We start from the raw sequence: 72,089 nt of genomic DNA on the forward strand, positions 1-72,089 counted from the left end.
ATTCTCCGCTTATAGCGGGACGGATCCGGAGCTCCGCACGGGAAATTTTTTTCGGGCCGGCCCATTTAGCGAAGGCGATGCGTTTCTTCGGTTTTTGTTCTGTTTCGGTGGGTTTCTCTCGGTTTTTCTTCAGGTTTTGCTTGGTTTTCCGATTTTTGTCAGTTTTTAAAACTTTTTTCAAATTCGAATTTTACAACTTTTTGAAATTTTGAAATCCGAACATATTTCAATTTTCGAACATTTTCGAATTTTGAACATTTTTTAAATTTGAACATTTTTTGTTTAGAACAATTTTTAGAATTGAACATTTTTTGAATTCGAATATTTTCTAGTTTCAAAATTTTTAATGTTCGAATATTTTTTAGATTTGAACAATTTTAAAATTTGAACATTTTTAGATTTGAACATTTTTTGTTTAGAACAATTTTTAGATTTGAACATTTTTTTAATTCGAATATTTTCTAGTTTCAAAATTTTTAATGTTCGAATATTTTTTAGATTTGAACAATTTAAAAATTTGAACATTTTTTAGATTTGAACATTTTTAAGATTTGAACATTTAAAATTTCGAACATTTTTCAGATTCAAAAAATTTCGAATTTCATCATTGAAGCAACTGGCAATTTTCCAGATTTGATCATTTATTCAAAATTTGAAAACATACATCGTTAGAGTCCGACGATTGAACGAACGAGCGAGGGCATTGTGTGACCTTGACGTAAATGGGCCCGGCCCAATTTGTCTTCCCTTGAGCGATTTTGGTCCATGGCATCGCTTAAAGCGTAGAATAGGGGCTCCCAAATCCTATTCTCCGCTTATAGCGGGACGGATCCGGGGCTCCGCACAGGGAAAAAAAATTTCTGGGCCGGCCCATTTAGCGAAGGCAGTGCGTTTCTCCGGTTTTTGTTCTGTTTCGGTGGGTTTCTCTGGTTTTTCTTCCGGTTTTCACTGGTTTTCCGATTTTTGTCAGTTTTTAAAACTTTTTTCAAATTCGAATTTTACAACTTTTTGAAGTTTTTAAATCTGAACATATTTCAATTTTCGAACATTTTCGAATTTTGAACATTTTTTAAATTTGAACATTTTTTGTTTAGAACAATTTTTAGAATTGAACATTTTTTGAATTCGAATATTTTCTAGTTTCAAAATTTTTAATGTTCGAATATTTTTTAGATTTGAACAATTTTAAAATTTGAACATTTTTCGATTTGAACATTTTTTGTTTAGAACAATTTTTAGATTTGAACATTTTTTAATTCGAATATTTTCTAGTTTCAAAATTTTTAATGTTCGAATATTTTTTAGATTTGAACAATTTTAAAATTTGAACATTTTTTAGATTTGAACATTTTTAAGATTTGAACATTTAAAATTTCGAACATTTTTTAGATTCAAAAAAATTCGAATTTCATCATTGAAGCAACTGGCAATTTTCCAGATTTGATCATTTATTCAAAATTTGAAAACATACATCGTTAGAGTCCAGCGATTGAACGAACAAGGGCATTGTGTGACCCGTAAATGGGCCCAGCCCAATTTGTCTTCCCTTAAGCGATTTTGGTCAATGGCATCGCTTAAAGCGTAGAATAGGGGCTCCCATCTGGAGGGGCGAAGGGACGCGATGGAGCGAGGCGATTGGAGTCCGCCGTCGAAGCCTCGGCCGAGTTAATGGCACCAATCAAAATTCAAAACCGGCGTTCGTCCCCTCCTCTCCTGGAGGAGCGGGCTAGCCGCAAAAACCTAGCAACCCCTCGGTCCTCGACGTGGGATCCGCCGCTTCCCTCTCAACGCTCGCCCCGCCTTTCATCGGGTCGTGCCCGTCCCCACCTCGCCCTTGCTGGCCGCCCCGTCGCTCGATCTGTCGCGCCCCACGGAGAGAGGTGGCTATCTATCGTCGACTACACACACCGTGTGATGGCCATGGCGATAGGATTCCGACGCGAGCTGCACATCTTCGAGGTGCTTCAATACTATTTTCAGTACTACATACGAACGTATCTCTATATCATGGAGCTCGAAGTATTTTCTGCGAGTTAGCAACTCTTTGGACTCATCCCCAATTATAAGTTCTAAAGTATGCTCACCGCTTAGGAACTCCTTCACATGATTTTTCTTGAATTGGCTCACAATCGCAAGTGGAGTCTCGCAAGTGTTCTTTATCGGCACCATGTGAAATTTCCATTAAGTTCTTCAACTGAACAATTTTAAAATTTGAACATTTTTTTAATTCGAATATTTTCTAGTTTCAAAATTTTTAATGTTCGAATATTTTTTAGATTTGAACAATTTTAAAATTTGAACATTTTTTAGATTTGAACATTTTTAAGATTTGAACATTTAAAATTTTGAACATTTTTTAGATTCAAAAAATTTCGAATTTCATCATTGAAGCAACTGGCAATTTTCCAGATTTGATCATTTATTCAAAATTTGAAAACATACATCGTTAGAGTCCAGCGATTGAACGAACGAGCGAGGGCATTGTGTGACCTTGACGTAAATGGGCCCAGCCCAATTTGTCTTCCCTTGAGCGATTTTGGTCAATGGCATCGCTTAAAGCGTAGAATAGGGGCTCCCAAATCCTATTCTCCGCTTATAGCGGGACGGATCCGGAGCTCCGCACGTGGAAATTTTTTTTACGGGCCGGCCCATTTAGCGAAGGCGAGTGCGTTTCTCCGGTTTTTGTTCGTTTCGTGGGTTTCTCTGGTTTTTCTTCCGGTTTTCACTGGTTTTCCGATTTTTGTCAGTTTTTAAAACTTTTTTCAAATTCGAATTTTACAACTTTTTGAAGTTTTTAAATCCGAACATATTTCAATTTTCGAACATTTTCGAATTTTGAACATTTTTTAAATTTGAACATTTTTTGTTTAGAACAATTTTTAGAATTGAACATTTTTTGAATTCGAATATTTTCTAGTTTCAAAATTTTTAATGTTCGAATATTTTTTAGATTTGAACAATTTTAAAATTTGAACATTTTTCGATTTGAACATTTTTTGTTTAGAACAATTTTTAGATTTGAACATTTTTTAATTCGAATATTTTCTAGTTTCAAAATTTTTAATGTTCGAATATTTTTTAGATTTGAACAATTTTAAAATTTGAACATTTTTTAGATTTGAACATTTTTAAGATTTGAACATTTAAAATTTCGAACATTTTTTAGATTCAAAAAATTTCGAATTTCATCATTGAAGCAACTGGCAATTTTCCAGATTTGATCATTTATTCAAAATTTGAAAACATACATCGTTAGAGTCCAGCGATTGAACGAACAAGGGCATTGTGTGACCTTGACGTAAATGGGCCCAGCCCAATTTGTCTTCCCTTAAGCGATTTTGGTCAATGGCATCGCTTAAAGCGTAGAATAGGGGCTCCCATCTGGAGGGGCGAAGGGACGCGATGGAGCGAGGCGATTGGAGTCCGCCGTCGAAGCCTCGGCGAGTTAATGGCACCAATCAAAATTCAAAACCAGCGTTCGTCCCCTCCTCTCCTGGAGGAGCAGGCTAGCCGCAAAAACCTAGCAACCCCTCAGTCCTCGACGTGGGATCCGCCGCTTCCCTCTCAACGCTCGCCCCCGCCTTTCATCGGGTCGTGCCCGTCCCCACCTCGCCCTTGCCGGCCGCCCCGTCGCTCGATCCGTCGCGCCCCACGGAGAGAGGTGGCTATCTATCGTCGACTACACACACCGTGTGATGGCCATGGCGATAGGATTCCGACGCGAGCTGCACATCTTCGAGGTGCTTCAATACTATTTTCGATACTACATCCGAACGTATCTCTATATCATGGAGCTCGAAGTATTTTCTGCGAGTTAGCAACTCTTTGGACTCATCCCCAATTATAAGTTCTAAAGTATGCTCACCCGCTTAGGAACTCCTTCACATGATTTTTCTTGAATTGGCTCACAATCGCAAGTGGAGTCTCGCAAGTGTTCTTTATCGGCACCATGTGAAATTTCCATTAAGTTCTTCAAGCTGAACAATTTTAAAATTTGAACATTTTTTTAATTCGAATATTTTCTAGTTTCAAAATTTTTAATGTTCGAATATTTTTTAGATTTGAACAATTTTAAAATTTGAACATTTTTTAGATTTGAACATTTTTAAGATTTGAACATTTAAAATTTTGAACATTTTTTAGATTCAAAAAATTTCGAATTTCATCATTGAAGCAACTGGCAATTTTCCAGATTTGATCATTTATTCAAAATTTGAAAACATACATCGTTAGAGTCCAGCGATTGAACGAACGAGCGAGGGCATTGTGTGACCTTGACGTAAATGGGCCCGGCCCAATTTGTCTTCCCTTGAGCGATTTTGGTCAATGGCATCGCTTAAAGCGTAGAATAGGGGCTCCCAAATCCTATTCTCCGCTTATAGCGAGACGGATCCGGGAGCTCCGCACAGGGAAATTTTTTTTACGGGCCGGCCCATTTAGCGAAGGCGAGTGCGTTTCTCCGGTTTTTGTTCTGTTTCGTGGGTTTCTCGGTTTTTCTTCCGGTTTTCACTTGGTTTTCCGATTTTTGTCAGTTTTTAAAACTTTTTTCAAATTCGAATTTTACAACTTTTTGAAGTTTTTAAATCCGAACATATTTCAATTTTCGAACATTTTCGAATTTTGAACATTTTTTAAATTTGAACATTTTTTGTTTAGAACAATTTTTAGAATTGAACATTTTTTGAATTCGAATATTTTCTAGTTTCAAAATTTTTAATGTTCGAATATTTTTTAGATTTGAACAATTTTAAAATTTGAACATTTTTCAGATTTGAACATTTTTTGTTTAGAACAATTTTTAGATTTGAACATTTTTTAATTCGAATATTTTCTAGTTTCAAAATTTTTAATGTTCGAATATTTTTTAGATTTGAACAATTTTAAAATTTGAACATTTTTTAGATTTGAACATTTTTAAGATTTGAACATTTAAAATTTCGAACATTTTTTAGATTCAAAAAATTTCGAATTTCATCATTGAAGCAACTGGCAATTTTCCAGATTTGATCATTTATTCAAAATTTGAAAACATACATCGTTAGAGTCCAAGCGATTGAACGAACAAGGGCATTGTGTGACCTTGACGTAAATGGGCCCAGCCCAATTTGTCTTCCCTTAAGCGATTTTGGTCAATGGCATCGCTTAAAGCGTAGAATAGGGGCTCCCATCTGGAGGGGCGAAGGGACGCGATGGAGCGAGGCGATTGGAGTCCGCCGTCGAAGCCTCGGCCGAGTTAATGGCACCAATCAAAATTCAAAACCAGCGTTCGTCCCCTCCTCTCCGGAGGAGCAGGCTAGCCGCAAAAACCTAGCAACCCCTCAGTCCTCGACGTGGGATCCGCCGCTTCCCTCTCAACGCTCGCCCCCGCCTTTCATCGGGTCGTGCCCGTCCCCACCTCGCCCTTGCTGGCCGCCCCGTCGCTCGATCTGTCGCGCCCCACGGAGAGAGGTGGCTATCTATCGTCGACTACACACACCGTGTGATGGCCATGGCGATAGGATTCCGACGCGAGCTGCACATCTTCGAGGTGCTTCAATACTATTTTCGGTACTACATCCGAACGTATCTCTATACCATGGAGCTCGAAGTATTTTCTGCAGTTAGCAACTCTTTGGACTCATCCCCAATTATAAGTTCTAAAGTATGCTCACCTGCTTAGGAACTCCTTCACATGATTTTTCTTGAATTGGCTCACAATCGCAAGTGGAGTCTGCAAGTGTTCTTTATCAGCACCATGTGAAATTTCCATTAAGTTCTTCAACTGAACAATTTTAAAATTTGAACATTTTTTTAATTCGAATATTTTCTAGTTTCAAAATTTTTAATGTTCGAATATTTTTTAGATTTGAACAATTTTAAAATTTGAACATTTTTTAGATTTGAACATTTTTAAGATTTGAACATTTAAAATTTTGAACATTTTTTAGATTCAAAAAATTTCGAATTTCATCATTGAAGCAACTGGCAATTTTCCAGATTTGATCATTTATTCAAAATTTGAAAACATACATCGTTAGAGTCCAGCGATTGAACGAACGAGCGAGGGCATTGTGTGACCTTGACGTAAATGGGCCCAGCCCAATTTGTCTTCCCTTGAGCGATTTTGGTCAATGGCATCGCTTAAAGCGTAGAATAGGGGCTCCCAAATCCTATTCTCCGCTTATAGCGGGACGGATCCGGGGCTCCGCACAGGGAAATTTTTTTCTGGGCCGGCCCATTTAGCGAAGGCAGTGCGTTTCTTCGGTTTTTGTTCTGTTTCGGTGGGTTTCTCTGGTTTTTCTTCCGGTTTTCACTGGTTTTCCGATTTTTGTCAGTTTTTAAAACTTTTTTCAAATTTGAATTTTACAACTTTTTGAAGTTTTTAAATCCGAACATATTTCAATTTTCGAACATTTTCGAATTTTGAACATTTTTTAAATTTGAACATTTTTTGTTTAGAACAATTTTTAGAATTGAACATTTTTTGAATTCGAATATTTTCTAGTTTCAAAATTTTTAATGTTCGAATATTTTTTAGATTTGAACAATTTTAAAATTTGAACATTTTTCAGATTTGAACATTTTTTGTTTAGAACAATTTTTAGATTTGAACATTTTTTAATTCGAATATTTTCTAGTTTCAAAATTTTTAATGTTCGAATATTTTTTAGATTTGAACAATTTTAAAATTTGAACATTTTTTAGATTTGAACATTTTTAAGATTTGAACATTTAAAATTTCGAACATTTTTTAGATTCAAAAAATTTCGAATTTCATCATTGAAGCAATCGGCAATTTTCCAGATTTGATCATTTATTCAAAATTTGAAAACATACATCGTTAGAGTCCAGCGATTGAACGAACAAGGGCATTGTGTGACCTTGACGTAAATGGGCCCAGCCCAATTTGTCTTCCCTTAAGCGATTTTGGTCAATGGCATCGCTTAAAGCGTAGAATAGGGGCTCCCATCTGGAGGGCGAAGGGACGCGATGGAGCGAGGCGATTGGAGTCCGCCGTCGAAGCCTCGACTGAGTTAATGGCACCAATCAAAATTCAAAACCAGCGTTCGTCCCCTCCTCTCCTGGAGGAGCAGGCTAGCCGCAAAAACCTAGCAACCCCTCAGTCCTCGACGTGGGATCCGCCGCTTCCCTCTCAACGCTCGCCCCCGCCTTTCATCGGGTCGTGCCCGTCCCCACCTCGCCCTTGCTGGCCGCCCCGTCGCTCGATCTGTCGCGCCCCACGGAGAGAGGTGGCTATCTATCGTCGACTACACACACCGTGTGATGGCCATGGCGATAGGATTCCGACGCGAGCTGCACATCTTCGAGGTGCTTCAATACTATTTTCAGTACTACATCCGAACGTATCTCTATATCATGGAGCTCGAAGTATTTTACTGCGGTTAGCAACTCTTTGGACTCATCCCCAATTATAAGTTCTAAAGTATGCTCACCGCTTAGGAACTCCTTCACATGATTTTTCTTGAATTGGCTCACAATCGCAAGTGGAGTACTGCAAGTGTTCTTTATCGGCACCATGTGAAATTTCCATTAAGTTCTTCAACTGAACAATTTTAAAATTTGAACATTTTTTTAATTCGAATATTTTCTAGTTTCAAAATTTTTAATGTTCGAATATTTTTTAGATTTGAACAATTTTAAAATTTGAACATTTTTTAGATTTGAACATTTTTAAGATTTGAACATTTAAAATTTTGAACATTTTTTAGATTCAAAAAATTTCGAATTTCATCATTGAAGCAAGCGGCAATTTTCCAGATTTGATCATTTATTCAAAATTTGAAAACATACATCGTTAGAGTCCAGCGATTGAACGAACGAGCGAGGGCATTGTGTGACCTTGACGTAAATGGGCCCGGCCCAATTTGTCTTCCCTTGAGCGATTTTGGTCAATGGCATCGCTTAAAGCGTAGAATAGGGGCTCCCAAATCCTATTCTCCGCTTATAGCGGGACGGATCCGGGGCTCCGCACGGGAAATTTTTTTTCGGGCCGGCCCATTTAGCGAAGGCGATGCGTTTCTCCGGTTTTTGTTCCGTTTCGTGGGTTTCTCTCGGTTTTTCTTCCGGTTTTCACTGGTTTTCCGATTTTTGTCGAGTTTTTAAAACTTTTTTTCAAATTCGAATTTTACAACTTTTTGAAGTTTTTAAATCCGAACATATTTCAATTTTCGAACATTTTCGAATTTTGAACATTTTTTAAATTTGAACATTTTTTGTTTAGAACAATTTTTAGAATTGAACATTTTTTGAATTCGAATATTTTCTAGTTTCAAAATTTTTAATGTTCGAATATTTTTTAGATTTGAACAATTTTAAAATTTGAACATTTTTCAGATTTGAACATTTTTTGTTTAGAACAATTTTTAGATTTGAACATTTTTTTAATTCGAATATTTTCTAGTTTCAAAATTTTTAATGTTCGAATATTTTTTAGATTTGAACAATTTTAAAATTTGAACATTTTTTAGATTTGAACATTTTTAAGATTTGAACATTTAAAATTTCGAACATTTTTTAGATTCAAAAAATTTCGAATTTCATCATTGAAGCAACTGGCAATTTTCCGATTTGATCATTTATTCAAAATTTGAAAACATACATCGTTAGAGTCCGAGCGATTGAACGAACAAGGGCATTGTGTGACCTTGACGTAAATGGGCCCAGCCCAATTTGTCTTCCCTTAAGCGATTTTGGTCAATGGCATCGCTTAAAGCGTAGAATAGGGGCTCCCATCTGGAGGGGCGAAGGGACGCGATGGAGCGAGGCGATTGGAGTCCGCCGTCGAAGCCTCGGCCGAGTTAATGGCACCAATCAAAATTCAAAACCAGCGTTCGTCCCCTCCTCTCCCGGAGGAGCGAGGCTAGCCGCAAAAACCTAGCAACCCTCGGTCCTCGACGTGGGATCCGCCGCTTCCCTCTCAACGCTCGCCCCCGCCTTTCATCGGGTCGTGCCCGTCCCCACCTCGCCCTTGCCGGCCGCCCGTCGCTCGATCCGTCGCGCCCCACGGAGAGAGGTGGCTATCTATCGTCGACTACACACACGTGTGATGGCCATGGCGATAGGATTCCGACGCGAGCTGCACATCTTCGAGGTGCTTCAATACTATTTTCGATACTACATCCGAACGTATCTCTATATCATGGAGCTCGAAGTATTTTATGCAGTTAGCAACTCTTTGGACTCATCCCCAATTATAAGTTCTAAAGTATGCTCACACGCTAGGAACTCCTTCACATGATTTTTCTTGAATTGGCTCACAATCGCAAGTGGAGTCTGCAAGTGTTCTTTATCGGCACCATGTGAAATTTCCATTAAGTTCTTCAATCGAACAATTTTAAAATTTGAACATTTTTTTAATTCGAATATTTTCTAGTTTCAAAATTTTTAATGTTCGAATATTTTTAGATTTGAACAATTTTAAAATTTGAACATTTTTTAGATTTGAACATTTTTAAGATTTGAACATTTAAAATTTTGAACATTTTTTAGATTCAAAAAATTTCGAATTTCATCATTGAAGCAAGCCGGCAATTTTCCAGATTTGATCATTTATTCAAAATTTGAAAACATACATCGTTAGAGTCCAGCGATTGAACGAACGAGCGAGGGCATTGTGTGACCTTGACGTAAATGGGCCCAGCCCAATTTGTCTTCCCTTGAGCGATTTTGGTCAATGGCATCGCTTAAAGCGTAGAATAGGGGCTCCCAAATCCTATTCTCCGCTTATAGCGAGACGGATCCGGGGCTCCGCACGGGGAAATTTTTTTCCGGGCCGGCCCATTTAGCGAAGGCAGATGCGTTTCTCCGGTTTTTGTTCTGTTTCGTGGGTTTCTCCGGTTTTTCTTCCGGTTTTCACTTGGTTTTCCGATTTTTGTCGAGTTTTAAAACTTTTTTCAAATTCGAATTTTACAACTTTTTGAAGTTTTTAAATCCGAACATATTTCAATTTTCGAACATTTTCGAATTTTGAACATTTTTTAAATTTGAACATTTTTTGTTTAGAACAATTTTTAGAATTGAACATTTTTTGAATTCGAATATTTTCTAGTTTCAAAATTTTTAATGTTCGAATATTTTTTAGATTTGAACAATTTTAAAATTTGAACATTTTTCAGATTTGAACATTTTTTGTTTAGAACAATTTTTAGATTTGAACATTTTTTAATTCGAATATTTTCTAGTTTCAAAATTTTTAATGTTCGAATATTTTTTAGATTTGAACAATTTTAAAATTTGAACATTTTTTAGATTTGAACATTTTTAAGATTTGAACATTTAAAATTTCGAACATTTTTTAGATTCAAAAAATTTCGAATTTCATCATTGAAGCAATCGGCAATTTTCCAGATTTGATCATTTATTCAAAATTTGAAAACATACATCGTTAGAGTCCGGCGATTGAACGAACAAGGGCATTGTGTGACCTTGACGTAAATGGGCCCAGCCCAATTTGTCTTCCCTTAAGCGATTTTGGTCAATGGCATCGCTTAAAGCGTAGAATAGGGGCTCCCATCTGGAGGGGCGAAGGGACGCGATGGAGCGAGGCGATTGGAGTCCGCCGTCGAAGCCTCGGCCGAGTTAATGGCACCAATCAAAATTCAAAACCAGCGTTCGTCCCCTCCTCTCCCGGAGGAGCGGGGCTAGCCGCAAAAACCTAGCAACCCCTCGGTCCTCGACGTGGGATCCGCCGCTTCCCTCTCAACGCTCGCCCCCGCCTTTCATCGGGTCGTGCCCGTCCCCACCTCGCCCTTGCTGGCCGCCCCGTCGCTCGATCTGTCGCGCCCCACGGAGAGAGGTGGCTATCTATCGTCGACTACACACACGTGTGATGGCCATGGCGATAGGATTCCGACGCGAGCTGCACATCTTCGAGGTGCTTCAATACTATTTTCGGTACTACATCCGAACGTATCTCTATATCATGGAGCTCGGAAGTATTTTCTGCGGTTAGCAACTCTTTGGACTCATCCCCAATTATAAGTTCTAAAGTATGCTCACGCTGCTAGGAACTCCTTCACATGATTTTTCTTGAATTGGCTCACAATCGCAAGTGGAGTACGCAAGTGTTCTTTATCGGCACCATGTGAAATTTCCATTAAGTTCTTCAAGCTGAACAATTTTAAAATTTGAACATTTTTTTAATTCGAATATTTTCTAGTTTCAAAATTTTTAATGTTCGAATATTTTTTAGATTTGAACAATTTTAAAATTTGAACATTTTTTAGATTTGAACATTTTTAAGATTTGAACATTTAAAATTTTGAACATTTTTTAGATTCAAAAAATTTCGAATTTCATCATTGAAGCAACTGGCAATTTTCCGATTTGATCATTTATTCAAAATTTGAAAACATACATCGTTAGAGTCCAGCGATTGAACGAACGAGGGCACATTGTGTGACCTTGACGTAGATGGGCCCAGCCCAAATTGTCTTCCCTTGAGCGATTTTGGTAAATGGCATCGCTTAAAGCGTAGAATAGGGGCTCCCAAATCCTATTCTCCGCTTATAGCGAGACGGATCCGGGGCTCCGCACGGGAAATTTTTTTCGGGCCGGCCCATTTAAGCGAAAGCGATGCGTTTCTCCGGTTTTTGTTACGTTTCGGTGGGTTTCTCCGGTTTTTCTTCCGGTTTTCATTGGTTTTCCGATTTTTGTCGGTTTTTAAAACTTTTTTCAAATTTGAATTTTACAACTTTTTGAAGTTTTTAAATCCGAACATATTTCAATTTTCGAACATTTTCGAATTTTGAACATTTTTTAAATTTGAACATTTTTTGTTTAGAACAATTTTTAGAATTGAACATTTTTTGAATTCGAATATTTTCTAGTTTCAAAATTTTTAATGTTCGAATATTTTTTAGATTTGAACAATTTTAAAATTTGAACATTTTTCAGATTTGAACATTTTTTGTTTAGAACAATTTTTAGATTTGAACATTTTTTAATTCGAATATTTTCTAGTTTCAAAATTTTTAATGTTCGAATATTTTTTAGATTTGAACAATTTTAAAATTTGAACATTTTTTAGATTTGAACATTTTTAAGATTTGAACATTTAAAATTTCGAACATTTTTTAGATTCAAAAAATTTCGAATTTCATCATTGAAGCAACTGGCAATTTTCCGGATTTGATCATTTATTCAAAATTTGAAAACATACATCGTTAGAGTCCAGCGATTGAACGAACAAGGGCATTGTGTGACCTTGACGTAAATGGGCCCAGCCCAATTTGTCTTCCCTTAAGCGATTTTGGTCAATGGCATCGCTTAAAGCGTAGAATAGGGGCTCCCATCTGGAGGGGCGAAGGACGCGATGGAGCGAGGCGATTGGAGTCCGCCGTCGAAGCCTCGGCGGAGTTAATGGCACCAATCAAAATTCAAAACCAGCGTTCGTCCCCTCCTCTCCTGGAGGAGCAGGCTAGCCGCAAAAACCTAGCAACCCCTCAGTCCTCGACGTGGGATCCGCCGCTTCCCTCTCAACGCTCGCCCCCGCCTTTCATCGGGTCGTGCCCGTCCCCACCTCGCCCTTGCTGGCCGCCCCGTCGCCTCGATGCGTCGCGCCCCACGGAGAGAGGTGGCTATCTATCGTCGACTACACACACGTGTGATGGCCATGGCGATAGGATTCCGACGCGAGCTGCACATCTTCGAGGTGCTTCAATACTATTTTCAGTACTACATCTGAACGTATCTCTATATCATGGAGCTCAGAAGTATTTTTACGCAGTTAGCAACTCTTTGGACTCATCCCCAATTATAAGTTCTAAAGTATGCTCACCGCTTAGGAACTCCTTCACATGATTTTTCTTGAATTGGCTCACAATCGCAAGTGGAGTCTGCAAGTGTTCTTTATCGGCACCATGTGAAATTTCCATTAAGTTCTTCAAGCTGAACAATTTTAAAATTTGAACATTTTTTTAATTCGAATATTTTCTAGTTTCAAAATTTTTAATGTTCGAATATTTTTTAGATTTGAACAATTTTAAAATTTGAACATTTTTTAGATTTGAACATTTTTAAGATTTGAACATTTAAAATTTTGAACATTTTTTAGATTCAAAAAATTTCGAATTTCATCATTGAAGCAACCGGCAATTTTCCAGATTTGATCATTTATTCAAAATTTGAAAACATACATCGTTAGAGTCCAGCGATTGAACGAACGAGCGAGGGCATTGTGTGACCTTGACGTAAATGGGCCCAGCCCAATTTGTCTTCCCTTGAGCGATTTTGGTCAATGGCATCGCTTAAAGCGTAGAATAGGGGCTCCCAAATCCTATTCTCCGCTTATAGCGAGACGGATCCGGGGCTCCGCACGGGGAAATTTTTTTACGGGCCGGCCCATTTAGCGAAGGCAGTGCGTTTCTCCGGTTTTTGTTCTGTTTCGTGGGTTTCTCTGGTTTTTCTTCCGGTTTTCACTGGTTTTCCGATTTTTGTCAGTTTTTAAAACTTTTTTCAAATTCGAATTTTACAACTTTTTGAAGTTTTTAAATCCGAACATATTTCAATTTTCGAACATTTTCGAATTTTGAACATTTTTTAAATTTGAACATTTTTTGTTTAGAACAATTTTTAGAATTGAACATTTTTTGAATTCGAATATTTTCTAGTTTCAAAATTTTTAATGTTCGAATATTTTTTAGATTTGAACAATTTTAAAATTTGAACATTTTTCAGATTTGAACATTTTTTGTTTAGAACAATTTTTAGATTTGAACATTTTTTAATTCGAATATTTTCTAGTTTCAAAATTTTTAATGTTCGAATATTTTTTAGATTTGAACAATTTTAAAATTTGAACATTTTTTAGATTTGAACATTTTTAAGATTTGAACATTTAAAATTTCGAACATTTTTTAGATTCAAAAAATTTCGAATTTCATCATTGAAGCAACTGGCAATTTTCCAGATTTGATCATTTATTCAAAATTTGAAAACATACATCGTTAGAGTCCAGCGATTGAACGAACAAGGGCATTGTGTGACCTTGACGTAAATGGGCCCAGCCCAATTTGTCTTCCCTTAAGCGATTTTGGTCAATGGCATCGCTTAAAGCGTAGAATAGGGGCTCCCATCTGGAGGGGCGAAGGGACGCGATGGAGCGAGGCGATTGGAGTCCGCCGTCGAAGCCTCGGCCGAGTTAATGGCACCAATCAAAATTCAAAACCAGCGTTCGTCCCCTCCTCTCCCGGAGGAGCGAGGCTAGCCGCAAAAACCTAGCAACCCCTCGGTCCTCGACGTGGGATCCGCCGCTTCCCTCTCAACGCTCGCCCCCGCCTTTCATCGGGTCGTGCCCGTCCCCACCTCGCCCTTGCCGGCCGCCCCGTCGCTCGATCTGTCGCGCCCCACGGAGAGAGGTGGCTATCTATCGTCGACTACACACACCGTGTGATGGCCATGGCGATAGGATTCCGACGCGAGCTGCACATCTTCGAGGTGCTTCAATACTATTTTCAGTACTACATCCGAACGTATCTCTATATCATGGAGCTCGAAGTATTTTCTACAGTTAGCAACTCTTTGGACTCATCCCCAATTATAAGTTCTAAAGTATGCTCACACGCTTAGGAACTCCTTCACATGATTTTTCTTGAATTGGCTCACAATCGCAAGTGGAGTCCGCAAGTGTTCTTTATCGGCACCATGTGAAATTTCCATTAAGTTCTTCAACCGAACAATTTTAAAATTTGAACATTTTTTTAATTCGAATATTTTCTAGTTTCAAAATTTTTAATGTTCGAATATTTTTTAGATTTGAACAATTTTAAAATTTGAACATTTTTTAGATTTGAACATTTTTAAGATTTGAACATTTAAAATTTTGAACATTTTTTAGATTCAAAAAATTTCGAATTTCATCATTGAAGCAACCGGCAATTTTCCGGATTTGATCATTTATTCAAAATTTGAAAACATACATCGTTAGAGTCCAGCGATTGAACGAACGAGCGAGGGCATTGTGTGACCTTGACGTAAATGGGCCCAGCCCAATTTGTCTTCCCTTGAGCGATTTTGGTCAATGGCATCGCTTAAAGCGTAGAATAGGGGCTCCCAAATCCTATTCTCCGCTTATAGCGGGACGGATCCGGGGCTCCGCACAGGGAAATTTTTTTTCTGGGCCGGCCCATTTAGCGAAGGCAGTGCGTTTCTCCGGTTTTTGTTCTGTTTCGGTGGGTTTCTCTGGTTTTTCTTCCGGTTTTCACTGGTTTTCCGATTTTTGTCAGTTTTTAAAACTTTTTTCAAATTTGAATTTTACAACTTTTTGAAGTTTTTAAATCCGAACATATTTCAATTTTCGAACATTTTCGAATTTTGAACATTTTTTAAATTTGAACATTTTTTGTTTAGAACAATTTTTAGAATTGAACATTTTTTGAATTCGAATATTTTCTAGTTTCAAAATTTTTAATGTTCGAATATTTTTTAGATTTGAACAATTTTAAAATTTGAACATTTTTCAGATTTGAACATTTTTTGTTTAGAACAATTTTTAGATTTGAACATTTTTTAATTCGAATATTTTCTAGTTTCAAAATTTTTAATGTTCGAATATTTTTTAGATTTGAACAATTTTAAAATTTGAACATTTTTTAGATTTGAACATTTTTAAGATTTGAACATTTAAAATTTCGAACATTTTTTAGATTCAAAAAATTTCGAATTTCATCATTGAAGCAACCGGCAATTTTCCGATTTGATCATTTATTCAAAATTTGAAAACATACATCGTTAGAGTCCAGCGATTGAACGAACAAGGGCATTGTGTGACCTTGACGTAAATGGGCCCAGCCCAATTTGTCTTCCCTTAAGCGATTTTGGTCAATGGCATCGCTTAAAGCGTAGAATAGGGGCTCCCATCTGGAGGGGCGAAGGGACGCGATGGAGCGAGGCGATTGGAGTCCGCCGTCGAAGCCTCGACTGAGTTAATGGCACCAATCAAAATTCAAAACCAGCGTTCGTCCCCTCCTCTCTCGGAGGAGCGAGGCTAGCCGCAAAAACCTAGCAACCCCTCGGTCCTCGACGTGGGATCCGCCGCTTCCCTCTCAACGCTCGCCCCCGCCTTTCATCGGGTCGTGCCCGTCCCCACCTCGCCCTTGCCGGCCGCCCGTCGCTCGATCTGTCGCGCCCCACGGAGAGAGGTGGCTATCTATCGTCGACTACACACACGTGTGATGGCCATGGCGATAGGATTCCGACGCGAGCCGCACATCTTCGAGGTGCTTCAATACTATTTTCGATACTACATCCGAACGTATCTCTATATCATGGAGCTCGAAGTATTTTCTGCGGTTAGCAACTCTTTGGACTCATCCCCAATTATAAGTTCTAAAGTATGCTCACCTGCTTAGGAACTCCTTCACATGATTTTTCTTGAATTGGCTCACAATCGCAAGTGGAGTCCGCAAGTGTTCTTTATCGGCACCATGTGAAATTTCCATTAAGTTCTTCAACCGAACAATTTTAAAATTTGAACATTTTTTTAATTCGAATATTTTCTAGTTTCAAAATTTTTAATGTTCGAATATTTTTTAGATTTGAACAATTTTAAAATTTGAACATTTTTTAGATTTGAACATTTTTAAGATTTGAACATTTAAAATTTTGAACATTTTTTAGATTCAAAAAATTTCGAATTTCATCATTGAAGCAACCGGCAATTTTCCAGATTTGATCATTTATTCAAAATTTGAAAACATACATCGTTAGAGTCCAGCGATTGAACGAACGAGCGAGGGCATTGTGTGACCTTGACGTAAATGGGCCCAGCCCAATTTGTCTTCCCTTGAGCGATTTTGGTCAATGGCATCGCTTAAAGCGTAGAATAGGGGCTCCCAAATCCTATTCTCCGCTTATAGCGGGACGGATCCGGGGCTCCGCACAGGGAAATTTTTTTTCTGGGCCGGCCCATTTAGCGAAGGCAGCGCGTTTCTCCGGTTTTTGTTCTGTTTCGGTGGGTTTCTCTGGTTTTTCTTCCGGTTTTCACTGGTTTTCCGATTTTTGTCAGTTTTTAAAACTTTTTTCAAATTCGAATTTTACAACTTTTTGAAGTTTTTAAATCCGAACATATTTCAATTTTCGAACATTTTCGAATTTTGAACATTTTTTAAATTTGAACATTTTTTGTTTAGAACAATTTTTAGAATTGAACATTTTTTGAATTCGAATATTTTCTAGTTTCAAAATTTTTAATGTTCGAATATTTTTTAGATTTGAACAATTTTAAAATTTGAACATTTTTCAGATTTGAACATTTTTTGTTTAGAACAATTTTTAGATTTGAACATTTTTTAATTCGAATATTTTCTAGTTTCAAAATTTTTAATGTTCGAATATTTTTTAGATTTGAACAATTTTAAAATTTGAACATTTTTTAGATTTGAACATTTTTAAGATTTGAACATTTAAAATTTCGAACATTTTTTAGATTCAAAAAATTTCGACATTTATTCAAAATTTGAAAACATACATCGTTAGAGTCAGCGATTGAACGAACAAGGGCATTGTGTGACCTTGACGTAAATGGGCCCAGCCCAATTTGTCTTCCCTTAAGCGATTTTGGTCAATGGCATCGCTTAAAGCGTAGAATAGGGGCTCCCATCTGGAGGGGCGAAGGGACGCGATGGAGCGAGGCGATTGGAGTCCGCCGTCGAAGCCTCGACTGAGTTAATGGCACCAATCAAAATTCAAAACCAGCGTTCGTCCCCTCCTCTCCTGGAGGAGCAGGCTAGCCGCAAAAACCTAGCAACCCCTCAGTCCTCGACGTGGGATCCGCCGCTTCCCTCTCAACGCTCGCCCCCGCCTTTCATCGGGTCGTGCCCGTCCCCACCTCGCCCTTGCTGGCCGCCCCGTCGCTCGATCTGTCGCGCCCCACGGAGAGAGGTGGCTATCTATCGTCGACTACACACACCGTGTGATGGCCATGGCGATAGGATTCCGACGCGAGCTGCACATCTTCGAGGTGCTTCAATACTATTTTCAGTACTACATCTGAACGTATCTCTATATCATGGAGCTCAGAAGTATTTTCTGCAGTTAGCAACTCTTTGGACTCATCCCCAATTATAAGTTCTAAAGTATGCTCACCTGCTTAGGAACTCCTTCACATGATTTTTCTTGAATTGGCTCACAATCGCAAGTGGAGTCTGCAAGTGTTCTTTATTGATTTGTGAAATTTCCATTAAGTTCTTCAACTGAACTTTGTTATGTGGCATCCCAGAATATGAAGATAACGGTGGGTCACTCAATTCATCTTCGACTTTAACTGTCTAAGGATTGTCAGATGATGGAGGGGGTATCTCATTAGAAACGCTGTGGTAATAGGTTGCTTTTCTGAATTGACATTGTTCTTTCCGGTTTGCATACATGATGGGGAGATCATGAGTGGCATCAACGGTTTGGGCTCGGATGCTTATAATGCTGAGGGTAAGCACGCTGTATAATTTTTACCATGTGCTATGTTTGGTGCGTGTTGCTAAGTTTCTGTACAAATCGGGGTGTTTGCTTAGTTTGCAGAAATTTTGGTGCTTCAGGTTCCGTTTGTTTAATGTTCCCATACTGCTGTTTTGAAGAACATGAATATAACTCTGCCATGAAGTGTTAAATAAATTCTTTTGAAGAACATCGTTCGCCTCCCCTTCTCTTCCAGGCGGCACAGATTGGTACCGAGGCAGCGCACCTCTACTGTTTACTAGCACCTTGCGGCGGTAAGGTGCGCTAGGTACACAAGAGGAGAAGAGAGTGGCGGTCTCCTTTGCAATCTCCTAGCCGCGAAGTGGAACGCCTGTCGCTTGGAGTGTTTGAGCAGGAGGAAAGGAGCAATGGAGATCGGAGTACAGTACCAGGCGAGCACCCTCCAAGGAGCACCAGAATATCTATCCTGAGTTGTTTTCCTTCAAAGGTACAGGTACAAGCCGTGGCAATTGCCTGCTCCCTCTTCCAGGCCTAATACCAGGGAGAAATATATGAAGTAACCATTTATATGTGTACATGATTTTATTAGGTACGAGAACCTGATCAATAAGACATTGATTCAGATCTAAGTCATCAAAGAAAGGTAGTAGGCATGTTCTTATGTCTACTTTTTTTATTGAATCGAATTACAATGTTTTTCTTCAAGCTCTTGCCAAATGTTGGCAAGTTCAATTTCCAATATGTTATTATTGAATAGCCTATAATTTTGCTACTTTGAATAAACAGATAAACTTTGGGAATTAGCCGTCAAGGTAAAAGTGCTTCATACATGAGAAGGAGGTGAAGTGGGGTGAGGTGAACCTTTGATGTATACTTCAAAGCTTTAGGGAAAGTGCATGTTAAGTTTGGATACTTTATCAGGTTAATTTAATAACATGTTAGTTGGTCTGCATTTGAATGTGTTGATAAATAGACTAGAGCCAAGAATTGAAAGAGTAGTTGTTGTCATGGTAAAATTTAGCATTTTTTTATTTGTGAGCTTTAGCATTCTGAAGTCCTCTATTTTGTAGTACACCAGGTGGATGAAATAATTATTGCGCTAGGTAGTTATGTCTCTTTGGTATTGGGTTTATGAAAGATAATCAACTAACCTTCTGTATATTCAGAAGTTTGTCTCAAAAGTTGCTATCTGGGTGTGTTTATGCTTTAGCGGTGTTCTCAAAAAGGTCTTTATTTCAGTTTATTGCCCTCTATTTTCGACATCCAGGTTCGTGTTTATACACTCTTGTTTGGCTTATATGTTACAATTCAATGTTCATTAATTTTCTGCTACTGCTGCTGTAAAATAGACAAGCTAGAGTCAAACCAGCTTAGATTTAGTAGAATAATTAGTTTTTATTATTTTCTTTGGTTGCAGATTCTGTTTTCATACTGTGCTGCTCTGTAATGTTTCTTGCAAGTGTGAAATGATGATCGATGCTGTTTTGGCATTACAGAACTAGGATGAAACCAAGGTTGTGTACATCTAACATTAGGCTGAGATGGATCTTCTTTTCTTTAAGTTGCTGCCTAGATAGTTACTGAGCTGACGGAGGAATTCCATGGTGCATGTACCCAAGGACTCCTCTTCAGGTTACGCGGTTGAAGACTGTGTACCACATTTCAGCCTCAACTTGATGAGTTTGTGTTTCTGAAATGATTTTGTCTCCTTACATACTTTAAATTTCTTTGTTGCTCAGTATGTTTGTTCAATATTAATACATGTTGTTTCCATAAGCAAGTTTGACGACTTGATTCCCTCGTGTGTAGTGTAGCGAGTTTTTCGTTATTGCAGAAACAAAAGAAACATGCTTGAGACCTCGGTAGTAAAGATTATTATTTTTTACTTTGTGCTAAAAACGTGGTATTATCATTTCAATGGGTGTGTAGTTCAGGACATATTTCTACGAGAGAGAGGTCTGTGATGTATGCAAGGCAAAAGCAGAAGATGAAAAATTTGCTTGCATCCTCTAGCTGCGCAAACTGGCAAATGTCAGCTACAGGTAATGTTACATCCTATGTATGGCTGAATTAACTCTCTTTACCTAAGAGAATGCTGGTCGACATTGTTGAGTAGTAAATGGACTTGATCGTGCTTATATCACAAACAAACATGACTACCGCTAACTATATGTTACACCAGTTATTCTTTTATCGTTGCTGAAGTTAATTGATTTTGATACGGCAATCCATAGCCTCCCCTCTGATTTGATCACACATCTTTTTCTGAAAGCTTGAAGTATTTGACTTTATTTGGTCCATTGAATTTGACGTAGAACAAAAAAGTCCATTGAATTGTTCTTTTCCTTAATCTTTCGCAGCTTATGTATACTGGTATAGATAGATTTGAACACCACATCCATTGCTAGGTACCATGCACTTTTGATTCCAGCTAAAGCTATATTATTGTGTTCTCTATTGTTTTGCGGGAATATAGTATTGTGTTCTCTATTCATTGAAGATGCTCCAGTGAGTCACTGAACCACTCTGGATACATCTTTCGTTTCATAGGTAAATATTTATGGAATTATATGCTCCGGTCACATGCAACTATACGGTAGCCCGACACTTCCACATAGTCCACTATATTAGAAGATGTGAAGGTGCAGCACAAAAACTTGTTCTCATGTGTGATGTCTAATTGTCAAGTAATGGAGACGAGAAGCAAGCATGGCTGCTCTTGAGCTCGCTAAAATTTCTAGATTGTGTGCCCTTAATGGTTTTCTAATAAATTGCCAACTATAAGAGGCGAAATTCCCACTCTGTGATCGAAATAAAGCTGATTCTTTCTATGGAAATTAATTAGCACTTTTGCATTTAATTTGTATCATAAATTATTTTAGGGCGTCATACTATGAATGCAGATTTGGTGCACATGGGCACCACTGCTCTCAGTTTTTAAAATATTTAAAACTGTACATCTGCGTTTTAAAAAATTGTCACATTTATTCCATGAATACATACACATGTCCTGAATATTTGTGTGAAGTTTCGGTAAAAATTGCATTGTATTTTGAGCTACAGGAAAAAAACAAATTTGTGGCTACCTACATGGGTAGATATTTGTCAGAAATTTGTTTTTTTGTATAGCTCAAAATACAACATATTTTTTCTCCAAATTTCTTACCGTACCTTCTGAATATTTATATATATGTGTGTCTTTTTTTAAATCCAAAAGGTATAATATTTTTAAATCAGGAGCACTGGTGCTCTTGTGTCAAAGACACTTTTCGGTCATACTATTGAACTTTTTGTCAGTCCATTCTTCTATATGTGTAGCCATTTATGCAGTTCTGTTCGTAAGATTGTGCAATACTCTACTTGACACTTTGAATAGGAAATTGCAAACCGTCCAATTTATTCAAATATTTATATGGTCCAGATTCCAGAAATATTGATTTTCTTTCTATAAGATGGATGGGCTCGAAAACACGAGCATTTATCACGTGTTATTATATTATTTCAATTCCATATTTCTCAAATATTTCTACTATTTATCCTCTTGAGATGGACGGGCGCGGCAACGCGCGCTTTTATGGTCTATTACACTCTGAAATGAATTCTGAGATCTTGTTAGCTGTGTTGTCACCTGATATCATTTCCTTACATGACCACCTGCATGGTTTATCTTTTTTTTTTTGAAACGGGGCAAAAGCTTTGCCTTTCATTGATATAGGAGAAAAGAGTTGGTCCGTTTATGAGGAAAACTGACCGAAAAACCGTACAACACGACACCACCCGCCAGCTCCGAGGCTGCGCTCCACACGGGTCGACGACCAGCCAGGTCGACACCACACCTCAAACGCAACGAGGCGGAGGCAAAAGACCGGAGCCACCGCTCCAACTACCACACCGGCCCCGAGGCCGCGCTCCTCCCGGCCGAAGACGAATCCGCCTCCGCCGAAACCACCAAAACACTCCACAAGCCCCTTTGTCCGGTGGACATCCAAAGCGAGGCCCCAAGAGGCAAAACGACGCAAGAGCGCCGCCCACGCCCGATCCCGCGAGGGATCTAGGGTTTCCCCCGGAGAGTCCGAGCGGAGAACAAGAAACACCCGCTTCGACGACGCCTTCAAGAAGTATGCGGCGCCCACAGGCGTCGCCGTCGTCGGTCCTGGCCAGCCGCCAAGACAGAGCTTTCGCCCAGCGAAGAGTTCCAAGTCCTCGCGCCCACCAACAAGGACCGGCACAAAACACCACCTGCAACCGCTGAGCAACCTCCTGGCCAACCTGTAGCCGCCGACGCGCAGAGGGCAGCACAGCCCGAAGCCAAGAGTGAACAATGCATTAGACTAGTCATAATGCATAGTATCTCTATCTCTACTATATAAAAAGGAGGAACTTGTTCTGTTTCCTCCGGTCACATCTTTCGTCAAGCATATTTTTAATAAGACTAATATGCCCTCCCACCAAATCATATACATTTGTTTTGTAAGACTCCACGATTTCAGGGATTTTACACATGAACTCATCAACGCACCAAATCACATACAAAAGGAAAGATCACGTACAAAAAGATAACCGGATGTCGTATACTCTAGGAGACTCCATGACTTAAGGGCAGCATTTCGTCCAACTTTTCGTCGTCGTCCCTCACCTCACCCTACCCTGCATCCGATGCCCTTCCCACATCCTCCAGCGCCTCCTCACGCCAGTCACCGCCGCCTCCACTGCACGAACCTGCTATACATCGTATTGATCCGCCTGTCATCGCCTCCCCTTCCATTGTCCCCGTCCTCCACCGCACGTCTCAGGGAGTCAGGGGCATGGAGGCCTGATGTGCTCCCCAGAACCCGAACAAGAACAACATCGCTGAGGCGCGGCTCCAGGCATGGAGGCCTAGATATGGGCATAGGTGCACGAGATCATGGCATGGAAGCCCCGATCCGAATTCCCCTCTTCATCTTCCGGGGGACTCTGCAGCGGCGTATGCCAGGAAGCTTTTGCGGCGCCCCCGCTGCCCAGGCTACCGCGGTGGCCTCGTCGATATCCGCGGCATGCGAGATCCCTGGCGGTCACGCCTGCCGGATCACAGTGGGCGTAGGTGGATGACTGGGGTTCACGGACAGGTTGGGCGCGGTATCTCCGATGCGGAAGACGAGGTGGTCCATAGGCCGAGATGGGTGCTTGCACCCCCGTCGTTGGAGGAGGCCAAGGAGGCCACAACTGAGCTCAAGGACGCTACTAACAGGTGATCTAAACTTGAATTACCTATGAAGTTTTTCTGATTGCTTTGGGCGATGGTCTGGAACATGTTCTATTGGTAATATCCTGCATCCTCGTCCTGATTGTGGATCATTGCTAAGAAACGCTCCGATATGACGCTGACTCCAGTTTGTTTCTCCAGTTTGCCACTTCATTTTTGTTAAATTGACAACCTAACCCTTAATAGGAGATGACATCGTCACATCTATACTGCCGTGCCATTTCTCCTTTCTATATTGGAGGATAAAACCTTTTGCACATGCCTTGAAAAGTATAGTGTTTTTTTATAGAGAGTGTGACTATTTGTCAGTTCGCATAGAAATAGTTATCATCTCACTTACGTAATTGCACAAATATTAATGGTCAGATCAAAGGGTTCTTATCGTTTCCCAACCCCAGATATGTACGAAAAATATTTTTTCTTTGTATTTAAAATGACGGGATATTCCAAATTTCATGTTTCATGTGAGATTGTTAAATTGCCTGGAACTGGTGTATGCATAATAGGCTTTTGGAACCTATGAATGTTTTCACAAGCACCATTTAAAACCATGATTTCTATGCTCGGCTGATGCAACTCAAACTGAAAAAGATGGGTTATTGTTGGCCCTTGTGACTGACTGTGCTGGTAAGAATTTGAACTGTATCAGCTGTCATCATATTATTTCCCCTGTGCAGAATGTGTAGGAGTGAAATGCAGGTGGGGCCAAAGTGAAACCCATTTATCCTACTCTTCTAATTTAATGTGTATGTGTATGTATGGATTTTCCAAAGGCATGCTTTAATTGAGTATAACTTGGCTGATTCCAAAACCAATATCTTAAACTGCTATGTACAAATGGAAGGTCTGTATATTACCATTTACAGGATACTTTCATTACGGACAGAATGATTCCACGTGATGTATATTACCATTTACAGGATGTAGGCTGTTGGTAAAGATTTAGCTTACACTACGGACATGTTGATATTCAACCTATGCAAGTCAAGTTTCGTGAAAATCTGACCATAAAAACCCTAAAAACCTTAAAACACATAAAAAATGTGATGAAAACCCTTTTAGCATCAAATTTTATCTTTTTACACAAGACATATAAGACATTGGTTTTCTTGAAAAAACTTGGTGATACCATAGAACATGGAGATGTACGCGGCATATTTTCGGTCAGAAATTTAACATTTTAAATTACGTTTAAAATTCATTTAAAAATCAAGAGCATATTCTATTGGGTGCCAAAACATCTTAATATTTACTACTCCATCTGATATATATTAAGTATCGCTAATTTACAGAAATTTACAAATTGCAGAGTTGCATTCTAAATCAAAATTTCGCTATAACCTTAACAGTTGTCATGTTGGAAGAATTCAATCTCGGCATTACTTCATGTATGGTTAAATGTACACTTGCATAAATATATCATGTATTATGGTATAATCACAGCATAATCTTATTTGGCAGAGAAGTGCATATTTTATAGATCTAATTTGTTGAGTTTGCGGAGTGAAAATATGTATGTAAAGATGTGCTATTGTGCTTTGATCGCAACCATGTTTCACTTAATTTTTCTTTGGCTTGCATGTGGTGAAGAGGTTTGAGGAAGTTGCCTAAATCTTTTTAGCATCCATACCACCGTCCTATCGACGGAGTTTTTTTTTTACCCCAAACATCATTGAAGATTTGCTAAGCCCTTTTTGCATGTTGACAGAAGGCTATGATCCAGGGTTGTCTCTGAATATTTATGAATATCAAAGTATTGTTTGGACTAAACAAAAAAAAAAGTATTCCTTCAGTAATACACGTGTTTGTAGCACCCACGTTTTATGAGACAATAATACACCCAAAAGGAGAGGTTGTTGAATTGACACTTATGACGGCTCAGAACACATGTGTGGGACTTGCCGCGGAAGAGTAAACAAGATCTAAAAAATAGAACCACGTAGATGCACAACAATGTTATCCTTTTATTGTGTTCGGTATTATCATGATGTAGTATATTATAATGTCCCTGATTTATTTTGAATCTTTACAGCGAATTGTGAATTATATACATGCATTGAGAAATAAAACTTTAGGACCCGTAGCAACGCACGGGCATTTGTACTAGTCATATAGAAGTATCATGTGTATGATACTACTATATGTTACTATCTCCACAGTGCATGGTCTCATAGAATTCAATTTTTAGGAGCAAGTCCACGCCACAATGCACTAGTAGTACTACCCTCTATACCGATTTATATTACACATTTCGAGAATTTTTTTGAACTATTAATGTCATCAACATAGTATAGTATGAGTTATATGATACAAAATTTACCATTAATTAGATTCATATTGAAAATAAGTTTTCAATTGTATAATTTCTATGGTATATATCTTATATTTTTAAACCAAATTAAAGATGAATATTTTATCTCGAAACACGTAATATCCTAGTAAACCGGTATGAAGGGAGTACTTAGAAACAAATCAATATAACCAGCAACCGCGCCTAGTTCGGTAAGCACATCTCCAAAGCTGTCCAATTTTACAGTGGCGCTCAAAAAACCGCTAATATACAACACATCGGTGTTTCAGTAGATGCTCCGTTTTTATGCGTGTTTCAGTAGATGCTCCGTTTTTATGCGTGTTTCAGTAGATGTTCTATTTTGTGCGGTTGTGCTGTAAAAAAGTTGGAACACGACCAAAGAATATGTCTCTTAGAGCATCTACAGTCGCGTCCCCCAAAGTGTCCCCCATACGGCACCGTATCGAGCGTTTGGGGGGGCGCATCCGCTTTATGTCGTGTTTCGGGCACGCCGCTGCCCATCCGCGGCCCCAAACATTAAAAAAAACTCTTTTTGTTTTTTTTCATTTTCATTTCAGTATAGATTAATTTGTAGGTAGAATCGAGATTTTCAAAGTAGTGCAACATGTTCAAACAAATTAAACATAACAACTACGAAAAACTATGTTCAAACTAATTTTTAAACTATAACTTCTTCTTTGATGGTCCCGTCTCGTCGTCCTCACGCAGGCACTTCCTGCTCGTCACCACTTCCGAAGAGGTAGAGGCGTTCGATGCGTTCGAGGAGCTTGTGTCCCTCTCCGACGAGTAGTCCTTGGTTTATTCATCGTCGTCGGTGCTCGCCGGCTGCGCCTCCGCCATCGTCCGGTCCCTTGCCTCCTTCTTTGCCGACGCCGCCTCCTCCACCTCCAACCATCTCCACCTGGCATTTCCATCCTCTTCCTCCTCCTCCTCCTCCCCATGGTCGTCATCAGCGACCGCCTCCCCCTCCTCCTCCTGGCCGTCCGTCGACAGGGAACACGAGCTTCTAGGTGTGGCAGTTCTTTTCCACCAATGGCGCCATGTCGGCGGCTTCCCTTCGCTATCAAAGTCCGATGACAAAAGGAGGTTGCTCATGGTCAGAGAGGAGAGGTTGCTCAGTCGTAGAGATGAAGGGTGCCGACCGATTAGAGATTCAAATGCGCAGACGTAGGGATCTTATTGAGCGGGGATGATTGGCGGTGTAGATATCGAAAAGGTCCACAGAGTTCGGGCTCCGTTCCGGCCGTTCACGCGTTCATCGACGCGGTTGCCAATTCGGCGATTCCCCTTCTAGGCGGACCACACCGTTGTTGCGCGTCAATAATAACTCTGTCTCGAGGTAGGTGACAGTTGGGTGTTGTTCATGTGTCAATGACGCGTCGGGCCCGCCACTCTCGCTCTGTTCGGCGCGTCCGAAGCGTCCAATGTGGAGCGGCGACGAGCTCGGGACTCCGAATACTGTATTGGACCGCGACGGGTGGAAGGAATTTTTAGACGCGCGGCTGAGGCCGAAAAATATCCGACGCACCTAAAAAATCTTTAGGGATGCTCTTGCGTTGCACGCTGTAAATTCAAGCAGCGCGCATGCACCACCAGCTGCCAACTGCCAAGCGAATGTTCAGCGCCCGTCCCCATCCTCTAGAGCCGCCACCCAATTTAGTCATCTCGAGCTCTCGTCCATCAGCGCGTGTCCTCGACCCCGGGCTCGGCCTCCCCTGGCTCGACAGCGCTGGCCACAGCTCGCCCCACTCCGGTTCCTCCTGCTCTGCTCGCACGGGCTCGAGGGACAGACAGGGCGCGTTTGGTTGCCTGGGCCGGATTTCTGCATGCCTGGCGCAGCGAGACGGGAGGCTTTGCGGGTTGAGAACGGGCCATGGCCACTTTCGGCGGGTCGTTTGGTAGCGTGTGCGGCCTTTTGCGCGCCGGAGAAGGAACTCAGGCCCCATCCTTTGGTTGTCCATTTTCAGCCCATCTTGCACGGAGGAAAACAAGAATGAGCTGTTTGGTTGCTCAAATCACAGTTTCATATCCTTACCACAATTCAAATAGGGTGAGATTACCATGCCATGGTATATTACATACGATCATAGACCACTTAGAAGAACACGATCCTCACGATCACCACGATGAGGAAGGCGATGATGTAATCTTTGACCCGGCTGGGACGTACCTCCGGTGGTGCTCCTTGTAGAGCATGTACTTCCTCCGGCGGCAGCTGTGCTAATGGCACTCCATCATCGATGGCCTGGTCTTCCAGGAGCTCCTCTTTCAGGTAGGTGAGGTACTCTTGTTGTGCCTCCTCCATTGTTGCATATCCTCGGTAGCTGTTGTTGGAGTAGCCATTGACCTGATCTTGACAGACTCTCCATGAGATGTAGATTCCTCGAACCCGCCCGCGAAACACCACATACCACTAGAATGGCATAAGAAGAAGTTAGCAATCACAACTATGAAGCAATGCAGAAATGAGCAATAGAGCAAGACAAGTGTTGACAGCAAATCTGAAACTAACAGGGCCATGCATATCATTCCAAAAGTCAATCAGAAATTTATCCTACACTACTGTGGTGTCGTCCTACCACCACAACAAAAGTGGGTGTCTCAACAGAACACCGCAAAGTTCACCATGACCTGAGGGGTTAGTATATACCACCTCATCATACTTACAAAAAGGGGCCAAAATGTTTTCATCCTAGCTACTGCCAGAATATACATCATCACATCATCATCATCATCATCATCTCCATGCATGCCTCCCTGAACCACACCCTCAAAGGTACCACTACACCTTGTCGTGGTACTTGCCAAGGTAGTTCCTCAGCCAGAGGACACGGTGTGGCTGGATCATGCCAACAAAGCTGGATCCTTGGGCCTTGTGGTCGACGAGGTGGCCGAGGGCGACCATCATATCATCCTCGGCGAAGCCAATCATGTCCATGACCGCATTGTACAGGTCAGGGTGCATGTCTGTGGGCTTGTTCACCCTGATGGCCTGTGCGACCTCCTTCACAGCAACAGTCAAGTTGGTGAAGGCCACCAGCTCGTCGTCCGCGAAGGCACCTCTCTTCCTCTTGCCGGCGGTCGGCTTCTCAGGCGCGTCGGCTGGCTTGTTAGCATCGAGGTTCACCGTGTCAGACTCCTGGGTATCAGCATCCTCAGGTGCAGGGGCAGCAGAGCCCAGGGGCTCACTGCATCCAATGGTGTACTTGCCAGTGGCGAGGCCGAAGGAGAAGATGGTGTGCATCTTGTCATAGTTGGCGATGGGCACATTGAGGAACTCCGCGTCCTTTGGGTGATCCTACGATACGAAGGGACAATGATGTTAGTTGTGCTCGTGGCTGATCACAAAAGTTAGTGAGGAGGAATGAGTTATTAAGGTGCTCACCGCGACGTGCCTGCAGTAGTGCTCACTCTCAAGGACGATGGACTTGGTGTCCTCGCACCATTGAGCGCCGCTTAGATCTCGGAGCCTGCTAATGGTGAGCCACCTCTGCCTCCACTTCCTCAGGTGGTTGTACACCTGAGTGGAGCAGACGGAGACACCACAGTGCTCAGCTAGGCCCTTAGCCACGGAATTCAGATGGACTTCCTTGAAGCCTTTGTCAGTACGCACCCCGCTCTGGATCAAGCCACACATCTTCTCCAACACGAAGCTGAACATGAAAGGAAGCCATTTCATTGTGGCATTCCTTTCCTGCCCGGACTTCAGAGCCTTCTCCACTTCCCTCCGATTCTTGTTCTTCTTAGTGGTGGCCAACCTAGAAGCCACCTCTGCCGCTACCTGAGCCACCAGATCAGACACGGGCAGAGGGGTGACCTTGGACTCTTACGTGGGCTGCGAATCGGGAACTTGGGAAGGGATCTGTGAATCCCCAATGCAGACAAGCGCCTGGCTGAAGTCATCGCAGAAGGACTCCTACACACATCAATGTACATCCTAAATCAGACAAGGAGTTTATGGCAACATTAACAACCGGACAAGTTCATGGCAATGGTAGCAACCGGACAAGTTCATGGCAACGGTAGCTATAGAACAAGACAAGTGTTGCATATCCTAAATCAACCAAGCAGGTCATGGCAACGGTAGCAACCGGATAAGTTCATCCTAAATCACACAAGCAGATCATTGGACGGACTAACCCCTGCTACAAGACTAAACCCTTGACAACACCATGGCAGTAGCAACCAGAACTGTCGAATCCTAGCAAGATCATGATAGCTCACCTCAATCCGAACTAACCCCTGCTACAAGACCAAACCCTAGCCAAGATCTGACTACTCCTAACCTAGATCTAAACATTGCCGCGGTACGGGGATAAAGGATGACTTACAGTCATGGCCGGAGGTGAAGAAGCGCTGGACCATGAGGTAGCCCAGATGTACTCGCTGCCGCCGCCGCCGCTGCTACAACCGTCGCCGACCGGAGATGCGTGCGCCTTTTACCTGCTTGCCGACGGGACGTGGAGCTCAAAATTTGGGGGACGGTTGTCAACACCCGGATTTTTAAGTCCAGATGCTTGTTATGCCATACCTCGCAATCCCAGGAAGATTGTTTTTGCGAGACATAATAATAAGTTCATATCACAACACATCATTTATTACAACCCATAATTGTCTTACAACAAAGGATCACATGATCCAGTTCATTACAACAGTTGATCTAGAGATCAAATACATAACACACAGCGGAAGATACGTAGTAGTGGTTCATATGTTCCACAGGCAACGCTTGACGTCAGGAGGTAGTCCTAGTTACCGTAGATGTCCTGCTGACCACCTTCTGGGTACTGGGTCTCCTCTTCATAGTCTGGCCATTTGAATAGCCAGGGACAAAGCCATGAGTACTTTAAAGTACTCGCAAACTATACTAATATAAGTACTAATAGCTCTAAGTAGGTTATAAACTCTAGGTTCATTTGCATAAAGCCATTTTCATTTCATAAGCAATTACTAGTTAAGACTCTTTATTTTCCTAGACTTACTCAAGTGGGAACATTAGTGTCATTCCCACAACTTTGTTGTGCTTCAAAGCCAAGTCACCATTCAAGTTCCACTCACAAGTTACTAGTAACATGCCACTTTTGGAAAAGTTCTGATGACGGAACAGTATGGCCTTTCCAACTGTCCAGGACCGCGGACGCGGCTATTCGAATAGGTTAAACTCTGCAGAGGTTGTACTCTTGTGCCACAACTTTTGATTACATCCGTCAGGGATAACCCTGAATAATCATAACTCAGTATGCGGATCATCAACCCTTAACCTTTCACCTACATACTCTAGTATAGGCACCTCCCCCATGAGCTTGGCCTCCCAGTGATAACAAACCGTCATCCTGGGAACTGGACAGGGCTTGGGTAGGACATTCAACTCTTTTCACGTCATTTCACTTTTAACGGAGGCAGCCTCGGCATAACCTCTATGACGCTTGTTAGAGGGAACCCATACTAAGGTACATAAATTTCCAGCAAAAACCTTACCCATAATCAGGTATTGTGGGGGTACTCTAAAATTGGAATGGTATCGCATCCGAACCCAACCATAAGTTTTTATCAAATTCACCAAGTCATTCGAGAGTCACATTCACCTTCAAAACTTTCAATAGAATGAAACATCATTCCAAGGTTTTCACAAATCACTTGTTTCAGAAGTTCCCATCTAGAGTAAATCAATTTTAATTTAGCACTAGCAACTAATCATGAGGGGTGCTACCATAGTTTTGCTTGCTAAGCTAAGTGTGAAACTTCTGGTGATACTCTAAACTTAGACACCATTTAGAATACAATAAGTAAACTTTTATAAATAAAGTAAAGAGTAGAAGCAAGGTAAAAACTTGGGCTTGGATGAATAAGAGTTGAAACACCAATACTAGTGCCATGTTATCTTGCACTAGTTACTTGGTATGGTAGAGCTTGTATTAGGGTAGCTTGCCTTGGTTGGAGTACTGGTCAAAGTGTTCTTCTTCCTCCTCGTAGAAGACCTCCTCCTCATAGCCCTCGGTACTAGCATCTATAAACGGATACGAGGTAACAAACACCAATCAATACTTAAGGAGGCTACTTAGCCCTAATGGCTCACTCAAGATGACCTAGCATCATCACAATCATCATTCCACTAATCACTAGGGTTTTTACTTCATTAAGGTGAGAAAAATAATTTCCTCTCATTTAAAATACTACGATTTAAATTCTCAAATAAGAAAGTATGAGGCAATGTATTTAAGTTCATCACCTCACCTCACATTACTTGGGAAGATGATTTAAATGAGGTGCTACACCTCATAGATTTAAAATCCTAAATTTGAAAATAATTTAAATGGGCTAGTATTGACTACATAGCCAATTTTTTATTCTAGCCCATGATCATCTACAACAACTATATCATATTTTTGCATAATCAGTTAGAGTTTTTGAAATGTGAATTATAAGAATTGAAATCACCTCAAAATTCATTATCGTTGATTTTTAAGAATTTTTTGAATTGGAAAAGTTACTGACTTGTTATTTTTGTTGCACTTGATCTACAATGAACTAGGGTTTGAGACCAGTGGGGTTTGCTAGATAATTTCATCTACTTTCACACACAATTGGAATCACTCAATTTGGAATTGTACATTGGAAGTTATTTAATTTTTAGTGAGGCACCAGTGTTGATATTTGAATTAAATGAATAATCGAATTCAAACGGCTGGGCTTGCGCGGGAAAACAACTTTGGCCAGGGGGAGAAAAAGAATTGGGCCAGCCCATCTGCGCGTCTCGCACGCGTGGGCTGCCTGACGGTGGGACCCACTGTCAGCGGCTCATAACGAGCGAATCGATATGAGTGAATGTGGGGCGTAGGACTAGAAGGGGATCCGACGGCTCGGGGGTGGGCGGCTTATCGGCGGTCCGGCGGTCGTCGGCGTTGACGCAGGGGGACGTTGTTGATGACGGCGAACGTCCTCGTACTGGTGGCGTCGCTCGAGGTGGCTCCAATCGACGACGCCCTTGCTGCGGTACTGGCGGTGCTCCGGCGAGCAATTGAGGTGGCTCCGGCGGCAATGTGGAGAGGGAGGTGGTCGAGGAGGATCAAAGATGAGAGGGGAAGGGACTGGTGAAGAGATGGTGCGGGGAAGCGCTCTATTTATAGCGGCGAGGTGTGCCGCGGGGGTGCGCTCGGGTCGTCCATGGCGACGCTATCCAGGACGCGAAGGGGCAAGGCGAGGACGGCGTGGGCTTGCTATGATCACAGCGGTGCTCGAGTGCTTGCTGGCGCAGAGAAAGGAGGATGGGATAGCTCGGGCGACGGCGTCGTCTGCCACGGGTCCGACGGAAAGCTTCGACGAGGACGACGGTGACAAGGCTTCCGCGAGCAATTGAGCATGTCTAGGAGGTATCCGGTGGCGTGGTGAGGCTGTGTGCAGAGGCAGAGGCGTAGGGAAGGACTGAGGCGACGAGGCACGCTCGCGTTCTGGCGCGTCCAGAGCGTGGTGAGCATGCACGCTTTGGCATCCCTGGGCGCTCTGGGCACGTACGTTCCTGGTCAATATGCGCGTCTCCTTTGCCAACGGCTGGCATGGTCATGATCAGGGGAGAAGGGAGATGCTCCAGGACAAGGTTAAAGTGAGAGAAGGGGGCAGAGAGGAGAGATGGCATGGAGAGTGGCATGGTGCACGGCATGGTCGTGTTCTGGTCACCTCCTCACTTTAATCATCAATGGAAAGTGCATGGTTTGGTCCAGTGTGTGTAGAAGTACCATAATCATCACAAAGCAACTCTGGTTTAGCCCAAAATCAACTGGATAATAGGGTGTGTGTCAATTCCAGTTTTGTGCCTGCGATGTGTTCGATGAAATGGCCGCATGGGTTTCAAATTCAAATTTTGCCAAACTTTTTCTTGGGAGTGGTTTAAATAATGTTTTGCACCCAGTGGTGGTGTTGGTTTGCAAAATGGATCAAGTTTTGAAAAATCCAAAAAGGGTATGATCTAGTTTCTGTTTCAATGTTGCCACTTGGCATGCTTTTATTAAGCAATTGAGACATAGTCAACAATGGTGGTCAACACACAAAGTGGTCACCTTGATGAGGTCTTGGATGAGGTGCAAAGAGTTGGGAGGGTTTGGTTTAAGAATTGCTTAATACAAAGGCTCAAAGTGGGTAACATGTTAATAGTGGCAGATTTGACCATTATCACATGCAACTTGAATTTGAATTTTACTTTGATTTGAGTTTCTTTGGTTCAAAAGTGTTTGTTATTGGTTTATTTATGTTTCCCAACCATCTTCACAAGGGAGAAATGGCTTAGGCCAAGATTTTCAAATTTGCCATTTGCTCTCATATGTCTTTCTCTTTTATTTTTCTTCTCTTTTGTTTTGTTTCATTTTGACCTCAACTAGCAAGGTTTAGGATTTTAGAGGTATTAGTAACACTCAAGCAAATCATTCATGGCAAAAATCAACTCATTCATGCATGATCACTATGCATATATGCAACACTAATTCAAGTTTTTGGTGGCTCTAAAATTTGTGAAATTGAGATTGAGAATCTTCATTGATTTCAAAAGTTGGGATGTTACAAACCCTTCGCCCTTACAAAAGATCTCGCCCCGAGATCTAAAGAAAAAAAAAGGTACTAAAGAGATCAGGGAATTCAGTCCTAATGTAATCTTCTTCTCGCTCCCAGGTGGCTTCTTCTTCAGTATGGTTGCTCCACTGAATCTTCGGAAACTTGATACTTCTGGTGCGGGTGGTTCTGAAGGCTTCTTCCAAGATATGGATGGGTACTTCATGATAGGTCAAGTATTTGTTGATATCCACCGACCTGTGATCGATGTTCTTTAAAACCCCCGTCTTCTCTGGAACTTCCAAACACTTCCGAAGTAACGAGATGTGGAACACATCATGTACAACTGACATTTCCTCAGGCAGTTCTAGTTGATAGGATACTTCTCCTCGGCGACTCAAAACTTTGAATGGTCCGACATATCTGGGGGCAAGCTTTCCTCAGAGTTGGAATCTCTGGACTCCTTTGAGTGGCGATACCTTCAGATATACAAAGTCTCCGATGTTGAAGGTCATCTCTCGGCGTCTCTTGTCGGCGTAACTCTTCTGTCTCGACTGGGCCGTCTTGAGGTATTCGCGGATCTTGTGAACCTCCTCTTCAGCTTCTCGGAGAATGTCGTGTCCAAAGATCTAACTATTTCCGACTTCCGACCAGTTCAAAGGGGTACGACACTTCCTTCCATACAATGCTTCAAAGGGGGCCATTTGCAAGCTGGCTTGATAGCTGTTGTTGTATGAGAATTCTGCGAAAGGCAGGCAGTCTTCCCATTTTGATCCATACTCTAGCACACATGCTCTCAACATATCCTCGAGGATCTGGTTGACTCGTTCAGACTGTCCATCAGTCTGCGGGTGATAGGCCGTACTGAAATTCAGACGGGTTCCTAGTCCTTCGTGTACCTTCTGCCAAAATCTTGAGGTAAATTGAGATCCTCTATCCGACACAATTGACTTTGGGGTTCCAGGCAGACTAACTATTCTTGAGATATACAACTCTGCTAGCTTGGGTCCTTGGTAGGTGGTTTTGGCTGGTATGAAATGGGCTACCTTGGACAACCTATCAATCACTACCCAAATATAATCATTTCCTCTACTTTACTTGGGCAATCCGGTGATGAAATCCATTCCTACCGAATCCCATTTCCACTCCGGGATCTGTAAGGGCTACAGTAATCCCGCGGGTCGCTGATGTTCTGCTTTGACTCGCTGACATATGTCACACTTGGCGATGTAACTTCCAATCTCTCTCTTCATTCCATGCCACCAAAATTGTTCCTTCAAATCTTGGTACATCTTGGTTCCTCCCGGATGAATGGAATACAGGGTATCATGAGCTTCCTTCAGAATGACTTGTTTCAACTCCGAATCTGCTGGTACGCAGAGGCGTTCGTTGTACCAGAGAAATCCTTCTTCATCTTCGGTAAATCCCGGTGCTTTTCCTTCCGCCATCCTTTTCTTGATTCCATCAATACTGGCATTTCCTTTCTGAGCTTCCTTAATCTAGCTAATCAAGGTGGGTTGGAGCTCAATGCTCGCTAAGAATCCTTCACTAACTAGCTCCAGTCTAAACTGCTCAAACTCTTGATACAAACTAGGTTGTTCTTCGGCGATCATGGACTTCAACTGACACGGCCGTCTACTCGGGGCATCCGCTACTACATTGGCCTTGCCGGGGTGGTAGTGAATTTCCATGTCATAGTCCTTGATCAACTCTATCCATCTTTTGTGCCTCGTGTTTAGCTCCTTCTGGGTGAAAATGTATTTCAGGCTCTTATGATCCGAATAGATCTCACAGCGATTACCCATGAGGTAATGTCGCCATACCTTCAAGGCTAAAACTACTGCTGCTAACTCTAAGTCATGGGTTGGGTAATTCTGCTCATGTTGCTTCAGTTGCGTAGACAGATATGATATGACCTTGCCTTCTTGCATCAACACACATCCAAGACCAATCTTGGAGGCATCACAATAGACATCAAATGGCTTGGTGATATCGGGAATGATCAGTATTGGGGTTGTGGTCAATCTGCTTTTGAGCTGTTGGAAACTCTCTTCACATTTATCAGTCCATTCAAACTTCTTATCTTTCTTCAACAGTTGAGTCATGGGTCTTGCTATGCTTGAGAATCCTGCAACAAACCTGCGGTAATATCCCGCAAATCCGAGAAATGCACGGACTTCAGTTTGAGTGGTGGGGGCTTTCCATTCTTCAACGGTCTTGATCTTCGTAGGATCTACAGCAATTCCTCCTGCGGACAAGACGTGTCCCAGGAATCCTACTTCCTGTAACCATAACTCACATTTGCTAAACTTGACATACAACTTGTGCTCCCTAAGGGTTTCCAGGATGATTGTCAGATGTTGCTCATGTTCTTCTACTGACTTGGAGTAGATTAGGATGTCGTTGATGAAGACAATGACAAACTTATCCAAAAAGTTCATAAAGATCTTATTCATGAGATTCATGAAATAAGAGGGGGCATTGGTCAATCAAAATGACATGACATTGTACTCATACAATCCATATCTGGTGGTGAAGGCAGTCTTGGGAATATCCGTTGCACGAATCTTCAGTTGATGATAACCACTCCTAAGATCAATCTTAGAGAACACTCTGGCACTGGTCAGCTGGTCAAACGGGTCTTCTATCTTCGGCAGGGGGTATTTGTTCTTGATAGTGACATCGTTAAGCTTACGGTAATCCGTACATAAACGAATGGCACCGTCCTTCTTATCCACAAACAAAACTGGTGATCTCCAAGGTGACGCACTTGGTCAAATCAAACCTTTGTGCAGCATGTCATCCAGTTGCTTCTTCACTTCCACTAGTTCTATCGGGTTCATACTATAGGCTCTCTGGGCTATGGGTCCTGTTCCAGGGATTAACTCAATGATAAACTCGATATCCCGATCTGGGGCCATACCGGGTAAGTCATCAGAAAATACATCGGGGTATCTGCAGACTATCCTGATTTGATCCAAGGTTGGCTTGGCTAAGCTGGTGTTGCATGTGAATTGTCTGGGCATTCTTTCGGACACATGTTCTACTAACACTTCGGTGCTACTAGTCATGGTGATGGCCTTCTTGGCACAGTCAATCAATCCATGATGGGTTGACATCCAATCCATACCCAGTACTACTTCCAAACCTTTGGCTCCCAAAACTATCAAGTTTGCATAAAAATCTACTTCATGTATTCGGATGGGTACTGATTTGCAAATTTTTCTAGCTTTGGTGGTTGACCCAGGTATTAGAACTATCATAACATGCTTCAAATTGATTGGTTGAATCTTACTAGTGCATGCAAAATCTTCCGTAACAAACGGATGCGATGCTCGAGAATTAAACAACACTCTTGCAGGTACTGAATTAACAGAAAACATACCCAGCACGACATCTGGTGCTTCCTGGGCTACTTCAGCATTCATGTGATAGAGGCCGCCGTTGCGGTTGTTCGGGTTGCTTGGGGCAAACTTTCTTCCGGTGGTGACACGGCGTTGCTGCTGAGCAGGGGCAGCAGTATTGGGGGCAGTCTTGGCTAGCTTCTTGGGGCACTCATTGGAATAGTGTCCCACAACTCCGCACTCATAATAAGTCACAGTTGACTTGTCCTTCGGGGTGATGGGAACAGCATTGCTCCCAGTCCTTGGAGCAGTGTTGGTGTTGTTGGTGTTGGTGTTGTTGCCGGGGGCTCTCATCGGGGCACGGTTGAAGTGGTTGTTGTTGTTGTGGTGATGGCCTCCTGGCCTGGGGTGTCCTCCACCACGGTTGGGGAAACTTGGGCGTGATAGCGGTGCTGAGGGCATGTTGAATCTTGGGGCAAACCCTCCACTTGAGTTGGGGCGATACTTGGGCGTATTGCTGGGCCCACTCTGGTTCATCATCCGGCGCTTGCGGTTCTCGTTGGCCTGGTTGAGCTTCCCTTCCATCTGTATGGCTGAGTCAACGAGGGATTCCAGATCAGTAAACTGGATGTTCACAAGTACGGTCTGCATCTCATCATGCAGTCAATTCAGGAATCTCTCCTTCTTCTTCTCGACGGTATCGGTCTCATCCGGGGCGTACCTTGACAGAGTGAGGAATCTGTCGCGGTATTCTACCACGGTCATCCTTCCTTGCTTGAGTTCGCGGAACTCATCCCTCATCTTCTTGATCAGACCCGGTGGCACATGGTACCGGCTGAACTTGACCTTGAAATCTGCCCAGGTCATCATCTGTCCTCCATTCATGGCACGGGCACTGTTCCACCATGCTCTTGCTGGGCCTCATAGGTAGTGGGTGGCAAACAGTACTTTCTCTGCCGTTTTTACTCCTGCGACTTCCAGATTGTTCTCCATTGATTGGAGCCAATCATCAGCATCTAGTGGCTCTTCAGTCTTGCTGAACATGGGGGGATTAGTATTCTGAAAATTCTTCAGCTTAGATCCTTCTTGATCATGGTTTCCATGGCCTTGGTTGTTCTGAGCTATTTGCTGCAGTGCGGCAATATTGGCTTGTCTTTCAGCTCTTTCAGCCTCTCTATCTACCATCATCATCTGTAACATCTGCATCATTGCATCTTGGTTGGCGCTACGGGTTGGAGGGGCCATTTGAACATTGAGATAGATCATGAGATAAGAGGGAATTTTCTATGGCTTGTTTTGGGTAAAGTTCAAAAAGTTTAAAACTTGAGTACTTGATATGCTGAAATCAAACACACTTTCATTCATTCATTCCAAGCAACATTACAAACTAACACCCAATGGTTTTAAGAAACATTTCATCATGCTACGATACAAGGGACCGATACAAACTCACACCTACGCACGTGAACGAGTGATACTACTCTTCATCAACATCTATCGGAGTGGAAGCATCCACTCCGGCTTCCATGAACTCATAGCCATCCACATAGGGGTGGAAGGCCAGGTCTTCATCTTCCTCCTCCTCATAGTCATCGTCATTGCTCACGTAGGAGTATCCATCTCCCTGGATGTCTTCTCCTTCTCCTTCTCCTTCCAGGTCCTTCGCTTGGTTCTCCCGGGCCTGGACAGTCTCCTTCAGTGAGGCTATCTTTGCGCGGAGGCGAGCGATGGTGTAGTCCTTCTTCGCATTCTGACGGCGAAGAGTCTTGCGCTCATGGGCAAGGATCTTGATGGTCTCGGCCTGCTGTGCCTGCTGGAGGTAGGTGTGGTTGACGTAGGCGCGGGAGTTGTCCAGCTCCATGCGAGTCTCGCACAGCATGAAGTCAAGGTGCTCCACATGGTACTTCACCTCGGGGTGAGGTGACAGATCCATCGGCGCTCCCATGGAGTCATGCCTTGCAAGGTGGACGAAGCGGGTTCCCCGGATCTGGGGCAGGTTCTTCCCACACAGATGGGCAAGTGCTTCCTGCATGGCGCGAGCTAGTCCGTCTGCCCAGTTGTTCTCCTTCAAGGAGAATTGGATCCTCTCGGACATGGGTGGTTCCAGCTTCCCTCGCAGGTCTGCAATGATGACCCACTGCAGCTGCCCTCCAGGCTGATCGTTGACTTGTCCTCCGAAGAACTCCGGGTGCGGGCGCTCGAGGTACTCCGCTAACTCCTTCAAGTCTTTCTCGAAGACTAGGCTTCCTCCATTGCCCAGCTGGTAGAACTTGGTTTGGGTGAACTGTTCCATCTGTATACGAATTGGATGAGTAAGTTAGAGAAGTGCAAGTGTGTCAAAATTTTATGTAGAATTAAAAGAAAATCTCGAGCATGAATTTCTCTTTTAAAAGATCTCAAAAGGTAAGAGTGAGAATAATTTTTCACAAGTATTCCCTTCATTTATTTGGAAACTCAGTTTTTCAGACGTCCATTCTAAACTAGGGCCTCCTAAGGTCAAACAATGGCTCTGATACCAACTTGTCAACACCCGGATTTTTAAGTCTAGATGCTTATTATGCCATACCTCGCAATCCCAGGAAGATTGTTTTTGCGAGACATAATAATAAGTTCATATCACAGCACATCATTTATTACAACCCATAATTGTCTTACAACAAAGGATCACATGATCCAGTTCATTACAACAGTTGATCTAGAGATCAAATACATAACACACAGCGGAAGATACGTAGTAGTGGTTCATCTGTTCCACAGGCAACGCTTGACGTCAGGAGGTAGTCCTAGTTATCGTAGACGTCCTGCTGACCACCTTCTGGGTACTGGGTCTCCTCTTCATAGTCTGGCCATTTGAATAGCCAGGGACAAAGCCATGAGTACTTTAAAGTACTCGCAAACTATACTAATAGAAGTACTAATAGCTCTAAGTAGGTTATAAACTCTAGGTTCATTTGCATAAAGCCATTTTCATTTCAAAAGAAATTACTAGTTAAGACTCTTTATTTTCCTAGACTTACTCAAGTGGGAACATTAGTGTCATTCCCACAACTCTGTTGTGCTTCAAAGCCAAGTCACCATTCAAGTTCCACTCACAAGTTACTAGTCACATGCCACTTTTGGAAAAGTTCTGATGGCGGAACAGTATGGCCTTTCCAACTGTCCATGACCGCGGACGCGGCTATTCGAATAGGTTAAACTCTGTAGAGGTTGTACTCTTGTGCCATAACTTTTGATTACATCCGTCAGGGATAACCCTGAATAATCATAACTCAGTATGCGGATCATCAACCCTTAACCTTTCACCTACATACTCTAGTATAGGCACCTCCCCCATGAGCTTGGCCTCCCAGTGATAACAAACCGTCATCCTAGGAACTACACAGGGCTTTGGTAGGACATTCAACTCTTTTCACGTCATTTCACTTTTAACGGAGGCAGCCTCGGCATAACCTCTATGACTCTTGTTAGAGGGAACCCATACTAAGGTACATAAATTTCCAGCTAAAGCCTTACCCATAATCAGGTATTGTGGGGGTACTCTAAAATTGGAATGGTATCGCATCCGAACCCAACCATCAGTTTTTATCAAATTCACCAAGTCATTCGAGAGTCACATTCACCTTCAAAACTTTCAATATAATGAAACATCATTCCAAGGTTTTCACAAATCACTTGCTTCACAAGTTCCCATCTAGAGTAAATCAATTTTAATTTAGCACTAGCAACTAATCATGAGGGGTGCTACCATAGTTTTGCTTGCTAAGCTAAGTGTGAAACTTCTGGTGATACTCTAAACTTAGACACCATTTAGAATACAATAAGTAAACTTTTGTAAATAAAGTAAAGAGTAGAAGCAAGGTAAAAACTTGGGCTTGGATGAATGAGAGTTGAAACACCAATACTAGTGCCATGTTATCTTGCACTAGTAACTTGGTATGGTAGAGCTTGTATTAGGGTAGCTTGCCTTGGTTGGAGTACTGGTCAAAGTGTTCTTCTTCCTCCTCGTAGAAGACCTCCTCCTCCTCGTAGCCCTCGGTACTAGCGTCTATAAACGGATACGAGGTAACAAACACCAATCAATACTTAAGGAGGCTACTTAGCCCTAATGGCTCACTCAAGATGACCTAGCATCATCACAATCATCATTCCACTAATCACTAGGGTTTTTACTTCATCAAGGTGAGAAAAATAATTTCCTCTCATTTAAAATACTACGATTTAAATCCTCAAATAAGAAAGTATGAGGCAATGTATTTAAGTTCATCACCTCACCTCACATTACTTGGGAAGATGATTTAAATGAGGTGCTACACCTCATAGATTTAAAATCCTAAATTTGAAAATAATTTAAATGGGCTAGTATTGACTAGATAGACAATTTTTGATTCTAGCCCATGATCATCTACAACAACTATATCATATTTTTGCATAATCAATTAAAGTTTTTGAAATGTGAATTATGAGAATTGAAATCACCTCAAAATTCATTATGGTTGATTTTTAAGAATTGTTTGAATTTGGAAAAGTTACTGACTTGTTATTTTTGTTGCACTTGATCTACAATGTACTAGGGTTTGAGACTAGTGGGGTTTGCTAGATAATTTCATCTACTTTCACACACAATTGGAATCACTCAATTTGGAATTGTAGATTGGAAGTTATTTAATTTTTAGTGAGGCACCAGTGTTGATATTTGAATTAAACGAATAAATCGAATTCAAGCGGCTGGGCTTGCGCGGGAAAACAACTTGGGCCAGGGGGAGAAAAAGAATTGGGCCAGCCCATCTGCGCGTCTCGCACGCGTGGGCTGCCTGACGGTGGGACCCACTGTCAGCGGCTCATAACGAGCGAATCGGTATGAGTGAATGTGGGGCGTAGGATTAGAAGGGGATCCGACGGCTGTGGATCATCGTCATCTCCGACGAGATCCCGCGTCTCTGGCGGCGAGGCTCGGGGGTCGGCGGCTTATCGGCGGTCCGGCGGTCGTCGGCGTTGACGCAGGGGGACTTTGTCGATGACGGCGAACCTCCTCGTACTGGTGGCGTCGCTCGAGGTGGCTCCAATCGACGGCGCCCTTGCTGCGGTACTGATGGTGCTCCGGCGAGCAATTGAGGTGGCTCCGGTGGCAATGTGGAGAAGGAGGTGGTCGAGGAGGATCAAGGATGAGAGGGGAAGTGACTGGTGTGAAGAGATGGTGCGGGGAAGCGCTCTATTTATAGCGGCGAGGTGTGCCGCGGGGGTGCGCTCGGGTCGTCCATGGCGACGGCTATCCAGGACGCGAAGGGGCAAGGCGAGGACGGCGTGGGCATGCTATCATCACGGCGGTGCTCGAGTGCTTGCTGGCGCAGAGAAAGGAGAATGGGATAGCTCGGGCGATGGCATCGTCTGCCACGGATCCGGCGGAAAGCTTCGACGAGGACGACGGTGACAGGGCTTCCGCGAGAAATTGAGCATGTCTAGGAGGTAGCCGGTGGCGTGGTCAGGCTGTGTGCAGAGGCAGAGGCGTAGGGAAGGACTGAGGCGATGGGGCACGCTCGCGTTCTGGCGCGTCCAGGGCGTGGTGAGCGTGCACGCTTTGGCATCCCTAGGCGCTCTGGGCACGTACGTTCCTGGCCAATGTGCGCGTCTCCTTTGCCAACGGCTGGCATGTTCATGATCAGGGGAGAAGGGAGATGCTCCAGGACAAGGTTAAAGTGAGAGAAGGGGGCAGAGAGGAGAGATGGCATGGAGAGTGGCATGGTGCACGGCATGGTCGTGTTCTGGTCACCTCCTCACTTTAATCATCAATGGAAAGTGCATGGTTTGGTCCAGTGTGTGTAGAAGTACCATAATCATCACAAAGCAACTCTGGTTTAGCCCAAAATCCACTGGATAATAGGGTGTGTGTCAATTCCAGTTTTGTGTCTGCCATGTGTTCGATGAAATGGCCGCATGGGTTTCAAATTCAAATTTTGCCAAACTTTTTCTTGGGAGTGGTTTAAATAATGTTTGGCACCCAGTGGTGGTGTTGGTTTGCAAAATGGATCAAGTTTTGAAAAATCCAAAATGGGTATGATCTAGTTTCTATTTCAATGTTGCCACTTGGCATGCTTTTATTAAGCAATTGAGACAGAGTCAACAATGGTGGTCAACACACAAAGTGGTCACCTTGATGAGGTCTTGGATTAGGTGCAAAGATTTGGGAGGGTTTGGTTTAAGAATTACTTAATACAAAGGCTCAACGTGGGTAACATGTTTATAGTGGCAGATTTGACCATTATCACATGCAACTTGAATTTGAATTTTCCTTTGATTTGATTTGAGTTTCTTTGGTTCAAAAGTGTTTGTTATTGGTTTATTTATGTTTCCCAACCATCTCCACAAGGGAGAGATGGCTTAGTGCAAGATTTGCAAATTTGCCATTTGCTCTCATATGTCTTTCTCTTTTATTTTTCTTTTCTTTTGTTTTGTTTCATTTTGACCTCAAGTAGCAAGGTTTAGGGTTTTAGAGGTATTAATAACACTCAAGCAAATCATTCATGGCAAACGTCAACTCATTCATGCATGATCACTATGCACATATGCAACACTAATTCAAGTTTTTGGTGGCTCTAAAATTTGTGAAATTGAGATTGAGAATCTTCATTGATTTCAAAAGTTGGGATGTTACAACAGTGGAGGAGGGGGTAGAAATAGGCCATGGGGCGCGGCGGGAGGTGACGGAATCCTTCCCGCCCCCCTTTTCGCTTTTCGCCGATGCGCGCCGCAGCTCCCGTCATCTCCATTCTCGTCTCCGCCCAGCGCCGAAGATTCCCTTTTGCATCAGCGGCCGTGGAGATTTGCCTGCACCGCTGTAAACTGCCGAACCGGGCGTTCCTCCAGGGCCTGGCCCGACACTGCTTTGAGATCCGGTTCATGCAACAACGCGGCTCGGCCCAGGCATCCAAACGGACCGAAATTTACTCCCCCATGCGAGCCATGGGGGCTGCAGGCTACCAAACGCGCCCATAGAGTCGCAGTCGGACCGCATCGCGGGAGGCCCGGGAGACTGTTATCGCACGGGGAGGTGCGGTAGGCTGCCGCGAGGAGCTCATCTTTTTTTGAAAGGGAATGGCCCCGAGGGGCCTGGAAGCTTTGATTAAACGAACGGACGGTACAAGGTTACAAGCAGCCCCTTGGAAGAAAAGGAAAATACAACACATGGCTGATTTTTTACAACCAACACCCTAGATCTATTCGCGAAAGAGCGATCAGGTACTTGGTCACCGGCCGCCGATTTGGAACCACCACCTCCAGGCACCGTCGTCGCCGCCGGGGAACATGCCACTTGGGACGTCGTTGGCGTTGCCTCCCGGAGTGGGGTTGATGAGGATCCTCGCGCAGAGGATAGAGAGTCGAAGAAGAACAAAGCTTCCCGACATGGAGTGGCTTCTTTCGCCCAAGATAGCTCCGGCGTCCCTTCGCCGTCGCTGATGAACTCCAACAAGAACCGCTTCCAGCACACACACCTCACGCATGCCAATTTCCTTCCAAGAAAGAAGCTGAGCAGCAGCAGTTTGCCTCACAACATCCCTCCCCTCCGCACCATCGCCATGATGGCCAAAGAGGGAGAGAGATACTACGGGAGCAGAGGCTGTCGCCCAGACACCGAACCTCCACGTCGTCGATGCCGAAGATGAAGCCCAACATAGCTTCTCCCCTTCGCCTCCACGGCCGTCCAGGAGAAGCTCCATCGGACTGCAACCCTCAACCCGCCGCCCCTCCTCCTCGCCGCCACGGCCGGTGATACGTCTCAAACGTATCTATAATTTCTTATGTTCCATGCTACTTTTATGATGATACTCACATGTTTTATACACACTTTATGTCATTATTATGCGTTTTCCGGAACTAACCTATTGACGAGATGCCAAGTGCCAGTTCCTGTTTTCTGCTGTTTTTGGTTTCAGAAATCCTAGTAAGAAAATATTCTCGGAATTGGACGAAATCAACGCCCAGCATCTTATAATTCCACGAAGCTTCCAGAACACCCGAGAGGCACCAGAGGGGAGCCCTGGTGGCCCCACACGTGTGGGCGGCGCGGCCAAGGAGCCAGGCGCGCCCCCCTATTGTGTGGCGGCTCCGTAGCCCCTCCGACTCCGCCTCTTCGCCTATTTAAAGCTCCCTAACCTAAATCTTCGAGACAAAAAAGCCACAGTACGAGAAACCTTCCAGAGCCGCCACCATTGCGAAGCCAAGATCTGGGGGACAGAAGTCTCTGTTCCGGCACCCTGCCGGGACAGGGAAGTGCCCCCGGAAGGCATCTCCATCGACAACACCGCCATCTCCATCATTGCTGCTGTCTCCCATGAGGAGGGAGTAGTTCTCCATCGAGGCTAAGGGCTGTACCGGTAGCTATGTGGTTAATCTCTCTTCCATGTACTTCAATACAATGATCTCATGAGCTGCCTTACATGATTGAGATTCATATGAGCTTTGTATCACTATTCATCTATGTGCTACTCTAGTGATGTTATTAAAGTACTCTATTCCTCCTCCATGATGTAATGGTGAGAGTGTGTGCATCATGTAGTACTTGGCGTAGTTTATGATTGTAATCTCTTGTAGATTATGGAGTTAACTATTACTATGATGGTATTGATGTGATCTATTCCCCCTTTCATAGCTTGTCGGTGGCGGTGTGCATGCTATGTTAGTACTCGGTATAATTGCGTTGGTCTATCATGCACTCTAAGGTTATTTAAATATGAACATCGAATGTTGTGGAGCTTGTTAACTCCGGCATTGAGGTGCTCTTGTAGCCCTACACAATTAATGGTGTTCATCATCCAACAAGAGAGTGTAGAGTGGTTTTATTATGTGATCAATGTTGAGAGTGTCCACTAGTGAAAGTATGATCCCTAGGCCTTGTTTCCATATCGCAATCATCGCTTATTTACTATTTTACTTGCATCTTTACTTCCTGCAATATTACTACCATCAATCGCACGCCAGCAAGCTATTTTCTGGCACCGTTACTACTGCTCATATTCATTCATACCACTTGTATTTTACTATCTCTTCGCCGAACTAGTGCACCTATACATCTGACAAGTGTATTGGGTGTGTTGGGGACACAAGAGACTTCTTGTATCGTGATTGCAGGGTTGCTTGAGAGGGATATCTTTGACCTCTTCCTCCCTGAGTTCGATAAACCTTGGGTGATCCACTTAAGGGAAAACTTGCTGCTTGTTCTACAAACCTCTCGCTCTTGGAGGCCCAACACTGTCTACGGGAAAAGGAGTGTGCGTAGACATCAAGCTATTTTCACGGCGCCGTTGTCGGGGAGGTAAGGTAAAAGGCACTCACACTCCGGACCCCGGCAACTAAGCTATTTTCACGGCGCCGTTGCCGGGGAGGTAAGGTAAAAGGTATTCACATCCTCCGACTACTAAGCTATCTCCTAGTCTTGTTGCCGGTGTGTGAGTGCTCGAAGCTATTTCCTTTAGATCCTGCAATTGCATCTTTTGTTTCTTGTTAAACACTAGTAAGGCATAATGGACAATAACAATGAGCTTTTTATTCTATTTCCTGAGTTAAGACATGGATTGTTTGATGCGAAAATTAAAAAACCTATGGAACCTTATTTGCATGCTAGTAGTAATATTAGTATGAACGCTTTGAACACCATTGTTGATAATGATATAGAAAGTTCTAAGCTTGGGGAAGCTGGTTTTGATGAGCATGATATTTTTAGTCCCCCAAGTTTTGAGGAGAAAATTTTCTTTTATGATACTTTGCCTCCTATTTATGATGATTATAATGATAGTGGTCTTCAGGTGCCGCCTACTATGGAGGATAAATTTAATTATGATTACAATATGCCTCCTATATTTGATGATAGCTACTTTGTTGAATTTGCTCCCACTACAATTAATAAGAATGACTATGCTTATGTTGGGAGTAGCAATAATTTTATGCATGAGACTCATGATAAGAATGTTTCTTGTGATAGTTATATTGTTGAGTTTGTTCATGATGCCACTGAAAGTTATTATGAGAGAGGTAAACATGGTTATATGCATCTTAATAATATTAAGTTTCTCATCTTTATGTTGAGAATCTTGAAGTTGCACTTGTGTTGCCTTTCCATGCTTGTTGCATTATGCTTACATGACTTGTTTATTTACAAGATTCCTTTTCATAGGAAGTGGGTTAGACTTAAATTTGTTCATACTTGCTTTTTAATGCTCTTTTTGCTTCAACTACTATTTCTTGGGAGTGCATCATTAAAACTGTTGAGCCCATCTTAATGGCTATAAAGAAAGCACTTCTTGGGAGATAACCCATGTTTTTATTTTACTACAGCAATTTTGTTTTATATTTGAGTCTTGGAAGTTGTTACTACTGTAGCAACCTCTCCTTATCTTTATTTTATTGCATTGATATGCCAAGTAAAGTCTTTGATAGTAAAGGGGAGAGGTGTTTTGGAACATGGGTGTGTATGCTCCCTATATTTCGAAATGTATTTTACATATATTTTAATTTAAAAAAAATTTGAAACTAAAAGTTCGCACTTACATCTTCACGTGCTACATGCTCACAAAGTCGTTTCATAAAAAATTGACTTGTCATGTGACGTGTGTAAAAAAGACAAAATTCAGTGCTAAAAATAATGCTTTTCACAAGATAAACTTTCTCTTTTTTATATAGACCACAAAAAATATTGGTTTTTCGTGAAACTTGACGAACGCACGTATATTATGGAGATGTACATGTAGAATTTTTTGTCCAAATTTTTCGACATTTCAAAATATGATTTTTTGGTAGAGGGAGCATACGCACCCGGGAGCCGAATTGAATTTCCGAGTCAATACTAGATTTGGATTACTACGCAGGAACAGATTTCTTGCTGTCACGAAATTGAGCCGCCCCTGCTGTAGAAAATTTAGAAAAATCTGCCAATTTACGTGCGTGATCCTCAGATATGTACGCAACTTTCATTCAATTTGGGCATTTTCATCTGAGCAAGTCCAGTGCCTCTAAAAAATTCGTCTTTACGGACTGTTCTGTTTTGACAGATTCTGCCTTTTATTCCGCATTGCCTGTTTTGCTATGTTTGATGGATTTCTTTGTTCCATTAACTTCCAGTAGCTTTGGGTAATGTCCAGAAGTGTTAAAAATAATTGTGTCACCTCTGAACATGTGAATTTTTGATTATGCACTAACCCTCTAATGAGTTTGTTTTGAGTTTGGTGTGGAGGAAGTTTTCAAGGGTCGAGAGAGGAGGATGATACAATATGATCAAGAAGAGTGAAAAGTCTAAGCTTGGGGATGCCCCCGTGGTTCATCCCTGCATATTTCAAGAAGACCCAAGCGTCTAAGCTTGGGGATGCCCAAGGCACCCCTTCTTCATCGACAACTTATCAGGTCACCTCTAGTGAAACTATATTTTTATTCCGTCACATCTTATGTACTTTACTTGGAGCGTCTGTGTGCTTTTATTTTTGTTTTGTTATTTTCATTCTCTGAATAAATTCATGCTTGTGTGGGAGAGAGACACGCTCCGCTGTTGCATATGAACACATGTGTTCTTAGCTTTACTTTTAATGTTCATGGAGAAGGTTGAAACTGCTTCGTTCATTGTTATTTGGTTGGAAACGAGAAAATGCTTCATGTGGTAATTGGTATAATGTCTTGAATAATTTGATACTTGGCAATTGTTGTGCTCATATAGATCATGTTTAAGCTCTTGCATCATGTACTTTGCACCTATTAATGAAGAACTACATAGAGCTTGTTAAAATTTGGTTTGCATGATTGGTCTCTAGAGTCTAGATATTTTCTGATTAAGGTGTTTGAACAACAAGGAGACGATATAAAGTCTTATAATGCTTACAATATGTTCATATGTGAGTCTTGCTGCACCGTTTTATACTTGAGTTTGCTTCAAACAACCTTGCTAGCCTAGCCTTGTATTGAGAGGAATTCTTCTCGTGCATCCAAATCCTTGAGCCAATAACCATGCCATTTGTGTCCACCATACCTACCTACGACATGGTATTTCTCTGCCATTCCAAAGTACATTACTTGAGTGCTACCTTTAAAATTCTATTTCATGTCTTTACAATATATAGCTCATGGGAAAATAGCCTTAAAAACTATTGTGGTGAAGAATATGTACTTATGTATCTTATTTCTTAATAAGTTGCTTGTTGAGCGATAACCATGTTTCTGGGGACGCCATCAACTTTTACCTTTGTTGAATATCATGTGAGTTGCTATGCATGTTCGTCTTGTCTGAAGTAAGGGCGATTTTCATGATCAAATGGTTTGAGTATGCATATTGTTAGAGAAGAACATTGGGCCGCTAACTAAAACCATGATTCATGGTGGAAGTTTCAGTGTGGATAATCAATCCTCAATCTCTTATGAGAATTTTAACTGTTGTTGTACGCTTATGCATTAAAGAGGAGTCCATTATCTGTTGTCTATATTGTCCCGGTATGGATGTCTAAGTTGAGAATAATCAAAAGCGAGAAATCCAATGCGAACTTTCTCCTTAGACCTTTGTACAGGCGGCATACAGTACCCCTTTGTGACACTTGGTTGAAACATATGCTATGCTATGATAATCCATGTTAATCCAAGCTAATTAGGACAAGGTGCGAGCACTATTGGTATACTATGCATGAGGCTTGCAACTTATAGGATATCTTATACATAACACATATGCTTTATTACTACCGTTGACAAAATTGTTTCTTGTTTTCAAAATAAAAGCTCTAGCACAAAAATAGTAATCCATGCTTCCCTCTGCGAAGGGCCTATCTTTTACTTTATTGTTGAGTCAGTTTACCTATTCTTTCTATCTCAGAAGTAAACACTTGTGTCAACTGTGTGCATTTATTCTTACATGTTTACCTATTGCACTTGTTATATTGCTTTATGTTGACAACTATCAATGAGATATATATGTTGAAGTTGAAAGCAATTGCTGAAACTTATATCTTCCTTTGTGTTGCTTCAAAGCTTTCTACTAAGAATTTATTGCTTTATGAGTAACTCTTATGCAAGTCTTATTGATGCTTGTCTTGAAAGTACTATTCATGAAAAGTCTTTGCTATATGATTCAGTTGTTTAGTCATTGTCTTTACCATTGCTCTGAATCACTTCATTCATCTCATATGCTTTACAATAGTATTGATCAAGATTATGATAGCATGTCACTTCAGAAATTATCTTTGTTATCGTTTACCTACTCGAGGGCGAGTAGGAACTAAGCTTGGGCCGCTAACTAAAGCCATGAATCATGGTGGAAGTTTCAGTTTGGACAATTAATCCTCAATTTCTTATGAGAATATTATCTGTTGTTGAATGCTTATGCATTAAAGAGGAGTCCATTATCTGTTTTCTATGTTGTCCCGGTATGGATGTCTAAGTTGAGAATAGTCAAAAGCGAGAAATCAAATGCGATCTATCTCCTTGGACCTTTGTACAAGCGACATAGAGGTACCCCTTTGTGACACTTGGTTGAAACATATGTTATGCAATGATAATCCATGTTAATCCGAGCTAATTAGGACGAGGTGCGAGCACTATTGGTATACTATGCATGAGGCTTGCAACTTATAGGATATCTTATACATAACACATATGATTTATTACTACCGTTGACAAAATTGTTTCTATGTTTTCAAAATGAAAAGCTCTAGCACAAAAATAGTAATCCATGCTTCCCTCTGCGAAGGGCCTATCTTCTACTTTATTGTTGAGTCAGTTTACCTACTTTTTTCTATCTTAGAAGCAAACACTTGTGTCAACTGCGTGCATTGATTCTTACATGTTCACCTATTGCACTTGTTATATTACTTTGTGTTGACAATTATCCATGAGATAAACATGTTGAAGTTGAAAGCAACCGCTGAAACTTATATCTTCCTTTGTGTTGCTTCAAAGCTTTTTTACTTTGAATTTATTGCTTTATGAGTTAACTCTTATGCAAGACTTATTGATGCTTGTCTTGAAAGTACTATTCATGAAAAGTCTTTGCTATATGATTCAGTTGTTTAGTCATTGTCTTTACCATTGCTCTGAATCACTTCATTCATCTCATATGCTTTACAATAGTATTGATCAAGATTATGATAGCATGTCACTTCAGAAATTATCTTTGTTATCGTTTACCTACTCGAGGGCGAGTAGGAACTAAGCTTGGGGATGCTTGATACGTCTCAAACGTATCTATAATTTCTTATGTTCCATGCTGCTTTTATGATGATACTCACATGTTTTATACACACTTTATGTCATTATTATGCATTTTCCGGAACTAACCTATTGACGAGATGCCGAAATGCCAGTTCTCGTTTTCTGCTGTTTTTGGTTTCAGAAATCCTAGTAAGGAAATATTCCCGGAATTGGACGAAATCAACGCCCAGCATCTTATAATTCCACGAAGCTTCCAGAACACCCGAGAGGCACCAAAGGGGAGCCCTGGTGGCCCCACACGTGTGGGCGGCGCGGCCAAGGAGCCAGGCGCTCCCCCTATTGTGTGGTGGCTCCGTAGCCCCTCCGACTCCGCCTCTTCGCCTATTTAAAGCTCCCTGACCTAAATCTTCGAGACAAAAAAGCCACGGTACGAGAAACCTTCCAGAGCCGCCGCCATCGCGAAGCCAAGATCTGGAGGACAGAAGTCTCTGTTCCGGCACCCTGCCGGGACGGGGAAGTGCCCCCGGAAGGCATCTCCATCGACAACACCGCCATCTCCATCATCGCTGCTGTCTCCCATGAGGAGGGAGTAGTTCTCCATCGAGGCTAAGGGCTGTACCGGTAGCTATGTGGTTAATCTCTCTTCCATGTACTTCAATACAATGATCTCATGAGCTGCCTTACATGATTGAGATTCATATGAGCTTTGTATCACTATTCATCTATGTGCTACTCTAGTGATGTTATTAAAGTACTCTATTCCTCCTCCATGATGTAATGGTGACAGTGTGTGCATCATGTAGTACTTGGCGTAGTTTATGATTGTAATCTCTTGTAGATTATGGAGTTAACTATTACTATGATGGTATTGATGTGATCTATTCCCCCTTTCATAGCTTGTCGGTGATGGTGTGCATGCTATGTTAGTACTCGGTATAATTGCGTTGGTCTATCATGCACTCTAAGGTTATTTAAATATGAACATCGAATGTTGTGGAGCTTGTTAACTCCGGCATTGAGGTGCTCTTGTAGCCCTACACAATTAATGATGTTCATCATCCAACAAGAGAGTGTAGAGTGGTTTTATTATGTGATCAATGTTGAGAGTGTCCACTAGTGAAAGTATGATCCCTAGGCCTTGTTTCCAAATACTGCAATCATCGCTTATTTCTTGTTTTACTGCATCTTTACTTCCTGCAATATTACTACCATCAAGCGCACGCCAGACAAGCTATTTTACGGCGCCGTTACTACTTGCTCATATTCATTCATACCACTTGTATTTTACTATCTCTTCGTCGAACTAGTGCACCTATACATCTGACAAGTGTATTGGGTGTGTTGGGGACACAAGAGACTTCTTGTATCGTGATTGCAGGGTTGCTTGAGAGGGATATCTTTGACCTCTTCCTCCCTGAGTTCAATAAACCTTGGGTGACCCACTTAAGGGAAAACTTGCTGCTGTTCTACAAACATCTGCTCTTGGATGCCCAACACTGTCTACATGAAAAGGAGTGTGCGTAGACATCAGCCGGCCAGGAGAAGCTCCGCGTCGAGGATCTCGCGCATCTGGATGTGGATGACGACCATGATTTTATTCAAGGAGACTGTGTTCCCCTCCGCCGCCGCCAGTTCCGACCGGAGGAGCACAAGCAGAAGGGAGAGAAACCCTAAGCATCTCTGGATCTGGCCGCCATGACCCCGAGATCTGCTCCGACTACCGGGCATAAAGCCCAAAACTACCCTACACCTAGACCTAACTACTCCGGCGCCCCTCCTAGCCCAGCTCCGACCGGCTAATCCGGCGGAGAGGGCATCGGAGAGGCCCGGGCAACTGCGAGAGCCTAGCAAAGAACTGTTCACACGTCGGAGCTCTGAGGGGGGGAAATGAGCGGCATGCCCAATCATACTACCGATTGATGTTCATTGGCATTGCTGCAAAAGCTAGGGATTGATTTGGACTTGGTCAAAGATATTTTAGTACTACTTGTTTTAGATTTATTTGTCATACGTTTGATCTTGTTTAATGCACATATCTACAACAGTTGTGTTTTTGGTGTTGTATGACTAGGCGCATGGAAACAGCTGCCAACAGCAAGCAGTTGTTGTTTTTTTTGCGATTAAAAGAGCTGGTATTAAGTCGAAACAATTACAAAAAGGTCCACATAGAAAATGGAAAATAAAACCCAGTCCTTTCTGCAACTCAACCACGCCTTCGACCACGGCGCCGTTGGTGGCGCGCTGCCGCTCCTACTCCTCATAGCGCCTTGGATCAGGAGTATCCCTCGAGCGAGCGGGAAGTCACCGATCGCCGGCCCCGCAGGGCCTACATGAGAGGTCGTTGTCCTTGTCGAGCCGAATCTCCCCAGCTCCTTCCACGATTTAAACAGTCGCCAGATCTGGCGTTGATTTCCGGAATCCGGCCAGGGGAAGACGAACTGAGCAGCTTCGCAGAACCACCCGCTCGACAAAGGCAGTGGATCGACGTTGCAGCTCCAGGGAACACCGCCGTCAAGGGGAAGGACCACGACGTGCAAAACCACTCCGACTGCGCCGCCTCCGCCCCGATGCCGTCGGCTGGACACCCAAAGCCTACCGACGCTATGTACACGACACGAACCGGGGCTTCCCCGTCCTCCCGGCGCCGGAGCGGCCGTCGGAGGACGAGGAACCCACCGATTGCACGCCGGTGAGGTGGTACGCCCTAGTCGCTCACAAATCGCCTCCTGGGTACTGCGAGCAGTTGTTTTGGGCATATGAATTGGGAGCAGCCACGTTCGACCGTAAACCGTAATAAAACGTGTTGTATACCAGAAATGTGACACCCTAGAGTTTGGTCTCTATTGGAGATACTCTAAGGCTACTAGTCTCTCCCATACTCCCTCCATTCACAATTACCCTGTGTTAGGGTTAGCCAAAGTCAACCTTAACTAAGTTTGACTAAAAATATGGGGGAAAATATTAATATCTAAAATATATGATTAGCACTATGGAATCATATTTAAATTTATTTTTATATTATGTAGATATGCAATAATGTATATTGATATTTTTGTTACATCTTTGGTCAAATTTTAGAAAATTTGATTTTAACTAATGCCAAAACGCATGGAAAATAAAAAGAAACAGAAGGACCATGAACTCCGGAAATTCAAAACCAAACTCGGGTCCAGATGATCCCTATATCTGTACCATTCAATTTTCTTGGGATCTAAGCGTCAGAGGGTATTGTATCCAGTATTCTATAGCGTATGGCTATTATCGAACAGTTCCTGGCCCACGTATCGACCTCATTTAAAGCCCATCTAGACGTTGTGGCACACTCGGTCCAAGCTGTGGCCCGACGAACTGGACCGTGGTGGAGTAACACCTGGACCGATGTCGCATCCCAAATGCGACACGCCACATCCACGCGTCCGGGAGCGGAACCCCTTTATCTAGACACATACCCTACCGCCGCCCCCAGTCTTCCCCAACCCCTCAGCAACCTTTCTCAAACCCCCAACCAAGATCAAGATCCATGGCCTGCTCTGCTTCATCGCAGTCTGGTGCAAACGGAGGCTACAGAGCTCCCACGGGCAACGAAGGCTCGGGGGGTAATGGAGGCCCCGATGCCAATGGCAATCACCCTCTGCCGCTCATCCCATCCCCATTATGCGGCAACCGGCTCTCAAGTCTCAACAGCCATTTCTCGCAAAGGAACCCGTCCCGGCACTAGATGCTACTACAAGTGTTGATTTTTTCAGTGCGAGTCTACACAACCATCGATTCATTTCTTATTTTGTGTTTTTTCTATTCCCCTTTTGGTCGAACTGAATCTTGATTTGGGTGCCCTCTGTTTCTGCAGAGCGGACAGTACCTGTTCTTCGAGTGGAGAGAGGGACATGCAAAGCTCGTCGGTGCGAATGTGGCCCCCGTTCAGCATGCTGCACCCCCAGCAGCAGCTCCTCCAAATGCTCAAGATCTGCAAGGCTTAATCTACTCGTGAGCGTCACCAACAGACTTGCAACCCTCGTGATGTCCATTGTTCTGCTCCAACTCTTTGTTGGCAACCGGCAACTGATATTCCGCTCACAACCGTATTAGGTAGGAAATTAGTTAGGTGCTTATGTAAGCCAGATCTAGCCACAGCGTGTGTGAGGAAGGCCGCTAGGCCAAGCTTTTCGTGTAGTCAGCCTGGAACCCATTTAGCAAGTTAATGTAATTGTGGTGTTCTGAACCTATGCCTAGTTGCCTATATGTGTATCAGTGTTTGTAATCAAGGGTATGTGTACTTACGCGTGTAATCAACATGAAATCTCGAGGTGTCCTTTATTCAACCTACTGTGATTTTTTGCGCTTCCTCCCTGCTACTGTACTTGTTTTTCCCTATTGAAATGGTCAATTCGTCTACTTGCATTTACGGCGTTTCACTGGTCAAACAAGCCCTCCGTTAAAGAGGCGACCAATATGTGACACGCCGTCTGCCCAATCGTAGGCCCACCGCCATCAATGCTCATGTATTGCTCTCCGTCGCTCGCTTTTCTGCACGCCGTATGTGTGTACGAAAAGCTTCTGGCACACATCCCTAAACACGATTCAACAGTCCAGATAAAAGGATCATCTGGACCCAGGTTCCAAAACGCTGCTCCCCATGAACTCCCTACACATTGTACTAAATACTACCCCCTCCATCCTAAATTAGGATGCCTATAGTTTTTTGTTCAAAGTCAAACTTTTTAAAATTTGAGCAACTATATGCAAAAAATATCAACATCTAGAATTCTAAATGCACGTAATATGAGAGTATGATTCGCGGTGGTTCTAAAATTTATTGATTTGGGATTTTAAATATTAACATTTTTTCTATTTAGTTGATCAAACTTTGAGAAATTTGACTTTATTAAAATATTATAGCATCTTATTTTGAGAAGAAGGGATTATCTTAGCTAGAGCGATGGTATGTACATAGCAGATGCACATCATTAACATATTACAAAAAACATTGTTATATGCATGATACATTTGACAGGAGAAATGCAAATAGTAGGCTAATGGTTAGATGAAAAGATCATTTTAAATACCGTATATGCTCTAGATTTTTCTATCTAAGTGCACTTAACCATAATTTATAGATCTCCGCCAAGATAGGTAAGGATGCACACACACATACATATATACACTATATTCATGAAGTGACACAACTTAATATGAGCATGCATGTTATGTTATTTCCTACTTTTTTATTTTTAAGAGGATTTAGTATAAATAATTTTTTAGCCTCGATGTATGAAAAATAATGAAAATATGTATAAAAAGCTAATAAAACTTGTATCCTGAAGTATGGTTTAACTTTAGCACAATATATTGTGTCCAGGTTATAGGTAGGAATACATAAAAATGAGTTATAAGCAAGTGGTAGTTTAGTATAAATAATTTTATTTATTTCCATTGGTTGCGACTCCTATAAAATACATGAACCCATCCTACCACGTAACGAAGGCCTCTTCGACGGGGTTTTCCGTGAGAACGAGGATGCGGGATGGTGTATGCAATACACTGCTCAAAGCGTGCTATTGATGGCAGAATGCAGCGCCGTCGTCAAAGCCGTTGAAAAATCGTTTCAGACGTCGATCCTCTAGTCCGCGGTGGCCGATGTGTACAACCGAAACTAGTTTTATGACAACTATCGGGTGGCAGGCTACACCGACGAAATCGAGTAAACAAGGCATCTTGCTGGCCTTCCACCGGTACTGGTGCCCTAGCTAAATATCCAGTTTATACTGATTATATGTTTGTTATGTAAAAAATGTATGGTATGTAAGATGTATGTTCAGAACTATGTTTTATCCAAGTGTTCATCATGTGCGTTTGGTGGTTTGCCTTATTTGATCAAAATCAGCGGGATATGAATTAAAATTATTTTCGTTCCCTTTCTTTTTGCTACATGGGTTGTTGGCTGGTACTCCCTCTGTCCTCAAATAAGTGAACATCTAGCTCCAAACTTTATTCACAAAAGAGTGTAGTTCTATCTTCCTAATGCATATTAAAGTAGCAAAACTCATATCTCTCTCATCGCACGGAAATCAAATCGAATAATATTGAGCACATGTTCTCCTTATTTTTTTTACATGCACTTAACTTATTGGAGATGAAAGAATTAAACAAAAGTGAGATGTTAGTTTGCATCTTTTCAATGTATTTTTTACTGTACTTCATAATTTATCTTTAAAAATATGCGTGTACATTTACTTGTGGACAGAGAAACTACGTTCGTTTTCATGTATTCTTGAAAGGCTTTTCCATAGCCCTGTAGTGTCGCAGGCCCAGGTCACGGACCAAACAACAACTAGCTCGGCATGCAGCCCACGGTAGCATCGGAACCGGCTCCTCTAACATGGAGGAGCCAAGTCAGGGAAAATAAGGAAGCAAAGTCAGGGAATTATAGCCTACTATGTACTATAGATAATTACTGTAGAAATAAAAATTTAAACTAAATTTTTTTACACTATAATTTTGCTTGTATGTAATTACTCTAAATTCATAACATAAATTTGTATTATGTAAAATAATTTAAGTCGTTTTGGTATTAATCATATGATTTGGAAGAAGAAAAGTCAGGATACTGTAGCATAACTGACTTTGGTACTCAACGTTAGAGGATCCCGTCCCCGGTAGCATCCAGACTAGCTCCCCGCTTTGACATTTCGCATTAATCCCCTGCTTCTTCCCCGTTAATCCGTCGATGATAAAACAATGCCTGGTTTAGCAATGCAGCAACAATCACCTCGAGTAAATTCTTTTGGTGCGCGCCGCGTGTTGTTGTTGGCGCCATGATGATCCCGATGGTGTTCAGCCCAAAACGAGCCCTACATTTCCCACAGCCCTAGGTCGCCGGGAGTCTCCCCAATTCATGCAACAATAATTAGCCAAAGCTCGTACTACTAATAAAGCTCCACCAGCACTCGGACGGAGATGATGCCCAAACAATTCCCCATCGCCTTTAACCTTTTGCTTCTGACAAGTCCACATCGATCGATCAAAAATCTGAAATCCCCCACCACCCTGCTCACCCTCGTCTTCGACTCGCCGTCCACTGATCACTGCACGAGCCTAGCCCTGACGCCGCAGTGAGCAGTGAGCAGTGAGCTACTTTTACTGTGGTGTTGTAAAAGCTGGCCAAAGCCAAGATAGATGAGAGCGAGAAGAAAGGGACATGCGTAGAGACACAGAGATTCAGATCAGACAGCCACTACCCCCTTCGTCTTGCCCTTGTCCCTCTTGCCACTTCCGCTCGCAGCCACGAGCTGAACAACCAGGAGCGAAAAAAGCATGCGTCTTCCCAGCGGCAGCACTGCGCTGCTGCTGCTGATCTCCGTCCTGCTCCACCACTCGGCTTGCACCGCCAATGCCGGCTCGCTGGACTCCGACGCCGCGGCGCTGGCCGAATTCCGCCTCGCCGCGGACCGCTCCGGCACCCTCACGAGCTGGAACCTCTCGACCACCCCGTCCCCGTGCGGCATCCCGGCGTGGCGCGGCGTCACCTGCGGCGGCGGCCGCGTAACGCGGCTGGTGCTCGAGGGGCTGGGCCTCTCCGGCGCGGACGCGCTCCGGCCGCTGGCCTCCCTCGACGCGCTCCGCGTGCTCAGCCTCAAGGGCAACGCGCTCGCGGGCGCCGTCCCGGACCTCTCCCCGCTGCTCGGGCTCAAGCTGCTCTTCCTCTCCCGCAACGCGCTCTCCGGCGAGATCCCGCCGTCCCTCGGCGCGCTCTACCGGCTCTACCGCCTCGACCTCTCCTCCAACAACCTCTCCGGCGCCGTGCCCCCGGACCTCAGCCGGCTCGACAGGCTGCTCACCCTGAGGCTCGATTCCAACCGGCTCACCGGCGGGGTCGACCGCATTGCGCTGCCTAGGCTCCAGGACTTCAACGTGTCGAACAACCTCCTCTCCGGCAAGATTCCGGTGGCGATGGCGGGGTTCCCGGCGGCCGCGTTCGGCGGGAATGCCGGCCTCTGCGGCACTCCCCTCCCGCCCTGCGTGGAATCAAACACGTCCTCCACGTGCCCCCCGGCCGCGGCCATGGCGGCGTCGTCGCCCTCGTCGAAACCATCGGAAAGCAAGGGGAGGATGAGCCGCGGGGCCGTGGCGGCGATTGTGGCCGCGGACTTCGCGGTGGTCGGGCTCGTGGCGGGGCTCCTCTTCTGCTACTTCTGGCCGCGCCTCTCCGGGCGGCGCCACCGCGAGGGGGAGAAGATCGTGTTCTCCTCCAGCCCGTACGGCGCCACGGGGGCGGTCGCGGCGGCGGCCGGCGGCGCTGGCACGTTCGAGCGGGGCAAGATGGTGTTTTTGGAGGAGCCCGGCGGCGGCGGGAGGCGGTTCGAGCTAGAGGAGCTGCTGCGCGCGTCCGCGGAGATGCTCGGCAAGGGCGGCTGCGGGACCGCCTACAAGGCGGTGCTCGACGACGGCAGCGTCGTGGCCGTCAAGCGGCTCCGCGACGCGGCGCCCGGGTCGGCGTCGGCGGGGAGCAAGAAGGAGTTCGAGCACCACATGGCCGTGCTCGGCCGGCTCCGCCACCCCAACGTCGTGCCGCTCAACGCGTACTACTACGCCCGCGACGAGAGGCTGCTCGTCTACGAGTTCATGCCCAATGGCAGCCTCTTCTCCCTCCTCCACGGTAATTCCTCACCTTCCTCTCGCCATTAATTTCGTCGAACACTTGCTGTCGTTGCTGCTGGTATATTGAATGTGGAAATGTATCTCGTCGCACGCAGGTAACCGAGGCCCAGGGCGCACGCCGCTGCACTGGGCGGCGCGGGTGCACATTGCGGCGGGCGCGGCGCGCGGGCTGGCCTTCATCCACCACGCGAGCCGGCGCGGCGGGAGCGGGTCGCCGAAGCTGGCGCACGGCAACATCAAGAGCACCAACATCCTCATCGACCGGTCCGGCGAGGCGCGGCTGGCGGACTGCGGGCTGGCGCAGCTGAGCGGCTCGTCGTCGAGCTCGGCGGGGTACCGCGCGCCGGAGGCGCCCCCGGCGCGGCCGTGGGCGTCGCAGAAGGGCGACGTGTACGCGTTCGGGGTGGTGCTCCTGGAGCTCCTCACGGGGCGGGTCCCGGGCGGCGAGGCGGCGGAGGAGCTGCCGCGGTGGGTGCAGTCGGTGGTGCGGGAGGAGTGGACGTCGGAGGTGTTCGACCTGGAGCTGATGAAGGACAAGGGCATCGAGGAGGAGATGGTGGCCATGCTGCAGCTGGCGCTCAGCTGCGCGGCGGCCGAGCCCGGCCAGCGGCCCAAGGTGGCGCACGTGGTGCGGATGATCGACGAGGTCCGGGCCGCGTCCTGCGGCGGCGCGTCGTCGCCGTCGCGCGAGTCGTCCATGGACGAGTCCTCCGCCGTCTCCGACTCGCCCGCCGTGTCGGAAGGCGGCGCCGTCAGCCAGTGACTTGACTTCAGGACAGACAAACAGATTAGTGTGTGACTTGGACTTTTGTTGGGTTGTGACTTGGTTTCATTCGTTTGTTCAGAGGATCCCTCCAGATTAGTGCGTGGCCCGTTGGATCTTCTGCTGATGGTGTGTTTTTTGTACATGGCTGATGATGGTGCCCTGATTAGTATAGTCGGATTGTGCGTGTGTAGCCCAAATTTGAGTGGATTGATCATGGCAAAACTGCATCTGCATCACGAAATTTGCTGCGTCTTTTCCATCGGAGACAGTTGCTTTGAACTTGTACTTCCGGTTTGTGGGGGTCATTATTGTAAAAGGCATGCATTCTTTATCTCATTGATTGATGAAAACTCGTTCAGGTGCTATTTAATCGACGCGGAGGGGAGCCAAACCTCTATTTCAGTTAATAAGCTTATGTAATTTTTGAAAAAAATCAAACAATGTGAAGTTTGATAAAACTTGTACTCCCTCCGTTCACTTTTGTAAGTCCGGGAACGATTCCACGATCAAACTCTTATCACGCAGTGGTAATTTCCTGAGTTCCGAAACTGCCCCTGAGACGACCGCCCCTCACTCCCGTACTTCCTCTCCACAAACGCACCACTCCGGCCGGACGCACCACCCCTCACTCTCTATCTCCTTCCTCTCCACCGATCACAGATCGAGCGCTGCCGGCATGGCTCCCCTGCTCCTCACCGCCGGTAGGGCTCCTCTTCGCCTTTGACTCCCGGACCAGCGGCGCCCCTCCTCCTTGTTACGGGTGGAGCCGGGGTCCAAGATCCAATTTTGATGCGCAACGCTGGACTTGCGTGTGCCGGCCAAGAAGCAGAGGTTGCTTCTTGCCGGCGGATGTTGACGGAGACTTGGTGTTGGTTCTGCGGCCGCATGGAAGGGCTGCTCAAAGGGTTGGCCGCCACCAACTGCTCCGGCCATGGAATGTGCTCGGGCGGAGAAACGATGAAGGAGCCGACGGCGAGGGGTGGCCAGCAATGCCGGTGTCGACGCGTCGGCGGCTGCGGCGGTGCCATCCATGAGCCCGCTGAAGCGGCCATGCTCGGGCGCCGGCGGAGGTGGCGCGGGGCACTGCACGTCCTGCGTGGTGGAGGCGCACTCCAAAATTGCTTCGGCATTGCAGGGAGATGCACTTCTGCCAGCAGTGCAGCAGGTAATCACCATGCACAAAATTGCTTCAGAGTTGGTGTTTGAACTGATCGGATATCAGAGATTCAGAGTAGTGTAGAAACTTGTCTACCATTTGCCATTCTCTATTCTAGATTCAGTCATATGCGTGAACCAAGTAAAAAAACGAAACATCACCACTCCAAAGTTGCCTGAAATGATTAGGACCATAGTAGCTGCTCAAAACCTCAAATAGCTTGTTTATGTTTGCCTGAAATGAGTTTGGCATGTTGCCTTCTCAGAGATATCTGTACTTCTGAATTTTATTACACTATGCCACTTGTCTTGGAGCTTATAATCAATTGGTGCCTTCTTGTGAGTAATTCATTATAGCTCGATTTCTTGGAGTAGATGGAATAAACACACAGAAATATACTTCTATAGTATGGAGTAGCAACATACACACAACAGCAAATACAAATAATACTTCTATAGTATGGAGTAGCAACATACACACAACAGCAAATATAATAATCTGTAGCAACATACACATAACAACAAATACACCCAACAACACAGACACTAAATCATCTAAGTGGACATCCAGTCCTAGCATCTTTAGAGCCTTTGCATAAGTTGCAGTAGGAACTTGTATCCGATTCGGTAGTAGTTTTAACTTTTCTAGTTTTTTTTTTCTTTTTCAAATGAGGAATCCTGTAGTTATTCCCTCCATCTTTGTTCATAACTTCAACCATGCAAGTCTGCAGTGTTATGAATACCTTGTTCAGATTTGCACTGTCATATTGAACAAACTCGTGATGCACACCTTCTATTAGATCTTTAAGTGTTTTTGGAGCTCGACAATCTGTGTGCGATTGTAACCCACTGAAGAACTGTAATATCCCAGGTTTAGAGGCTACAAAATGAGAGAACACCAGAGAGTATATTGCATTCATGCATAGAAAATCCGGGGAATTTTCGCGCTTTCAAATAAAACTAGTCACAGTAACTGAAGTTTCACTTGACTTGCTGTAATTGAAGTAGCTCATCAAGTCAAGCGCTATAAACCTCAATGTGACCTTTGCTAAAACCCTTATTTTGGGTAGACATAATTTGATCCATAGGTTGGATCAAAAGAACCTAGAACTATTACACAACACTTTAAGTGAGGATCAAATACCAAATCCTATAAAGGATCATAACATAGTATTCCTTACAACAAGACATTCTTTAAGAATCAAACCCTAACTTATTAACACTTAAAAGTTAGCAACTACCTGTGTGTGTAATTTAATTCACTTCTAAACTTATTACCAAATAAGGTAAACCACAGGGTCTAAAGTGCATAAAGGCCACACATTTTTATTTAAATCATAACTTATTAAATATATGGAATATCATAAAACTAAATCTGTTTACATTATGAATTATAGTTCAAACTATTTGAATAAAACTAACTATGAGTATTTTGAAACTCATATGATCATGCCTTGGTGAAATCAAACACCAACTATCCAAAATTGAGGAATAACCTTCAACCTAGACCTTTTGGCCAATATTAAAATATAAATCCAATCAAATATGACGATATAGTGCCTCATCCACAATAATAAAACCATCCCCAATATATTTAGTAACAAATGCCACTTGGCTATCCAAAAATAAATCATATGAGAGGATAATGATCATGCCACATAGGATGAAAATATCAACATGACTTGCATTCCAAGCTATGCCACCTCATGCTCAAAGGATTGCTATGGATGAGAGCATGACAACCAAGCACCTTACTCATCAAACCAAAACAAGAGTCACCCACCTATGTGTCATGATACTAGAGCTTGCCCAAGCCTATAAAAGGAGCCACACCCTTCATCCATTTGATCATCTAGTACCATGTTACAAGGAAACCAAAACCTTGAGACCACCCATACATTAGCTAGGATCAAGATGAAGAAGCTAGGAGGTGGAGGCATACCACAAGATGCAGGTTTATCAGATTTCCAGAAGAACAAGCTACATAAGATACCAAGGTAGAATTCCTAGGCAAACCATATATTTAGAGGATCATATCATCATCAGTTGAGTAGGACCTTAGGCTACTCCAAGATATTGAGAAGTGAGAGAAGTTATAATACTAACCATAGCCATGTCCATACAAGAATACTAGAGACGTATTAATCCTAGTTGTTCAAGAAAACATTTGATCTTGGAGGTGAGAACCCTATTCCAATAGCAATACCTTAGGAAACCAATTCCATAATCACCACAACTTGGTATTGATCATAAACCCTAAGAATCTAGGATGAGTGTGATGAGAAGAAGAATAAAGAGAGATTAGTGAGGAATAAGTTGATTATGTCTAATGCATGACCATGCATTGTAGATATAGAAGATAAGTTAAACTTTATTTAATAAGAAGATATCATCCATCACCTGAAATGATAGGTAGACCACTAATAATCAACTTTAGACCATTCTCATTATCAAGGATAGAAACCAATGAAGAACAACAAGCCTTTGTTTATACAAGCACTTGAGACAACCCTAGTATTGTCTTGATCCAAGAATCTTATTAGTGGTGAGGAAGAGCAACCTTAACCAATTAAGCATAGTGTCAACTCATACCCATAGCCTATTCCTATACCTCAACCCTAATTTCAGAAGCACTTGGGATCATAAATAGAACCCTACCATACCTCATGTCCACTTATGCTTTAATTAGTGAAGCTTATGCAAAACCCTAGACCACTAAACCTTAGATAAACTCCACATAAAATACTATTTTATAACTTGTGTATCATGGATCACAAGTATAAACCCAAGCCATATATATACCCTATGCCTAAATTCCATTTAAGTGATTAGTGTAAAATTAATAGGAAACCATATCCCTAATTATGGTATAACCCTAAACTAAAACCCAAGCCTTAGAAAAACATAAGTACATGAAATCATGCTCATAAGATCCTATTCTCAAATAAGAAACCAACTATTAATATTAGTCTGGTAAATTAATTCTTTACAAAGGAAATACTAAATGAAACCAATTCTATAATTTGATAAGTAAAGAAACTCTTTGAAAAGTAATTTGAACACCTAAAAATTTAAATATCAAATCATACATATGTAAGATCTTTCTTCTTCTTCTCAATAGTAGTAATGATTATTTATAAATATTCAAACAAGGTAAATTTAATAAACCACTCAAGTATTTATTACTTGTGAACTTTTAGTAAGAATTAATCCTGCATAATAACCTACAAAACAAACCAGAATTCAAATTTGAATTCAAATAACAAAACAGAAAATAAAACTGAAATAGAAAAGGGAGGAGACTACCTGTCCACCGCAGCAGCCCAACAACAACCCAGGAGCAGCCAGCACCATCCTCACACACTAGCCCGGCCCAGCCCACATACATGTTCGGATTAAATAGAAGAAAAACGAGACAATCGTCTTCTCCATGGTCGACAGCGCGATGGAGCTCGCCGGCCACGTCCTCGCCAACGATAAGATCAACCCCGGACGTCGTCAGTCATTCCAGAACCACGCCTAATACATCTCGCGTCCGACCCTATCCAAAAGTGTTACGATTCGCGCCCAAAACCCTAACTCGTATGACCGTTGTATCCTAGCCGCCGGTCGCTGACGCTCGCCGTCGATATAGACCTCGTCGGGAGCTATAAATAGGAGGGGAGGGTCGCCGTGGAAGCCCTAATCTTCGCCACCACACCTCATCCTCTCTCACTCATTTTTTCTTCCACAAAACACAACTCTCCATCGCCGGTGACCATCATGGCTCTGTTGATTGAGAGCACCCCCGAGCTCATAGCTTGGTCGAGGAGGAGCGCCTCGTCAAGAGGAGCATCTAGGCGCAAGCAGGCAACAAGGGGAGCTCGGAGCTTGGAGAATTTGGCCGTTCCCTTTCTTAGGTCATCACCAAGAATGGAGAAATCGAGCTCTTCTCCTTCGACAATCAAGTCCGGCGACCACACCATCGATTTCAGGGTGAGCTGGCGCATCTCCTGAACCCGCTATCGCTTCCAAGAACCATCTGTAGCTCCATTTGGATTGTTGGCCGGAGTGCACCGTCGTGGGACATGAATTCCGATGAAGCTCCGGCGACCTATAGCTCATTCCACCACCACCATAGTGTTCCCCATCCTCTTCTCGTTCGAACGCAACCAACGGTAGGTCTAGGGATTCCCAGTAGCAGCGGCGCCATCGTCTCCTAGTCGCCAGCGTCAAGCCGTCGATGCAGCTGACGTGGCAGTGGGGTGCCAGACACTCGTTGACTGGTCTTTACCCGCGTGGCAATTGACCCAGTCAATGGACCCACTAGTCAGTAGCAGTGGCTAGGTTTTGAACCGGTACAATTAGTATTTCTATTTAATTCAAAATCTAGTAAAATGCTTAAACTTTTCCAAAATTTATAAAATCCATTTAAACTCAGAAAAATAAAAATAAGATATCAAAATGCTCACAAAAATAATCTCCGTCCAATAAAAATATAAAATGAAAATGTTTGTCAAAATAAAAATTCAATTATTTAACCTATATTAATTATGCCATTTCTTTTATCCTAAATACAATTAAAATTCAATAATTAGTTAAATTTCATAAATAAATAATAACCATTTATTAAATAAACAATACATTAAAAGTAATTTTATTTCATCATGTTATCATTATATTAAATGTTAGTAGTATTTTAAAAACCCTAAATTGCACTTTATCATTTTATTTAAATAATGAAAAAATTAGAAAATGATGAAAAATATTATTATTATTAAGTTATTAATAACTTCAACTTTATTACCCAATTATTAATCTAAGAATTGTATCACAACTTGGAAAGCCTAGTTCTAATATGAGTAAAGACCTTAACCTTATTATTTTATGTGGAAAACCTAAATTACTTTCAACTCTAAAACCATAGGGATTCATCACATGGGATCATATGAAATTAACCTTAGTTATAGATCCTTACTATGAAACAAATAAATGCATGCTCATTATTTATTAAAATAGAACAAGCCAAATACACATGAAGTTATTATTTCATGTCTTCTTAGTTAATAGACCTTATATGATTCCTTGATGGTCAATCCTAACTTGTTAATTCTTGTAATCACCATAAATCATCATTAAGTAGTGTCACACCACCTTGATAAGCATCCTTTGATATATTATCCTATAAGCAACCATGCATAACAACTACTTTGTTGACCATGTTTAGCTAAAACCTACCAATACTTGCTGCATATCGACCCATTCTACATAAGAACCAACTAGCACCTATTAGTGAACTAAATGAATCAAATAGTAAACCCTAGAAGCACCTAGCTCCTATTTGTAGTAGTTCTTGTTCTTTATTAAACATGATCTTCAAAAGTTATTCTTTTGAAGTAAATATCAAGCAAACCATAGAAGCCAATAGATCTTACTTGAAATACTTCTTATTTAATATGTAACTTGTTCTTCAAGAGTTATTATTTTGAAGTACATAATAAGTAATCATCAACCATGCACTGTAGAACTTAAAACTGACAACTACTCTTTACATATTATTCAACTATAATTCCTTTGTGTATATGATTGTTATGATGCATTATATCACTTGTTTATGCTATTCATATCAACAAACCCTAATAAGAACCTTGTTTGAGAACCATCCTAAAAGTGCAACACACCATAAAGAAATCTTTACAACTCACCAATCCTAAATAATCAAAGTTAGGTTACGCTCGGGGCGATTGCATCTCATACTATGCATTATAGCATCTTTGCCAGTTCTTTAAAACATTTTCCTTACCGGATGATGATGGTATTTCAGAATTTGGAGTTATCACGTATCGAAGCTTTTGCCTGCATAATCTTGCAGTAAAGAAAGGCAAGTTCATCGCTTGCTCATGTCATTTGATTATTTTTATCAAACTATATACAAAGTACTATAATTATAACTCTTGCATTGAAAAGCAAAATATTATTTTATAATTATGAATATGACTATGTGGTGGGCAATGGAACCATGGTATGTGTTGATTGGTGGGGTTCCATTGCAAGAGTACTATTTATCTAGCATTAATCACCAATGTCTCTAGTGATTCTAGCGCCGTACATATTGCGTTAACCATGAGATCTATAATGGCTCTTGGGAATTTAGCTATATCTTTTCCCTTCCGCATATCAACGAACTTGATAGAGCCTGGCTGGATGTTGTGATAACACCGCAGTAGGTTGGGAAATCATTTTAAATCCCCATCCATGTGGATGAGAGCGCTCTACCGTCTATGATGGATTGTCCATAGTACATCGGGGGTAAAGCCGTATGATCGGGAGAAATCTACCAGGGATGTACGGATGGACAAAAGGGTGGGTATGTGATACGTCTCAAACGTATCTATAATTTCTTATGTTCCATGCTACTTTTATGATGATACTCACATGTTTTATACACATTATATGTCATATTTATGCATTTTCCGGCACTAACCTATTGACGAGATACCGAAGAGCCGATTCTTTGTTTTCTGTTGTTTTTGGTTTCGAAATCCTAGTAAGGAAATATTCTCGGAATTGGACGAAATCAAGGCCCGGGGGCCTATTTTTACACGAAGCTTCCGGAAGACCGGAGGACTTACGAAGTGGGGCCACGAGGCGCCGCCACAACGAGGCGGCGCGGCCCGAGTTGCGCGGCCACGGCGTGTGGGGCCCTCGTGTGGCCCCACGACCTGCCCTTCCGCCTAATTAAAGCCTCCGTCGCGAAACCCCCGATGCGAGAGCCACGATACGGAAAACCTTCCGAGAGACGCCGCCGCCGCCACTCCCATCTCGGGGGATTCAGGAGATCGCCTCCGGCACCCTGCCGGAGAGGGGAATTATCTCCCGGAGGTCTCTTCATCGCCATGATCGCCTCCGGATCGATGTGTGAGTAGTTCACCCCTGGACCATGGGTCCATAGCAGTAGCTAGATGGTTGTCTTCTCCTCATTGTGCTATCATGTTAGATCTTGTGAGCTGCCTATCTGTTATCACCAGAATTTGACCGGATCAGAGGTGGGACGCGATTAAGATGGGCTTGAAGAATATACCTGGAAGAATTACATGAATCGGCCTTGTATACAAAGTTTGGGCTAGTTTGCCCGTGTATCTGTAAATATAGTAGGATACGTTTCGGTTAAGATAGAATTTGGCTTGTGCACGGTTGGGATTACTCCCACGTTAGAAAGTCTACGGACTATAAATATGTATCTAGGGTTATTGAGAAAGACAACAATCACGTTCATCACAAACCAATCTAGGCGCATCGCCAACCCCTTGTTTCGAGGGTTTCTTCGGGTAAGCATCATGCTGCCTAGATCGCATCTTGCGATCTAGGCGACACGTTTATTCGTTGTTCATGCGTTGCTCGTGCTTGAAGCCTTGTTGATGGCGAGCAACGTAGTTATCATAGATGTGTTAGGGTTAGCATTGTTTCATCGTGTCACATGCTTTCGTCCATGCAACCCTTAGACGTCTAGCCGCCCTTACACCTATCTTAGGTGTAAGGGCGGCACCTCGCTTGATCATTATTTAGTAGATCCGATCCGTTATGATTGCTCCTTGTTCTTCAAGGATTAGTTTAATATCCGCATAGTTAGGCCTTGCAAACGGGTTGAAGGATCCGGTAGCACGTAGGGTGTAGTTTGCTAGCCCTAGATGAGATGTTCGGGGATCAACTTCACGTTGGTTTTTAGGCCTTATCTAGGGTCGGTTTATTATCACCGTGCGTGGCTGCCGGAGCTCAATCACGCGTAGGATGTTCCGATTATGTGGTGAAAACCCTAAATCGTCGTAGGTCGTTTTTAGCTTTATATTGATCAAGCGGGACCACCATGTGATCGTATACCTCATACGGATCATGGGTGGATCGGCTCCTTGAGCCGATTCACGGGACAACCTCGAGAGCCGATCGAGGCTCGTATTTAATGTTTACGTGTATGCCATGCGGGAAACTAAGCGAAGCAAATCCACCACCTTCACGACCGGGTATAGGTCGGGTGGCACGCCCTTGCACCGAGCATCGGACGTGCGTGCCGAGGCTTTGCGGGCCGTCGCTCGAGGGACCAGGGCCGGCCGCGAGTCTCGGGAGCCTCCCGGCTCTCTTGTGTTGCCCGTCGGCTGCTCGCCGGTGGGTTTCCGACCGCAACACATTCCGGCACGCCCGTGGGACGGTCTTCGACATCAAGCGCATCGCCATCTACATCCGAGATGGCGGAAGGTACTCCGGTCACGTACGAAGATCCGGCGAGGAGCTCAAGAAGAAGTATGACGAGGTCAAAGCTATCCTCGAAGCCGACCTCATCGGCTCTTTCCGAGAGAACCCGCTCACACGGCATCGGGTGGAAAGGGTTCTCACCTGAAGGCGCGCTCGATGGAGTGGACCTGTCCGCCCCTTCGGAAGAACGCACCGGGTCTCTGCGTCAGGAGATTAATTTCATGGTAGCTCATTCGCTGCACCGCCATTCTGAGAGCCTGGTGAACACTTTGGAGCGTGTCGCCCTTCGGGTGATCCGAGAAATCATGAGGCATCGGTATTCTCCGTCAGGACCTGCTCTAGGGACTCACCAAGGAGAGGTACCACTCCAGTCCCGACCACCGCTGCCGTTCGCGTTGGCAGCACCAGAAGTGCCGAATTCACCGGCATTCGTCGTCTACAAGATCGGTGGTGACCCTAGTGATTACCAGTTCTTGTACGAGGCGCCTAAGGAGATCCATCATGGATACACGTGCACATACGTGCCGGACCGCGATGAGTCGGGCACTCACGAACCGGACTCGCAACAACGGGGACTTCGGAACAGCGGGAGGAACTTCGGAACGGATCTTGAGAAGCGGACGTGGCTAGCTAAGTATGCCACTCCGACGAACCTCCGAGCTCAACTCCTGCGGTTGGCTCGGAGCTTGAGAAGCAAGCGTGGCTGGCTAAGTATGCCACTCCGGCGAATCTTCGGAGTTCGACTCCTGCAGCCCAGCACCGCGGATCGGATTAGTACAATCTTGAGAGACCGGTTCGGCATGGTGCCGAAAAGGAGGGCAATCGGCTATTCCAAGCCGTACCCCAACGAGTACGATTTGATCCCACTACCACCCAAATATCGGCTCCCCGAATTCTCCAAGTTTAGTGGGTCGGATGGCTCCAGCTCAATCGAGCATGTGAGCCGATATTTGGCGCAGCTCGGGCACGATCTCGGCATCGGATGAACTACGTGTGAGGTTCTTCGCACGGTCCCTCACGGGATCGGCTTTCGGGTGGTACACATCGCTGCCACCGGACTCAATCCGGACTTGGAAGCAGTTGGAAGAACGAGTTCCACATGCGGTATCACTCGGAGGCTTCCGAGGCTGGCATTGCCGATCTAGCACAAGTACGACGAGAGCGCGGAGAAACGAGTGTCGAATACATCCGGCGCTTCGGGACCGTTAGGAACCGATGCTATTCGGCTCGTGTGACCGAAAAGAAGCGATCGAGTTGGCGGTGGTGGGT

General features: G+C 43.3%; 1 protein-coding gene and 1 long non-coding RNA gene across 3 annotated transcripts; both read left to right on the forward strand.

Annotated features, from left to right (window-relative positions):
• The first annotated feature begins 18,048 nt into the window (after window positions 1-18,048).
• LOC124665199 lies at window positions 18,049-21,880 on the forward strand. 2 transcript variants are annotated; one of them, XR_006990502.1, is made up of 4 exons: window positions 18,049-18,423; window positions 18,647-18,904; window positions 19,001-19,054; window positions 19,198-21,880. It is a non-coding gene; the product is annotated as an uncharacterized LOC124665199 (long non-coding RNA). The 2 variants fall into 2 exon arrangements; XR_006990501.1 differs by having other exon boundaries at window positions 18,050-18,423; window positions 18,647-18,898.
• Window positions 21,881-59,329: 37,449 nt separating this feature from the next.
• Window positions 59,330-61,436, forward strand: LOC124664302 (probable leucine-rich repeat receptor-like protein kinase At1g68400). Its single transcript, XM_047201854.1, has 2 exons — window positions 59,330-60,671; window positions 60,769-61,436. Exons 1-2 carry the CDS (start codon window positions 59,330-59,332, stop codon window positions 61,434-61,436), a joined length of 2,010 nt encoding a protein of 669 aa, XP_047057810.1.
• Window positions 61,437-72,089: the final 10,653 nt, after the last annotated feature.

Source organism: Lolium rigidum, chromosome 6 (assembly GCF_022539505.1).
Source record: "Lolium rigidum isolate FL_2022 chromosome 6, APGP_CSIRO_Lrig_0.1, whole genome shotgun sequence".
Taxonomy (NCBI): Eukaryota; Viridiplantae; Streptophyta; class Magnoliopsida; order Poales; family Poaceae; genus Lolium; species Lolium rigidum.

Excerpts from the sequence above, each read along its gene's own strand:
- LOC124664302 (XM_047201854.1), top strand. The coding sequence starts at position 59,330 with ATGCGTCTTCCCAGCGGCAGCACTGCGCTGCTGCTGCTGATCTCCGTC. Across the intron at positions 60,672-60,768 it reads CCTCTTCTCCCTCCTCCACG|GTAACCGAGGCCCAGGGCGC; the intron begins GTAATTCCTCAC and ends CGTCGCACGCAG.